Below are 72,089 nucleotides of genomic sequence, written 5' to 3'. Positions count from 1 at the left end.
CTCTGTTTCAGTGTAGCATCAGATAAAGAACTGAATCTTCAGCATGTGTAAAAGGAAGCACAGCCTAATTATTAAAAAATACTGAAAATTATCCTTAAAGATCATCTTTGTCTTCCAAGACAGGGCCTAGGAAGATGTCAATACTTTCCATCTTGAATGTGAACAAAGGTGTTGCACAAAACCAAAATTCAGATAAAACTTCAGTTTTTCAGTAGGGCTGGAATCAGACAAGCTCAGTAATGATTTCCCTACCCCTTATCTGGTGCAACACAAGAAAATAGTACAGGGCAATCTGCAAGAGATCTATAAGGTTCACACATTCCCTTACTCCATGGCACTTTGGTGACATAGAGGACGTCCTCTACATAACTGTGAGCTGGCAAATATGATCCACTGTATGACCACACTGCCTGAAATTTTACGATCTTCCTAGACATTCCATTCTGACACTTATCCATTCTTCCTATTAGAAGATATTCCCCAATATTAACACACTGCCTCTGCTTGCATTTCAAGTTCACTGCTCTCTGTCTTGTCTATGCTATCCTGAGGTATTTGTAGTATTCCTCTTTTGCAGCATTCTTTCACATATCTGAAAGCTGTTGTCATGTCTCCCTTGAGTCTTCTCTAAACTCAGCACACTGCAGACTGTGGTCTTTTGCTAGGGTTCTTTAACCCCCGGTGCAAAGCCATTCCATGTTGACTCACAGTTACTGTTTTGCTCTCAGGATCTTGTTCTGCCCCATAGCTTGTGCCAATAACCAAAACACATGCTTTGTAGCATCTGTTCATAATCTGTGCAACGGCCACAAATGACTTGACCAAGACATATACAACCTACTGTCCTCAGAGCTATTTGCTTGGACTTAAGTGTTTTTTCTTGCTTTCAGGATGTGCTACAGAGCAGTTTCCTTCAAAGGTTACATTTGCATTATCAGCAAAAAATATGGAAAACTGCACAATTTTGGTTGATTACAAACTACATATTCTCAAACCAGCACTGTAATTCTAATTGCTTCTTTCTGGGTTCTTCCATAAAGTTTACCAGCTAATTTGCACAACCATGTTCAGCTGTGAAAAGCTATGGCTCAGTCATAGGCTGCAACAGCTTCCTCTTTTCTTTGTCCGGAGCATCTGTTATGATAGAATAGTAAACAGTTTCTTTTCCTGAATAATTGCGAATAATTCATCCAGTGTAATTCATTCCAAGGAAATCTTAGACAGCACACACATGCCTTTTGTTCTTCTGCAACTTCCTAGTATTAAGAATATGTCTGATTGTTGTATGTCATGCTAAGTGGAATGTGTTAGACAAATGGAACTGGAGCCTGTTGAAGATGGAATGGAGTGGCTGACCTTTATTGATGCTAAAAACAAAGGAATATCCAACATTCAAAGCAATGTGTTCTCAGAAACATACAGTTCACTTTCTTCTAAATTCAACTTTCAGTGAAGAAAATGGGGCAAAAGAGAAGAAATTTTTCTCCTTGTACAAGGATAAACAAACACAAAAGGAACAAAAATGGTTTTGTGGGATGAGGACCATCACTGTCTTTGGTACTGTTAGCTAGAGAAGGAAAGCTGGTGTCTTTGGACTCACACCTGACAGCATGCTTGAGTATATAAAACTTACTGCAAATTTTTTTCCACATTAAAGCACTGTTCTATGAAGAGCTAGTCACATTAGCTCTTTATCAGCGTCCATTTCTCCTCTGCTTCTACAGGAAATAATACTGTTTCAAACAGAGAGGGAAGAAGTTACTGCAAAGAGCTGGACAATGCCAGGGGGTTGCAAAGCAGCTTTTTGGGGTACAGGTTGATAACTTACAACCAACTCACTGGTAGAGTTCTCTCTTGAAATGAGAGCAGGTCTACAATAAAATGAAGGAGAGTCTGGAGTGCCTTGTAGTCCAGTGCTGAGAGGGATCAGATGATCATATGAGTCTAATAAATGTAAAATCAGGAAAAACCACCCATGATTTTTGTTCCTAGCACCAAGCTAAATCCCAGTGCTTCTTGTGAATGAAGTTAAAGATTTGCAGAACTTAAGATGGAGAAGACTAGCCAGAGTTCACTTCTGAGCCGACCATGAAAGGAATGGTTGGCTTCCTTCAGACCAAGTAGCACATCTGGATTTTTCACGCAGTTCAGTGCTGCTTCTCACAGCCAAAGATCCTCACAGCTCCTCACAACAGTGTAGAGCTGCTCTGCTGGTTTACCAACCATCCCAAATAACAAGTATTGTCAGCAAGCAGGAGGCTCTCTGCAGAGCTCGAGTGTGCAGCGGGCGTCCTGCCCTGTCCTGAGTCTGCTGTCACCTGACAAGGCCGTGCTGGGGTGGTTATCGGGTCTCAGTTGGAGCATCCTCAGCAATAGTAAAAGAACTGGGCTAAATACAAAAACAGTTCATCTTTTCAACAAGTGAAGACTTCAACAGTCTGTACTAAAGCTGATACCTTGTATTCCTACAATTCAGGAGAGTGTAAATGATCATGTATCATTATTTTGAGGAGGGTATAACATTATTTAGGTAGAATTTACAAAAGGATACAAGGAATCCTAGAGACCTAACCAGGACTGAGTGATTTGGGCATCACAGTGACATTTAAAGTTCATGGTAGATGAAGATTAATTTTGGATAAAGATAGGACAAATCTATGATCTGAATTACCCATGTGAATGATAGGATCTAAAGTAATGGTAACCATGCAAGAAAAAAAACAAAACATAAAACTGTGGACAGCAATTCAGTAGAAACAACAGTCATGAAATAGCAGCCAATCTTAAAGTTGAGTAAGAAATTGGCTGGAAAAAATGTTTTTAAGTTCCTTAGGAAGTAAAGCGATAAAGAAAGATCTAAACAATGAAAATTTGTCCCTTAAAAATAAGCATTACTGGCAGCCATATTTAACAGCTCAAGCCCCATCTGCTCACTGAGCTGAAGGCTGTACTGAATTTCTGTCACAGGAATCCTTTGAATTTCCTGAATTCAACTCAGAATGTGCCCCTTGCAAGTGAGACTGAGCCTTGGGACCATTGTGGCATCTGCTATCAAGAGAGCAAGAAGCAGCTCAGCTGGACTATTGTTCTCTGCTGCCATGATTCCAGTTTTCATCCCAGGTACTGGGAAGACCCGGGTGAAGTATTGTCTCTGCCTTTAGTAGGCACTGCTTAGCTGTCGTACTGCAGCTGCTGTTGTCATTGTCTGTGTGTGATGCTGGGCTCAAACCCCCCTTAGAAGATGGTCATGGTTTGCTCTTCACTCAAGCTGTTCAGCAGGTGAGGACAGCTGTGAAAAGGTGCTGCTTTCTCACACTCTTTTGGCATTCTGTAGAAAGGGGTATTCACAAAAATGCGGAGTTTAGGACACTGCTCCTACCTTTGCTTCAAAATCCCTCTGGCACTGCTGGCAGGTTCCTTCAGAAACTGCTTTGTAGTGGATGGCTGGGGCTGTGCATGCAAAGATTGGATGTACCTGGCACAGCGGGACTCTGTTGAGGGCAGGGTCGCTGCACACTGGGGTAATACAAGTGATAACACTTTGCTTTTGCTCAGCTTCTACAATCTGCAATAATAATCCTCATATTTTAATGAGACCTCATAATTTTAAATTAAACCTGAATTCACCACTTAAAGAGCAGCACAGGATCTTTGTTTTTGAAGCCTCTGACAGATAAATGGTGGACATGATGTTAAATATCTCAAGACTGGGAGTGTGACCAATTTTTTATATTCAGTTCACTTTGATAAGAAATTAAGTTGAAACTATATTGCATTGGTAATACATATTTGGTAAGAATTTCTGTGCTGCCTGATTTCTACAGATACTTGCTTTGAATTACCTTTCGTTTGGGGTTGGAATAAATGTTCTTCAAAGGTCCCTTCCAATCCAAACAATTCTGTGATTCATTAACAGTTCATGTGGAAGTGAATGATTGTGTACGGGGAGGTTTCTGTCCCTCTTGACATCCTGTTCTTGCTTCATAAACCTTCAGTGAGATCTGTATATGCAGTAGGATTCACGAGCTGCAGTCTGACAGGAATGAAATGTTCCTCCTTATTTTGGCCCAGGGAGAACTTGTGGGTTACTTCTCCACCTTCAGACATGTCTTTTCATGGTATGGCAGGATTGAGAGTTTTCTGGGAAAAATCGGATGTTGCCTTTGCAGGAGCTAGGGTTGCTCATGTGAACCAATGTCACCAGTGCAGTGACAGAGTTGTTTCCTCCATGTAATACAGGAATTTGTATTGAAAATTGCAAATACTGCTAAAATGATAAATTATCATAACTACATTCTTATAAGATGATGGCTCTATTCTATCCAAATAGGATGCATATTTCAAGACAGATTCAGAGCTCTTTATCTGTTAAGTGAAGTACTTCCAAAAAAATTACACTTCACTTCAAAATCAAGTGTCATTCCCTGTGCAAAACAACAATATGTCAAACCCTTCTAACCCAATAAATTTGAAAATTCATTCAAACTGTAATTGTTTTGAACAACCATAGCCACGTCTTTGCTTGCATCTGGAAATACAACAAATCTTTACAAAATAAATATACAAAGAGAAAGGTTTCTATTTTTTACTAATGGTTGTAGTTACATCAGAACACAGCAACATGCCAAAATAAAACAGTAGCACAAAATAAAACAGTTTGTAGGCTGGTTTTTTTTGTTTGTTTTGTTTTATATCTGGTGAGATTTTAATTGATAAAATTTAACACTCAAACAGTCAAAGCCAGATTATTTTACTTAAAAAACAAGGCTCGCAGAGTCTGGAAAACATCTTAAAATTAGCTTTCTGTTTTTACTGGCATTTATATTTTTAAAAAACGCAAGCCTCTTCTTGTTTCACTGATAGATTTAGTGGCAGTATGAACGTTTAGCGATAATTGCTTGGCAACCCAATTTACCTCATATTTAGGAATATTTGTTGTTTGCAATCCTGTCTACTGAAGCCAGCATTGTTTTATGTCAAACAATGCCTACCTGCATATTTAGTGTTTTGCACATGGGGCAAGGTGTGCCCTGTGATCCTATGCTGCTATTTTGGGTTAAGATCATGTGGCAGTTGTCTGCTATGGGACATTTGAGAAGGAATTTTGTTCTGAGCCACTGTTACAAACCTTGCAGGTTTTTCGACTGACCATGATAGAAGTCTTAAGGGAAACAATATTGCTATGCCTAGGATTAGTTTCGCCAGGGTGAGTCTTTCTGGAGCCTTGTTTCTGGAGAACAATGGAGAGAAAGCAGAGTTTCTTTTGGTGGACATTAATTGTTATTTGGGAAGACAATTGAAAATGAAAATGGTGAAGTTTATATAATTCTTGTTTTTTATTGATGCTATTAGTAACTTCAATTATGCTCTCTGCAGGTAAATTGTTGCATTCCTAGGGAATTTGTCATGGGGAAGGACTGACAGACTGGACCTGAAGCACAGGAAGGGAAATATGTAAAGCATTTCCTATTTGTCACCTGGCATGGTTCTGCCTGTGAGGTACGTACACTGCAAAATTAATCACGCTGATGTTCTGATCCTGTAACGTGTGGCCCCAGAGGTACTTTACTGAGTTTGTAGCCTACTGGAAAATTCATGTGTGCCGAAGAAAATACTTAATCTGAATGCTTGATCTAAGAACTACTGGCTCCTTCTGTGCTCAGAGTAAGCACCATTTTTGCCAATGATGTTGCATTTAAAGAGAGAAGCTGTGAATATAAAGCCTTGTCCAATGGCAGCTGGGCCTGTATCAGGAACAGTGTGGCCAGCAGGACCCAGGGAGTGAATCTTCCCCTGCAATCAGCACTAGTTAGGCAGCACCTTGAGTGCTGTGTCCAGTTCTGGACCCCTCAGTTTTGGAAGGATGTTGAGCTGCTGGAACATGTCCAGAGAAGTGCAACACAGCTGGTAAAGGGTCTGGAACGCAAGTCCTGTGAGGAGCAGCTGATAGAGCTGGAGTTGTTTAGCCTGGAGAAAAGGAGGCTCAGGGGAGACCTTGTCACTCTCCACAACTGCCTGAAAGGAGGGTGTAGCCAGGTGGGGGTCGGGCTCTTCTCCCAGCCAGTAAGTGGTAGAACAAGAGGACCCTGGCCTCAAGATGAACCAGGGGAGGTTTTGGTTGGACATCAGGAAGAATTTCTTCACAGAAAGAGTGATTGGGTATTGGAATGGGCTACCCAGGGATGTGATGGAGTCACCATCCCCGGAGGTGTTTAAGCAAAGACTGGATGTGGCACTCAGTGCCATGGTCTAGTTGACATGGTGGTGTTTGGTCGTAGGCTGAAATTGATTACCTTTTCCAGTGTAATCAATTCTGTGAATATAGATGCTGTTTTATAAATAATTATATATAAATATAAATACTAATATAAAATATTTCAGAAATTTTCTCAAAATATTCTATTGTATTTTTAATCAAAGCTTCACTGAGCTGTTCAGGAGTGTTTTAGCCCTTCACTAAGACAAGATGATTTTCTCAGGACATTATCAAAATTTTCCTTCAAACATGCTTAAATCTTTAAATGGAAAGTTTCATCCATTAACTCACCATGCAAATGGTTAAGTCCTACAACTCGTTGATCTTTTTTGGTCCTTATTTTTTGTTTTTTCAAAGTAGTAGTTACATACTGGAACTTACAAAGTGCTGAGTATTCCCCATCAAGCAAAGCTCTTAATGTTAATCATGCTCTGAAAAAAGCTGCCAGATTGGAGCTAAATATCTGCACATCCTCTGTGTTTCTCCAGCTGGGCACCTTTTTCCTTCCTGTGAAAAGACACTGCCATGACATTGAGCTTGAGCTGGGTAGATTCAAAGTCCAGTTTGATATGCTACAGCCTCATTTAATCATGGCTTTATTTTAAAAATGGTGACAATAAATATTTTGTCTTTTTGATTCTGAACTCTTGGGATGGCATTTATTTCTTAGCTATGTAAGACCGTTAAGACCTTACTTTCAGATCTTATGGCATGCTGTAAATAACAGCTATCACTTATGGGGCAGATGTTTAACCCTGGGGCTGACTCTGATTAGGACTCCTATTACCCAGCTTCTGCTCACCAGCTCTGTGCAGCACTGTGTAATTGCATAGCAAACAGTATTGATGCTTCAGATCAGAGTTTATTCAAAGCCTTGTACTTCCAGATATGTAAAAGTAGGGATTGTCTTTACACACTTTCATTTTCAGAAAGGCAATGCTTTAGACCTTTTGAAAGATGGATTCATATAATGAACATTCATTATGTCTACACTTTAAAGTGCCTGCTTCCAGCATATGTTTCACTGCAAGTATAACTCACTTTCTCTCTACCTTTGTTAATAATTTTCATAATTGTAGGGTATAATTTCTTTTTTTTGCAATTTTGTATATTTTCTCTCTATAAACCTACCCATATGAGCTGCACGTTGCCCTTTTCTCATTTGTTTCATTAAACACTAAATCAATGAACTTTAAGCAAGCCAAGGTTAGGAATGTGGCATTAAGTATTAATCCATTAAACACCCAGGCAGTAAATCTACTACGTACCTCTTCTGAAGAGGTTATAATACGCCATACAATTAACTATCTGGAACTTGAATACACTTATTTTCTGTGAACTGCAAAATGGAGCTATTAGTTGAAACCATTATACTTCCATTATGAGCAGTAACGCAACAGATTTTAAGGTCTAAAACCCACTTAGCAATCTCAGACATAGCTTGCCTACACAGCACCTTCTGTAAAATGTTTAGCTTCTAAAGACAAGCTTGCATCAACTGTTCTGGTAACAGTGATTTACACCTGCTGTGTGGCCTGTCTGTCACATATCTACCTACATATGAGTTAGTCTGTTCTTCTCAGGCTCTTCACTGCTTCCTTTCCCAGTACAAGAGGCAGAAGTCTGATAAGCATCACATAAGGCAGCATACTGCTAAACTGATGACAGATGAGTGGAGGCTGGAAGGCAGAACCGAATTACCTCTCTGTTGGTTGCCATTTCTGGAGGCATTTCTTCCATAAGCACAGGTCAGGGCTAAGAGTTCAAAATACATGTCTTTGCTGTGTTAGTACACCTGGCAGCAGGTATACTAGAGCAAAAAAATCCCAAAGTGTATGTATATAAATAACTCTGGGCTAATTTGAGGAGCCCAGTTTAAATTTCCATCTATGAGATGCTGATGCTGCAGCATGCTGCAGTTGCATGTGATAATGTTGGTCATGCTTAAGCTCTTGTCCTTTGGCTGTTGGACACAGAGATGTCCTTAATATGACTGAATAAAACTGGGGAAAACAGAGCCTAGAAGTAGGGATTCATCTTGACTAGCTCTCAAAGCTAGTCACAAAGCTCTGCAGTATCCCCAAGAGGGAAGGCCACAATGCTTTGTGGGTAACAAATAAAAATATAAATAACTATTAGAAGAGGTAGGACAAAGCTTGTAGGAGATATTGTTGTTTTAAAAGAACCCCACATGTTCTCCTTGGCTGTTTGTCTGTTCTTGGTTCATTCACAGAAATTGTTAGAGGTATATATAATATATATAATACACATACACATAAATGTATAAGAGGGCAAGGTTGTTTAAATTATAAAATAATTTACATTAAAGTACATAAAGGAATACTGTTGCAGATGAAAAGAGAACTCTCCATTCTTTCTAAGTTTTTCTGTCATACTCTGTAGTCCCTGTAAATGCCCTATAGGAAAAAATACCTTCTGTTTTGATGCTAGTACAGCCTTTTGAAAAGGGTTTTGAAAAACTGAAAAAAAGAATTTCAATGTGTTGTTAACCTGTTTTCATGTATATCCCAGATTTGCTCTTATTTAAGTTTTCAGTACATCTCTCCTCATTTCTTTTTGTCAAAGGAAATGTCCATAAATCATTTGAAAACAACATAATGAAGGGCAGTGTTGCCTGTGACATTTCTCACATGCACAACCAGCTGTTCTGTTGTCTTTGCTTGCTATCATCCATCACCAGATGATAACAGAGTAATTCTGGAGATACTGGTAGTTTAATTAATTGGAGTGGGAGGGGGGATTGTTGCTTTTCCAAGGTCCTGGTTTGTGGCGGCAATTCCAGAGGTTGCTAATGCTATATGTCTTTTATGATCTTAATGATGCAGGCTTTTCTTTGCCATGCTTAATTAAAATTCATGAGGTAGTGGGTTAGGAGATATTAGAAGAAGGTCCCTGTGCAGAAATGTTACATACCACAATATAATTAATAGAACAGCAAGTCTTTAAAACTTACTGCTCTATTTGATTTGGCCATTTAATAGTAACTTTCAAATAGAAGTGCAGAGGGCTGAAAGCAGCCTAATTTTAAAACAAAAGCATCCCTTTAAAGAAGCTTATCCTAAATGGTTACAATTATGGATAACAATAATTAATTTTGATACATCATTATACATCTATAAAAGCCTCATGCTTACCATGCAGTGAAGTTTTTTTTAAAAACGTACCATGCACTGTGTGAGGTCTTTTGATATTCCCAAACCTTCAGGATTTTCCCCTAAACAATGAAGATTTTAATAACATGAAATACAGTGAATACTGAAAAATCCACTGGGTCTTGCCCATGTTCTAAAAAGGTATAATTACTAAAATGGGGTTAAACAACTCTTAGTCCTCTTTAGTTCTGATATATTTAGCATTGAGGCAGATGATGTGGCTAACAAAGATGAACCAGATGGAAAATAGTCATTAGCAGTTTAGTGCAACATCATAACCTTTTCCTTCACTGCAGATGTGGGGTAAAAAATTGTCCATTGCCCTTCTGAATAGTCATCTCTTGATGTGACTGGTTTCTAGGTTTCACATGTTTCCAAGACAGAGAAGCCTACTTAGTCTAATTTCTATTTCTAGCACTAAAACTGCAGGATTTGCTCTCAGCCACTGAGTATTTCCCAGGCACCCTAAGACCAGAAGAGAATCACCCACCACTGAGTTGTTCCTCAACAGAGATTTCTCAGTGCATCCAGCCCCAGAACCCTACAGTGTTCACAGCCATTGCTCCAGGCACATACCCAGGGAATTTTCTAGGCTGGGGCGTCTCTGTGCTGGTGGTTTAACCTAGCTGGTAAAGACATAAAAGAACAGAAAAGATGCATTAAATATATCTCTGTGCCATAAAGGCATTATGCTTAAAGTATTGATAATTAAACATCTTTGAAAATACCAAGAGATGGGAGGCATTCTAGAGTTATTCCTCCTTTCCTGAGTGCCTGGGCAGCATTGCATCCCTGTGTCCTTCTGACATGTGGGAGTGGTGTGTTCCTCTAGCTCAGTTTGGGCTCTTACATGTAAGCAGGTCTCTGGCTCTCTTACATGATACTCTGGAAATTTCTAGCCATTTTCCTCCTCCTTTTCACAGGGAAACACATTACTCCAGAAGAATGAGAATAATTTTATGTAAGTAATGGATTTCTGCTGCTCTCTGTGTCCAGTAACTCTTCAGAGCTGGGTAGTCAGCTGGAAGGTGATTCAGTAGGATGTCTTCAGGCAAACTTAGACATCATATGATAAAGATGTATTTTAATTTCATTTATTTTAAGTTTTTATTTTGTGTATTGTGAAGGCCTAAGATGAATAAATCAAGTGTCATCTGGCATGCATATTTTAGCTTATCTAAACTTCAAACTGTCTATTTGTCAAATGTCAAACAGCCCCAGTTCTGTGTATGTGTTACATAGCCCCAGTTCTTAATATGTGGTTGTCTTAGAGGGAGTAAAATTAAGCAACTGGATAGATTATTTTAAAATGCTGAAGATTCAGGACAGCTGAAGATGTTGTCCAGCTTGTCACAGCCTGAAGCAGAGCCTGTCTTGCTGCTGGTGTTTGAAGTTGTGTGTGTTTGGTGGTGTAGGAGAGTTGAGACTATGACTGGATTCAGCCTGTTCTGACAGCAGACATCGCATGATATTCCTTTTTCTCCCTTGTCTGGTGCAGGAAGAGCCGGGCTCAGCTACCCCCACATCCTTTCCAGGAGCAGTAAACATCATGGGAGGCCTCATGTCTCCCCTTCCTCTCCCCCTTCCTTCCTGGGAGCTGCTAGATTCCCCTTAACCCTACAGGACTCAGGAAGCACCAGGTACGTGACATTGAAAGGAAGGCAGCAGATCAAGTGCAGGGCAGCCTCTCTTAGCAGCATATTAGTGGGATTAGTGCAATTAGTGGGAATTGCACCAGCAGTTCCCAGTGCACTATGCAATGTGCACTAAAGCACTCTGGTATCTCTAAGCCACTGGCAAGTGGTGCTTGGACACTTGCTAGTATTGGTTCAACACTAAGATTGAAGTTAGACCCCTTAAACTTTCAGTGCGCTTATCTAAGTTTTCCCTGTGACTTTTTGCCAGTACCAATGGCCTGACAAATGAAAGGCATGGCGATAGTGAAGACAGTTTGGTGTGATGGAGTAACATGGCTAAAAGAACATAAAGTTTTAAAAGAAATAATGGTGCATGGCTCCTGTAGGTGAAAGTAAAAATAAACCCAAACAAAACCACACATCTGACAACAGATGAGATTTGTGCCTGAAAATACCTTTTATCCTCTCACTGAGATCTCTCTTAATGCCTTCTGAAGAGTAATATATTAAAATTGATCCAGGACAACTTACTAATGACTTAATAAAACTTGCATCCATACTCTGTGTTTCTCAGCTGAACTAATTTGAATGCAAAATAGGAATCAAAGTAGTGACCATTGTGCATAGGAAAGAACAAAGAGAGATTTAATTTTATGTGCATTGCAGGTGTTTTGAGCTATGGATTTAAGTAATCAACAATCTATATTTGGTTCAGGGCACAATGACATATTTTACAAGATGTGTCACAAGTCAGATTCTTCTGCTGTAATTTCTAACCTCAGTTTTAAACACTGTCAGCATCATCTAGAATTTAGAGAAAAAGAGCAACTCATCACCATGCCAATGGAACAAAACTGCTGTATGATTTAAATACCTATAGCTTCATCATTTACTCAGTTGTATGCTTTCAATTTGCTAAGCATGAGGTTGGTGATTAAACTGGTGCATAATTATTAGCAACAGAGAGACTGTTGTCAGATCTCACAGTCTTCTGACCAGGTGCAGGCTTCTCGGATTCAGTCAGCGCCTGTCTGTCAGTTTTATGAACAATCCAGCAAAATAAGTGACTGATTTCCTGCTATCATCACAGAGGCAGTTTTCAGCAGATTGTCACAGTAAAACTCTGTTTCTGAATAGTGTAATGAACATTCTGATGTTTGCAAAAGCAATTTTTTATGTATAGACAAGTGTGAGTGTAAAAGCATTAACAATCTGATCCCAGTATCTGTCTCTCCAGCTCCTTATCTGTATCCTTTCATTAATATCCATCTATTTCACTCTAATGTCAAAGTCAATCAAACACTTTCTGATAATGCAAACAGAACTGAAGCATGGCCTGCTAAATTAATCCGATGTGATGAGGACTTCAAAAGATTAAATTTCTTTGCTCTGTTTCCTCAGCACACTTTTATGATCAAAACCTAGGTGGCTGGTTTTCCAAATGTTTATCCAAATCTCAAATTTAGGCAGGATAATGTAGGCTGTGCATTGAAAGAGCAGTGAGTTTTTGCTCCCTACAAGGACAAACTCATTCTGGACTCAGAGTGTCTTTGTGGGGCTTGGATCTCATGTCTCTGCTGGTGCCCTCAGAGATGATGGCTCCTTTGCTGAGCTGGTAGATGCAGGAGTTTTACCTCATATAGCAGGGAGAGGCCTGTCTGATGCTTTCTGTCATTCCTGACAAGGGGCTTACTTATGCTCATCTCTTCTGAGTACATCCACCCTCTGGTTTTTGTACTTGCTGCTGCTTCAATAATTTACCATTGGTGTAGGAACAAGGATCAAGAGCAGGATCCCTGCAGCCAGAGGATGGCAGGGCACATCCCTGGGCTCAGGTTCTCGGCTCTTTGAGCACTGCTTGTGCTGCACCTTGGCTGGGGACTGCAGGAGCCAAACTCTGTGGGTGCAGCACTGTGCCCAAGTACATATGCAGCATCATGACATAGCAGGTACATATAGCTACCCAAGTCTTGGTCTGGACCTGTGTCACATCCTGCCAGCTCAGAAACGACAGCCCTTGCTCTGGAGAGTGGCAGCCAGTGTGCAAAACTGCATGGAGCTGAGTGACCAGACAGCCAAGAGAAGACTCAAGCTGATAACCTTGGTTTGGACAAACCATTTTTAGAGGATGAGACTCTGTTTTCTTCAGTGCACCCTCACTTCTGCCCCTTACTCACTGTAATTTGCTGTGTAGTTTTGCTAAATCAACCTAAATACACAAATATAATAGGCATCCAATACAAAAATACAGGCTCTTCAGCAAGAAGAGAAACATTTTGTCAATGTGCTTTTAAAGTGTTATTCTGCAGGATAAACAGTACCATGCTGGAGAAAGCAATCCATAAACACTGTTTTCCTCTTCAACCATATTGTAGTGTAAATTCATTACTGGACTTGACATTTTTACCCCTCCTTGAAGGTACTCATCTGCTGTGCCAGTACTGGAGATGAATAGAAGCTGAAGCTTTCAAATGCATCCTATTTGCTTGTGAAATAGAAACAACTAACCAGAAATTCATGTACAATAATTATACACTAACAAGCCTGTTTACTCTTCATCTCCTTTCGAAATATTTGCTCTGTTACTCACAATTTTATAAACCCAACAGTAAATAATTTTGAATGTTTTAAAAATAGGTCATAAAAGCACTCTAATTTCACTTAATGCATATATACAACAGTTGGAAAGAGTGGGCCATTTTCTCTACCACTTGAGGATAGCACAGAGCTGACAAAGATGAGTAAGACCCTACAGAAGAGCTGTGTCCTACAGCTGTTGGGGGGAAACATGTTTAGACTAAAAAATATATGGATTGAGCTGTAAAGACAACTTTAAATACTGATAAAATGGGAGGAAAAAGTTAAACATTCTATATTTATGAAATGGATTAATCTTTTATTAACAGTGACAACTTCTGATTCAAGTAATTTTAAAAGTCAAATCAGTCTAACTTCTTACTTTATAAACAATGTCACATTGTAAATTTTGTGGTATTGTGTTACTATCACAACATTTTAACTGCCAGTGCTACTGGAAAATAATATTGAAACGAGGCTTCCTTTCCTAGCAGAACAGGAAATCTTTCCAGTTAAAGTGGTTTTGCAAAGCTGTAGCCCTTTGAAAGTTGTAAGCCCAAAAGAAATTGAATCACAAAAATAGGACTTGCATGGATCTTAAGATGGGAGCCTGGAAACAGGTTTTGTGAAGGAATCATCATTCTAAAAGAAATGGCTTTAGCACCTTGTTAAGGGATGTATATCTGTCAGCTACAATTTCTACTTCAGCTCATCAGCAACAGAAAGATGAAGGAGCAGGCTAGTCTGGAAGCATGGAGGGAATTACACCTTCTGATGTTCTCCTAAATACTCATCTTTGTAGTGCTTCACAATTTTTTTGTGTAATATCCTTGCAACATCCTTCTGAAGTGGTGAAGAGCCATGACTCTCACTTTACCAATGGGAATTTGAAAACGGGGAAGCTAAACTCCTTTGATTTGGATCAAGCAGCTTGTTTATGGTCACAGAGGAGATTTGTGGTGAAATGGAGAGGGAAGGCAGGCTGTTAAAATCCCCAAGCTCATGCCCAGGTAGCAGGGCTATATTGTGTCCCTGGGAAACTGCTGGATCTGGTCTTTAGCTCTAATTCATTCATATTGCAACCAATAATATCCATCTCTAACACAGCAGCTTGTCCTGGCCTACACTGAGAAGAGAGGCTCTGAAGAAACTGAAACATTTTAAAAGCCCTGGAAGAGGTTGCCCTGGCAGATGAAGCCTTGTGTCCAGCTCATAGGTAGCTAAGTCTCAACATAACTCAGTGAAGAGGGTGGAGGAGGGAGAAATATTGGTTTATTAGAACAATAAACTAGGTGGTCTAGTTTTCTTAAGTTCTGCCTGAAGGTGGAAGATGGCAACCTCAAATCTAACTTCTCTCTAAAGTCATTGGAGAGGGGTGAACCTCTAACCTGTATGGCCCCAACTACCTGCAGAGGTGTGACTACCTCTTTCTGTGGGGCCTTTCTTGATCACTGCATGGCTGATATGAGGCTCCTCCCGCACAGGCACCTTGGTGGCTGAGTTAGGTTTCCTTCTGCAGAAGTTATGATGTTGGTGTTATGTCTTTCCTTTCACCAGTGTTTTATGTAGCTCTCTGGGATGCAAACAGGAGAGATGACAGCAGCATATGCTGTAACTTCATGGCAGATGCATCCACAGTCAAAGTACTTTGGTGTCTCTTCTTTGACTGAGAATTCAAAATTCAGGCTTCAGATTCTCCTGTCCCCAAGGGTCCATAAATAGCAAGTATGTTGGTGTCCTGAGTCCTGGGAACACACATTGCACCCTACCACAGATGCCTGCATAATACCGATTGTGAAATGGGAGAAGGTGAGGGAAACGCCTCGTGCGAACCTGAGCTGAAAGAGCAAATCCTTCACTTGGGTGTTCTCAGGCTTCTGATTGCCAGCCAATGTAATTTTCCATGTACCACAGCCATGTATTTTATTTCCAAGGGTTACTTAATATGCTTAAAGAAAATCTGTAAATACTTGAAGACAAGTAGTGAAAAAAAGCCACACCAGGTGCTTGAGGAAAAATAGCCGACTCTTAACACATGGTGATACTATTTTTATTTCAAGGTTAGCAATATAAAAAGAAGGTTTTGGTCATTTCTTTCCTAACAAATAGCTGCCTTCATCATCATTTCTTTCCTGGTTATTCTTTGAGAGAGGAAATGAAGGAAAAGTGAGAAGTGGGAGGGAAAGAGTAGGTTTGCAGTTGACTTGACAAACATTTTATCACGGCCTGTTGCAATAGGAAAAGGAGTAATGGTTTCAAGCTGAAGGAGGGTTGATTTAGATGAGATACAAGGAAGAAATTTTTTACAATGAGGATAAAAACACTGCTCAGAGACTGCTCAGAAAGATGATAAATGCCACATCTCTGGAACCATTCAAGGCCAGCTTGGATGGGGCTCTGAGCAAACTGATCTAGTTGAAGATGACCCTGCTTATTGCAAGGGAGGTTGGATAAGATGACCTTTAAAGGTCCCTTCCAACCCAGACCATTTTATGATTCTTGAACAGTTTTAAAGGATGTTTTCATTTCCTCTGCTTATTTGCTCCCAGGAAGAGTTCAGACACAAGAAATCCACTTACTTTTATTCGCTTGAGCCGAAATATCAGGATAATTGTACCTGATGGCAGAAGTGGTGACTGCCTGTACTTTTGCAGGCACATATGCCTGATCCAAGCCAGAATCTGTTCCTGACCTACTTCACTCAATACAAAGTTTTAAACAAACAGATAATTAGAGAAATAGTTTATTTCAAATAAGTCAATTATTCAAGGCTAAGTTTGCCCTTTCTAGTGGTATATTTTTAAAAGGTAGGGAGATACTCACTCTTGTTATCAGAGGTGTATCTTCTTCTCACTTTAAGCTAAAAAAAAAGGGAAAAAAAAGAAAAAAGAAAAGGAAAAAAAGAAAGGAAAAAAAAAAGGTACTTTTTCCAAGCAAAAAGGCAGGTGGCATTTTTTTTTTCTAGAAGACACCATCAAACAAACAAAAAATTCAATTCAGTTTTTATCTCTTAATGCCAGAAAGCAAGGAAGGTTTCATTTGGGTCAAATGTGTGAGCTTGTCCTGGGTTGCAGTGTATTCTATTACCATCCTCAGGAGCCGTTGAAACCAGGTGGGGCAGTGTTTCCTTGCCTCCTCCCCCCAGACTATCTTTCTGTTAATTGCCCATCATTGTCCTGCCGCCTGACTCAGAGATAACTCCCTCCGGACTATCTTCTGTTAATGAGCCTAATCAACACTCTGCCTCATGACTCGTTACCCCATTGTGAGATGCTCCGCCCAGAGGGAGGAACCAAGCATCCCATCGTGGATATAATCTGAGGCTGAACACCAGAGACACCGGCTTCCCACTGGATTTCCAGAGGACAGGAGCTACACAGCCACCATTGGACTTCCTGAGGAAGAGCAGACTGTTTTACTACAGGATCACCGCTTCAGAGGACTGCAGCCACCATTCTACCAGACTGCTACCACCACCCTGCCTAACAGGGTGTCAGGTTGTACCTTGACTCTGTCAGTTTGACAGTGTTTTCTTTTACCTTTTTTTTCCCCTTTTCTTTAATTTCCATTAAATTGTTATTCTGACTTAGTGCCTCCCACTGGTTTGTTTTCAAACTAGTACATAATTTGGCGCCCAAGGTGGGGCTTGCTCTGAGAAAAAGTCAGAATTACAATTTTGTATAAACAGAAATCTATTCACCATGGTGCTCAGCTGGTCTGCATGGGTACTGTATCTTGCTCTCTATATTTTTCCTCACATGGGGAACTACCTGCCTGTTGTATTACTCCTGTTAAAACCAGGGAATGGTATGAGAATTGCTTTATTGGTTTATTATGTCTATAGCATAATAACCTGCGAGGCGATGAATACCATTCGGAATATATACTCAATTTTGTTTGGCTGTCCTAGTCTGGGCTCCTATGTCTGGGACCTCTTCAACAATCACAGCCAGCCCCTGGTGGGAGGAGTAGAGAGTGGTTTCTTCCAGCCTTTCAGGCCAGGCACAGCAGTTTTTGAAAAAATTGAGTTCCCTCTGGATGTTAAGGATGGTATAATCTTCTTGTCAGTTCTCTTCTCTTTTTTCTCTATGGCCTGCATTGTGTACACCATGCTTAGAAACAAAACACTACTTAGTGTGGTGCAACGTCTGCTTGAGGAGGAGGTAAAAAGGAGCAAAGCAGCAAATACCATGTCTACACAGACTGTCACACAGAAAGGAGCCAAAAGCAAAGCAACCGCATCCATTTCTACGCAGACCATCACAGAGGAGAAAGGAACCAAGAGCAAAGCAACCGCATCCATTTCCACGCAGACCATCACAGAGGAGAAAGGAACCAAGAGCAAAGCAACCGCATCCATTTCCATGCAGACCATCACAGAGGAGAAAGGAACCAAGAGCAAAGCAACCGCATCCATTTCCACGCAGATCATCACAGAGGAGAAAGGAACCAAGAGCAAAGCAACCGCATCCATCTCTACGCAGACCGACACAGAGGAGAAAGGAACCAAATGTAAAACAACAGCGTCCATGTCTACTCAGACTGACTCAGAGGAGAAAGGAACCAAAAGCACTGTCAGCGTCCCCATGCAAACCATCACTGAACCAGAACAGCCTAAACCGATTGCAGTTGCCCCCGTGCAGAAGAAGAAATCAAAAAGCAAATCAGTCCGCATAGTGACTGACGAGGATGCAGCAGGACCTTCGCACCCAGCAGAAGAGGCAGAGCCAGAGATCATCACTCGGTCGCTATCCCTGGGTGAGCTGCGAGACCTGCGGAGGGAATTCACCCGCCAGACGAACGAGTCTATCCTGACCTGGCTGCTCCGCATCTGGGACGCTGCAGCCAATGACACCATTCTGGATGGAAGTGAGGCCAGGCAACTGGGATCTCTGTCCCGGGATGTGGTCATTGACCAGGGGATCGGGAGAACCCAAGAAACCCTCAGCCTCTGGCGGCGACTGCTTACAAGTGTAAGGGACAGGTACCTTTGTAAAGAAGACCTCCAGGTGCACCAAGGAAAATGGAGCACAATGGAACAAGGTATCCGGTGCCTGAGGGAATTGGCTGTGCTGGAGATCATTTTCTCAGAAGATGAGAGATTTCCTAAGAGCCCAGATGGTGTCCAGTGCACATCACAGATGTGGTTGAGGTTCGCACGCCTTGGACCAGAGCTATACTCCCGTTACCTGGCAACGCTGCAATGGAGGGAAGGCGAGGACAGGGTGGGCGTCTTGGTGAACAAACTGAGGATTTACGAGGACACCGTCACAGCCCCGTTTCGCACCCATGTCTCATCCGTGGAAACAAGTCTTTTGGCTGAGCAAGTCCGGAGCTTGATTGAAGAAGGCCATCAGAAATTGAAAAAGGAACTTAAGGAAGAGATTTACCAGATCTCACCAGAACCAACAAGAGTCTCTGCCATTAGGAGCCGGCGACCCCCAACCAGGGAGAGAGGATACACCCCACGAGGTAATCTCTGGTTTTTCCTTCAGGAACATGGAGAAGACATGAGTAAGTGGGATGGAAAACCCACCTCCTCCTTAGCAGCTCGGGTACGTGAACTAAAAAGAGGGACAACTACCACAAGAAGCGCATCTAGAGTCAACATTGCTCCGGTCTCCCGCACACAGAACTCCAGACGGTACCGGAATGATAATATGACCGATCCTCTTGAAGGGACCTCAGGAACGTATTCACCAGAAGGGAGCAACATGCAACATGACCAGGAATAGAGGGGCCCTGCCTCTAGCCAGGTAGAGGAAAGGGAGAATCGGGTCTTTTGGACTGTGTGGGTCCGATGGCCTGGCACATCTGACCCACAAAGATACACGGCTTTGGTTGACACCGGTGCTCAATGTACTTTGATGCCATCAAGGTATGTGGGAGCAGAACCCATTTCTATTTCTGGGGTGACAGGAGGATCCCAGCAGCTGACTGTACTGGAAGCTGAAGTGAGTTTAACTGGGAACGAGTGGCAGAAACACCCCATCGTGACTGGCCCGGAGGCCCCGTGCATTCTCGGCATAGACTATCTCAGAAATGGATATTTCAAGGACCCAAAAGGACATCGTTGGGCTTTTGGGATAGCTGCTGTGGAGACAGAAGATATCAGACAACTGAGTACATTGCCTGGCCTCTCAGATGACCCCTCTGCCGTGGGACTGCTAAGAGTTGCAGAACAACAGGTGCCAATCGCCACAGCAACAGTGCACCGCCGGCAATACCGCACCGACAGAGACTCTGTGGTTCCCATCCATGAGATGATTCGCAAACTGGAGAGCCAAGGGGTGGTCAGCAAGGCCCATTCACCTTTCAACAGCCCTATATGGCCAGTGCGTAAGTCCAGTGGAGAATGGAGGCTGACGGTGGACTACCGTGGCCTGAATGAGGTCACGCCACCATTGAGCGCCGCTGTGCCGGACATGTTGGAACTTCAGTACGAGCTGGAGTCCAAAGCAGCGAAGTGGTACGCCACTATTGACATTGCCAATGCCTTCTTCTCCATTCCTTTGGCAGCAGAATGCAGGCCCCAGTTTGCTTTTACCTGGAAGGGTGTGCAATACACCTGGAACCGACTGCCCCAGGGGTGGAAGCACAGTCCCACCATTTGCCACGGACTGATCCAGACTGCATTGGAAAAGGGTGAGGCTCCAGAACATCTGCAATACATCGATGACATCATCGTGTGGGGAAACACAGCAAAGGAAGTGTTTGAGAAAGGAGAGAAAATCATCCAGATTCTCCTGGAAGCTGGCTTTGCCATCAAAAGGAGCAAAGTCAAGGGACCTGCCCAAGAGATCCAGTTCCTGGGAGTAAAGTGGCAAGATGGACGACGTCAGATTCCCACCGAGGTCATCAATAAGATCACTGCGATGTCTCCACCGACCAGCAAGAAGGAAACACAAGCTTTCCTAGGCGCCATAGGTTTCTGGAGGATGCACATTCCCGAGTACAGCCAGATCGTGAGCCCTCTCTACCTGGTTACCCGCAAGAAGAATGATTTCCACTGGGGCCCCGAACAGCAGCAAGCCTTTGCCCAGATCAAGCAGGAAATCGCTCATGCGGTAGCCCTTGGCCCAGTCAGGACAGGACCAGAGGTGAAGAATGTGCTCTACTCTGCAGCCGGGAACAATGGTCTGTCCTGGAGCCTCTGGCAGAAGGTGCCTGGTGAGACTCGTGGCCGACCACTGGGATTTTGGAGCCGAAGCTACAGAGGGTCTGAGGCCAACTACACTCCCACAGAGAAGGAAATCTTGGCAGCCTATGAAGGAGTCCAGGCTGCCTCAGAGGTAATTGGCACTGAAGCACAGTTGCTTCTGGCACCCCGACTACCGGTGCTGGGGTGGATGTTCAAGGGAAAGGTTCCTTCCACACATCATGCCACCGACACCACATGGAGCAAGTGGATCGCCCTCATCACACAGCGTGCCCGTATTGGAAACCCGAATCGCCCTGGGATTCTAGAAATTATAACAAACTGGCCTGAAGGTGAGACTTTTGGATTATCCTCTGAAGAAGAGGAAGAGCAAGTGACTCGTGCTGAGGAAGCCCCACCATATAATGAGCTACCGGAGACTGAAAGACGTTATGCCCTGTTCACTGATGGTTCCTGCCGAATTGTAGGCGCTAATCGAAAGTGGAAAGCTGCAGTATGGAGCCCCACACGACGAGTTGCACAAGCTACCGAGGGACAAGGTGGATCGAGTCAGGTTGCAGAGCTTAAAGCCGTCCAGCTGGCCTTGGATATTGCTGAACGAGAGAAGTGGCCGAGGCTCTATCTCTACACCGACTCATGGATGGTAGCCAATGCTCTGTGGGGATGGCTGGATCGCTGGAGAAAGGCCAACTGGCAGCGTAGAGGGAAACCCATCTGGGCTGCTGAGATTTGGCAGGACATTGCCGCCCGAGTAGAGAAGCTGACCGTGAAGGTTCGACACGTGGATGCGCACGTACCCAAGAGTCGGGCTAATGAAGAGCATCGCAACAACGAGCAGGTGGACCGAGCTGCCAAGGTGAAAGTATCACAGGTGGATCTGGACTGGCAGCACAAGGGAGAATTATTCCTAGCTCGTTGGGCCCATGATGCCTCTGGTCATCAGGGGAGAGATGCAACATACCGATGGGCCCGTGACCGAGGGGTGGACCTTTCCATGGACAGCATCTCACAGGTCATCCACAGTTGTGAGACCTGTGCTGCAATCAAACAGGCCAAGCGGGTGAAGCCTCTGTGGTATGGTGGACGATGGTCAAAGTACAGGTATGGTGAAGCCTGGCAAGTTGACTACATCACCCTTCCCCAAACCCGCCAAGGCAAGCACTACGTGTTGACCATGGTTGAAGCAACCACTGGATGGCTGGAGACCTACCCTGTGCCTCATGCTACAGCCCGGAATACCATCCTGGGCCTGGAAAAGCAAGTCCTGTGGAGACATGGCACCCCTGATAGGATCGAATCAGACAACGGGACTCATTTTAAGAATAGCCTCATCAACACCTGGGCCAGAGAACACGGTATCGAATGGATATATCATATTCCTTATCATGCACCAGCTGCCGGAAAAGTTGAACACTGCAATGGACTACTTAAAACTACCCTAAAGGCACTTGGTGGGGGGACCTTCAAAAATTGGGAAGGGAACTTAGCAAAGGCCACCTGGATAGTCAATACCCGAGGGTCCATCAATCGAGCTGGTCCTGCCGAGTCTGAACCCTTGCACACAGTGGATGGAGATAGAGTCCCTGTGGTACACCTGAGAGGTATTTTAGGAAAGACTGTTTGGATTAATCCCACCTCAGGCAAAGACAAACCCATCCGTGGGATTGTCTTTGCTCAAGGACCTGGTTGCACTTGGTGGGTAATGCAGAAAGATGGGGAAACCCGTTGTGTACCACAAGGAGACCTAATCTTAGGTGAGAACGGTGTGTAGGTTTCACTGTGTATATATATATATATATGTATGTGTGTTTTAGAGTTTAAGAAGGTATTGGTTTGGGATAATGTAGATGGTAATAGAATAAGGGGTGGATAATGTCCTGGGTTGCAGTGTATTCTATTACCATCCTCAGGAGCCGTTGAAACCAGGTGGGGCAGTGTTTCCTTGCCTCCTCCCCCCAGACTATCTTTCTGTTAATTGCCCATCATTGTCCTGCCGCCTGACTCAGAGATAACTCCCTCCGGACTATTCTCCTGTTAATGAGCCTAATCAACACTTGGCCTCATGACTCGTTACCCCATTGTGAGATGCTCCGCCCAGAGGGAGGAACCAAGCATCCCATCGTGGATATAATCTGAGGCTGAACACCAGAGACACCGGCTTCCCACTGGATTTCCAGAGGACAGGAGCTACACAGCCACCATTGGACTTCCTGAGGAAGAGCAGACTGTTTTACTACAGGATCACCGCTTCAGAGGACTGCAGCCACCATTCTACCAGACTGCTACCACCACCCTGCCTAACAGGGTGTCAGGTTGTACCTTGACTCTGTCAGTTTGACAGTGTTTTCTTTTACCTTTTTTTTCCCCTTTTCTTTAATTTCCATTAAATTGTTATTCTGACTTAGTGCCTCCCACTGGTTTGTTTTCAAACTAGTACAGAGCTCCATGTCTGGCACAACAAAAAACTATTGAATGGATTTGTAATTTACCCTAGAAGCTGACTGGTCTGATTGAAGCTAATGATGTCTGACAGTGCAGGGCCAGTGACTTGGCCTTTGTTAATGCACAGCTAACCAAGATCTACCATGCACAGATACTGGAAAACCAATTAGCTATTCTAAGAAGTATTGGCAGATAAAATGCCCTGATTAATCACACAAAATATATGTAGTCCCTTATTTCTGTAACTCCTGTTTGAAAATGATCACTGATACTTCTGAGTGAACTCCTTTAGTTGCTGGATATCCCAGCAGGGGTTTTTTTTGAGCCAGATCTAATTTGAATATCATTTGATACATGAATCCTTAGGAAAGAACATAGCTGTGCATATAAGCTGATGTCAAATATATTTATACACATAAAATGTGTACGTGTAAGCAACAAGTGAGGCTTGCTTACTCTGCTGTATATCATAGCAAGCTGAGGATTATTAAATTACAATTGCTACATCATGCTAATTTATTTTTTATTAGCAGCGGACTAGAACATTTTACTGCCGAATGTTCTATTTACCTCTTGTATGTTTTTAATGCAGACATACTAGTATAGTAATGCACTAGTGCTTAAATAATTTAAGCAATAGAGGGCTTACCCAGCCTTCAGATGACTTGTTAGACTAAAATTATACTTGTAAAAAGAATTCTGTTACTCTTTCAGTGCATGGATACTAAACAGTGGAGAGTCTCTTATTTTTCCTCCACAGAATCAATAGGAAGCAAAGGAGAAATATTTCCCTGATGAGAAATCACATTCAGTGTTTGGAAAATATGTTTGTTTATGCAGCTTAAGCTGAGAGAGATCAAGAAGAATAGGTAGAAGAGAGGTTGAAAACCAGTTGAGATAGTTCAGGAAGATGAATACATAGTGCACATCTGGTTATGGCATTTGAGGATCCCTTTTGGATAATAATTTTCTTCAGTGAAGATGCTCATCACTAGCCAGAAAAACAACTGCCCATCCTAAAGAGGGAAGGAAGGTATCTATCTGCCATTCATCCACATACAAACACTACCCATTTTGTCTGAGCCTTTCCTCTCGGGCACAGGTCTTCCTTTCTCAAGCTGGCAGGAAGGAAAAACAAGTCATTGCAGCCCTTGTGAGAGTGAACTTTCCTCTTCTACTCATGAGTTCATGACTAGTGACTGGAGGGAAAGAGCACCTGCACTTCCCGCTTTTTGCCTGCATCTCTTCTCTGGCTCTCACAAAGGGCCACCCAGAGATCAGAGGCTCTGCTTGTTGTCAGGCTTGGACCAAGCTTCACGGTGACTTTGTTTGGGTCAAAGCTTTTTGCTCTTCAACCACTTGTTTGAAGGTCGAAGTAGACAGGGGACAGCAGACAACGATGCAGAGAACTCCCAATGGAAACATGCTGATTAAGACCAAATGCCTGTGTTTTCTTCTCTTTTCTCATGCTGAGGATTTGGCCATTCATGGATGTTTCTGTTGACATTGCTAAAGCACCCCATTTCTCTCTTTTATTTGATCTGAACCTGGAGGCATGCTGGGCTGCCATCCAGAAAACAGCTCATGAACACTCACTAAAAATACATTCTGGTAGTGTTATATCCAAACACATCTGTCCAGCAGATACTGTTGCACAAGAGAGTTTGCAGGCTGCCAGTTGCAACCCTGGAACCCAAGAGTTGTCACTAAGAAGTTGATTAAAAGGGTAGCTTTCAGCACAGGAGTGAAAGCACATGGGGAGCCTGTGGTTTCTACCACAGCCTCCTACTCTACAGATCTCTCAGAAAGAACATGGAGACCCTTTAGTCCACGACTGGGAGCAAGCAGCCATAACAAATTTAAACCTGTCTCTGCCCTGCTCTTGCAGACTGCCTTTGAATCTCAGCCACTGAGGATACATTGAGGGGAACACTCAAAAGGAAAGGTAAGACTGAAAGGGGGCTCCTGGGGCACCAGGACCAGAGCCTTGTCCTGATGCATCTTGCAGGTAGATGGCAGGATACCACTGCTTCTGCCTTAATGAGGTGTCACAGTACTTTGCTTGGGTAAACAGTGACGTAATGTAAACAGCTCTCTGTCCTGGAAGAGATGTATTGGAAGCATAGCTGGCTTTCAAGCTTTTTCTTAAGAGGGTGTACAAGCTATGAGAAGAAAAAAATGCACAAAAATAATTACAAAAACCCCCACAATAAACCAAAACCAAACCAAAAAAACCCCAAAACAACCCAACAGAAAACCCCCCAAAAAACCACCACCACCAAAAAAAACCTCACAAAAAAAATCCCCAAAAACCAACCAAAAAAAAACCCAAAACAACCCAACAGAAAACCCCCAAAAAAACCACCACCAAAAAAAAAAAAAAAAAAACAAACTCACCAAAAAAACCCCCAAAAACCAAAAACCAACCAAAAAAAAACCCAAAAAACCCCCAAAGAGACAATCAGGGCAGGTTCGTATCTGCCTCTGTTCTTGGTAATAGCTTTAAGATGTTAATGAAGTGATCATTGCTTTTGTTCAAGGAAAACATGTTCTTCATATTTTTGCTATACAAAACAATGAGAGAAAAATGTATTCAATTTTGTCTCACTCTGCCTTCACATAAAATTGCTTAGTGTTGTCTCTAATAAAACTAAAAATGAGGAACGAAAGTACAGATTGCTCTGTGCAAGGTCTGATTTTTTTGTGTGCATTATAGTAACTATCTCTGCCCAATTTTGTGATAATAAGGCAAATAAGGAAAAAGCCTCAGTTGAAAACCACAGCATATAATCAGCAATTACAAGTGGATAGTGCTTCATTGAAGGGGTTTTCATGATCATTATGGATGGTAAGAGTCTTGTTTGAATATTTGAATATGATTTCCCGGAATCAGTTAGGTACCCTCTTTATAATGACTATTGATGGAGCTGTCTGCACTCACTGCCCTGTTTTTTGAGACTGTGGCCTCTGAAATCTGCAATGTTAACTTATCATCTGCCTCTGTGCAGGGCCACCTTCAGCCATGGGTGGATAATGGGGTCCCAGGGCAGCACCACTACAGGAAAGCTCTGTAGAGCTTCTAGAGAAGCAGAGATACTTCTCCTATAGTTCTGTAGGGCGATCTGCAGCTCCCCAGCCTTAAGTTTAGCAAGAGACCAGAAGGTTGTGACTTACTCAAAATTAATCTCTCCCTAAAAATTCTGGGAGACAGTCTAACCATTGAGCTGGAATGAGGAGATTTGTATGCTGCAAAAACAGATGCAAAAAGAAAGTTGCCTCCCTGTTCCACATTCATAATTCCTAAGATTTAATAAACCACAGAGAAGATTATAGACATATTTAGCCTAAAAAAGGACTGATAAAGAAATTCTCTGAAGTTTAAATATAATAGAATTGTGATGGAGGACCATGTAGGTTCCAAGAAAAGTCTCTAGTATGGAGAGCTGAAGCCTCTTAGAGCACTAATGAAGCTCTCTAGAATACGAAGAAGCTGAACCACACCTTTGAATCACCAGTTAATACTGTGGAAATGGATTACTTCCTTAAATATCATAGCCTTTCTAAGACCTGCCTTAAGCACTTAAAACACACTACTATTTGTCAATAAATAATTATTTGCTAATTGATTTTGTAAAATTCTCATCTGGTAGGTAATTTATATGCTGGATTGGGCTAGGAAATAAAAAGTAGTTTCTTTCTAACAAATGCATTAATGCTACAAAGGAAAGGGGGAAAAGATTGTTTTTCCTTTGTCAAGAAAAAGAGTGAAGATGTCAAAAAGGAGCTGAAAACTTTTAAAGAACTAGCCTGTGCACAGGAGGGAATCATGGTACTTTGATGCATCCAGCAGAAATTTTACACTGTTTGTGTTAAAAGTGCATGCACAAGCACACACTTGTGCAATGTGCAACTCTAGGAAAGGTGTAGGCATATATAACATGACTAAAGCAGGCTTTGCCTTTATATGACTGATAAAGACTCGTTGATTTTACCCTTAAGGACTTTGTCTACTTGTATCTTGGCTGTATTTCTGCTTGCACCCTTCACTTGCAATGCCAAACATCCTGGACTGAAGCTGAAAAATGTCATGCGCCAGGGTGACATACACTTCTAGGGTGGAGGACACCTCTGGCTCACCTCATCCTTTGTAAGTTTCTGGAGTCTGGTGTTGCTCTGGAAATGTCCTTTTTTGGGGGTATCTACCATCTGCTTTTGAACCAAATTCTTCCCACTGAACACCAGTTCAGTGATCTATTTGCTCACAGCAGCTGCTCCACTGAGTACTGCTGGGGCAAGGGTAAGGGACACTCACTCTGGTGGGGTTGCAAAAAATAACCCACCAAGCAGAACCAAGGGAAAGAAATAAAATCTATAATTGGATTGTGCCCAGGCACTGAATCATTTAGCACAAAAAACAAAAAGAAAAAGATCTGTGAGTTGACTGAAAAGACCCATACCTGCAATGTATTTGGAACTGGCAAACATTTCAGCTGCTCCTCATAAAATGCTTTTGTCAATGGTTTACAATCTGCGTGTTTGCTTCCTGCACAATGAAACCAAACAGAGACATGCACATGAGAAACACACAGGCATTAAACCGTCTGAGTTAAATCCATCCTTTGTGTAATTCCTGCAACAATTCTCTGTTGGATTTGAATACTCAACATTTACAGAACAATCTGGGTTGAGTTGAACTTGCACAAACCAAGCCAAATTTGTAATTACAAGGCCTGGCAAGGCATATATCTCTTTCCTGCTTATTCTGTATTTGCCATTGTTAATAGCGAGTGATCGCCTCTGTTATTCACACGCCACTGTCGAATCTATGGAGAATTTGGGGAGATGAGGAGCTTGATCTGAGAGAAATTGAAAACATAAGGCTCAAATTAAAGCACTCTGCAAGTAAAGTGAAGGTTTTTAACTACCAAAATGCAGGAAGCAGTGGGTGGCAGATAGGATTTTCCCTCCATTTAATTTGACAGTTTAGAATATCACCCATTGTTTTGTGAAGGAAGTTGGTACATTTAGATTAAATCTTGAATTATATACCATGTAACACAGCCTTAGATATGGCTTCTCCTTCCATTATAAACTGCTTCTATGAGGAATAATTCCTCTTACTGCTTTTTTTTCTCTATCTTCACATGATTTCTGTGTTCATATCCTTTCTACAAACATCATTCTACACGTTTCAGTGAAAAAAATTTTTTCTTTGTATATCTGCTGCATGCTATTCTCACAAAGCTAATAGTATTTCCCCTTCCAGTTACACTCAGTTTTGCCCCATTAATGTGTAGTAAGGGCAGTAGTTCCTACATTCTGACCTGTTGTGTACTGCAGGCTGTAGGAAACAAATCCTAAGCTGATTTGTGTTTCATGTAGAGTAGCAGCTTTTGAACTATATTCAGTCTTTGTTTAAAAGCTGATATTGCCATAAGATGTGTTTTTACCATAATCAGATTTTCTATCATGTTTCCATTGTATCTCCAGCCTTAACTTTCATTTACTTGCTTTACTTTGTCTGCTGAATTGAATAACCCATTAACAAAGTTGTATTCCCTTGTAAGTACTTACAAACTCTTAAAAATCCTTCTTAACCTTTTCTTTCATTAACTAAATAGATTGAGTTTCTGCAGCATTACTAACAGATGCTTTCTCTTGTTCTTTAATCTTTCTCTGTGCTGCCCTGTTCCCTCTCAGTTACCAATGTCCTTTCCAGAACACAATATTCCAGTTGTGATTACATCAATGTTCAGTGCAAAATCAGGACCAGCTCCACATCTTTTTAAGAGATCTGGGGCTCCTTTTTTGGCCACAGAACTGAACTGAGAACACATATTCTTTCCTAGGAGTTATGCTCCTGCTTAGATGAGATCTCATGCTCATAAGGGACATTGTTTCTCCAAATTGAGTCCCCAGAGATGCCTTACTTCCTTTGTTTCAAAGACATATGACCACCAGCTGGTCTGATTAAAGTGGATTTTTTTAATGTCCACCTTGCCATGTGGTAAAATTCAGCTAAGCATTGAATGTTTGCTTTTATATTTCCCATTTTATGTGTCTTTCTGTTGGTCTATGTATATGTGGGAGAAAGTGGGCAATTTTTGATGTGCAGTAATATCATACATCACTTCTGACGCATCATGAAGTGCTCTACATCCCTCTGCATCAGCCATCCATCATCTTAATTATATATTCGTCACCCAGTCTTTGTGTTATCTACAGTTCTCATCAACGACAGCTTTGTGCTTCCTTCCATGTCTCAAGCAAAAAACTGAACTGGCGTAGGACTGGATCCCCACTGAACTTCACTGAAAGCACACATCTCTGCAGTGACATTCTGGTATGCGAGCACATACCAGTTTTAATCCCTTTAATGTGTGTGGTGTTGATTCATGGCATCCTTAATCAGAGTTTTTTGCAATATATGGTACTGACTGCATAAGACTTCTTGTAGAAGCCCAAATATAGTGACACCATTAGCTCTATCGGGCAATTTGTAATCTCATCAGAGAAAGATATCAAGTTAGTTTGATGGATCTATTTGCCAAAAAACCCCACTGAGTAGTGATAATTATACTGCCTCCCTCTTATACCTTACTAATTGGTTCCTGTATCAGCCATTCCTTTATTTTGCCTGGGATTGATGGTAGCCAGTCTGAAAATCTTGAATTACCTGAGTTTTACCATTTATTCTCTCTTAATTTTTATTTTTAATACTGGTGTTACCTTAGTTTTTCTCATCTTCTTGAACTTTCCTGGTATTACAAGAGTTATTGAAAAGATCGACACTAATGGTCTGGAGGGGCTTACACATAGACTCCTTTTAGACTCTCATATATTCATTTTGAGACTTAGAGCTATAAATATGTCTAAAATCAGTAGCTCTTATTTGACGTCTTCTGATGCACTGTTGGAGTGAAAATTGCTTCATGATTCTCTTATGAAATGATCACACCATCTGATCCCTGGCCAAAGATACACCAGTTATTTATTGAATGCTTCTGCCTTTTCTGGATTATTCTTGGCAATTTTATAATTTCCAGTCCCACTGTTACTATTCCTTTTGCTCCCTTTATATTCAAAATGTCTTTCTGACTAGTGTTAACCCTATTTACCATAAAGATTTTCATTCTTTACTTCACTTACTAGTTTTCTTGTGTTAAAAGTCCTAGCTTGTAATCTGTATTCAAGTCTACATAATCAGCAACTTTCTTTCTTTTGGCTTTTTTTGTTTTTTTCCAAATGTGACCTTTATTTCTATAACAAGCAAGGATTGTTTTGTAGCTGATGTGGTCTTGAACGTCAGTGGTCAGTCACCCATTCACACTTGTATCCCCAGTGATTTGGGCTCATGAGGGCTGACAATTTCCTTGAAAAGTAATCCAAATGAAGAAATGAAATAGGTCAAATAAAGTGGAATAAAAGTGAAGAAAGTGAAATAAAAGCAAGAGTTCTGCAAACAGTATAGGCGTCCAAGAGGAGTCGCATGCGAGAGGTGACCAGGCTGTTCATCAGAGACAGTTCAGACAAGAGTACCCTGTCTTAGGGATGAGAAAGCAGTTTAGCTGTGTTGACAAAAGCTGTGCTGTGTTGTAGTGCTAGGTTTAGCTTAGCAAGCTGCAGCTTTCCCTGAGAGCTCAGCGGAGCTGCTTAGGGCAGTGTGACCATTGTCGCCCTCCCATAGACCATTTCAGACAGCTCCGCACTCTTGCTCCGGCAGCTCTCAGCTCTGCAACACAGTGACAGTGAAGGAGGCGAGAAGGGTCCCCCCATGAGGGTTTCAGAGGACCTTTAATGGTGAAAGCTTGTCCAGGCAACCCCCAGAGGCAGAGAGACCTTGTGATCTGGGTGCAGGGGGGTTTTCTCAGGGGCTCAGGGGTGGTACATGGGCAGAGTTGGGGTACAGGAACCAATAGGGAGACCCCGAGGGAGTGGCCAGGGCTAGGGGCAGGGGAAAAGTGGGGAGGGGGAGAACAATATGGGATAGGAAAAGCAGTGGGTAAACAGATCACCACTGTGCTGATACCTTGACTCCACGGCCAGAGAACTGCCCTGGGTTATTGTAGTTGCTAATGCAGGTTTCTTTGTGTTTGCAACTATCTGGTTGAGTTTAGGGAGACTTTGTTTGACTTCTGCCCAAATACTGCTGCTACGTATACTTAAAAAAAAAATCTAACACCTGGGAATATAAACTCAATGATAATATAATCATGGCAATGCAAAAGTAATGTCATGTTAATTTTGCACTCCCAGGTCAGTACATCAAAAGCAAATGTGTTATTTCATCACAGTGGTGAAGCTACCACAATTGAACAGCACTGCTGAGTGTGAGAAAGCTACAGTAGGGACTGGTTTGACCATTGTCTTGACCTTTAAAAGTGGATAATTTTTTAATGTGATTTTTCTTCTGCTCAATAAAAAAATAATTGTCTGGAAACTTCTGAGAAATGTAGATCTTCTCTGAACAATTAAGACCATAAAAAAGTACTGAACAGGTATCCAAGCAAATGCCAGAAAATCTTTGCAATGAATTTTGTGACCATGTCACAAACATTCTTATAACTGGAGAAATTTCAGCTGACTACAAATCTCCATCAAGTCTTCTATGAATTAAATAAATGGACTCTGCAGTTGAGATTTTGTTTCTGGAGAACAATGCTCTGTTGGTTCCATTTGAACACAATGAAGTTTGGAAATGATCACAGGTTTGGCAAGTTCTTATACACCTAGAAATAGATGTACAACTAATATAAAATATATGAATGGTTTATATGGTTGCAGACAAATACTGTGGGGATGGGTACCTTAGGAAAATCAGATTTGTGGGTATAGTGGATGTCTTTCCCCCTCCTCAGAGAAGTACATTTTTCTGCACTGATTTCTGATTATATTTATTTGATAATTTGATCTGTGTGTACAAATGATGAGTTTCGTGCCAGTACGTTGGTTGTGAATGATTGCTGACTCTTTAGCATTGAGGTGACAATCTCCCATTACCAGGAGGCCACAGAACTGTTGGGGGGGCTTGTGCAGAGTGCTGGCAGACAGCAGCTTAATCACATCAGTTGCTTCAAACATACATGGGCAACAAACGGGAAGGAAAGGATCAAGCTTGTATAAAGAACAAGAGTGCTATCTCACAACCAAACCTTTCAGGATTCAAAGGAGGGGCACCTTCTGTAGCAAGCCTGGGCTTTGCCAGATGCATTTTGCAGAGCAAAGGCTAAAAGCTGTACCAATATATTCTCCCGTGACACTTTGCTTGAAGCTTTGGAAAATCTGAGCTGGGTGAACACCTGATCTGCTCTCTTCTCTGCAGACCATCCCTCCAGCTATCAGCAGAGCCCTGGTGCTGTGCATGTAGCATGGCTGGCATCGTGCCATCTTTGGCTTCCAGACTACAGCTAGTGCCTTCATTCGACCCACTCTGATGCTTCCCAAAATAAGGTTCTCATTCAAGCACTACAGCTCTCCTTTGTATTTTCCTGCTTTGGGTGGAGGTTAGCATATTGCTTAAAGGGAGTCAAAAGTATTTCAGTCTGTTCTTTCTCTCATGGGAGAATGTAGAAAGGAAGACGTTTCCACAAGATCCTAAACTCAAATATAATAATGATGATTACAGAGTGGGTAACTGCATATTTTCTTACAGAGTCTCTCAGCAGGCAACAATTAACATTTAACATGTTAACATCTTAACAGGTCAGACCACAGCCCAACAGCACCATATCACACCTCAATGGCTTCTATTTGCATAAATAATATCACTGCTAATTTTAATAAAATAATGTATGATCTCTATATTTTAAGATGACATTGAGAGAGTAGGATCTCCTGGAGGATTCCCAGTTGTAATGGACCTCTATCTTAGGTGAATTGCTCTGCAGCCACCTGTCTTTTTGATTTGATGACAAGGATTGTCCAGACCAGTGCTTAAAGCAAGAGCCTACTTTGCCTCTTGATAACCAAAGCTAGCAGAGGCAAATCCCATCCTGTATTACCCTGAAATGAGACAATCTATCACCCCTTCTCCAAGCTTAGATCTACTTTCAAAAAATGCTGCAACTTTGGCACTTAGGGTTTCCTGTGCTGCATGCCATGACAAGCAACAAAGCATTCAACACACACAAAATGATGAAACCATACAGGAGAAAGTTAACTCCCAGCTGCGCCAATGTTGCAGGACAGGAAGCAAAAGTAATTCTGACTGTGCATGGACCGTGAATCTGCTAGGAGAGACGATGGGGTTTTTTGAGTATAATATCCACCTTTTAAGCAGACGGATGTTTTTCAGCTCCAGTGCCTTGGATGTAGATGAATTCATTTCTGTACACATATCAGTATGTGGTAATATTCTGCAAACAAATACACATAGCAGGCTTTTCCAGAAGCCTTTACTTCTGAAAGATGTCTTTCTTATATCTGCCTCTCTGATTTGCTCCCTGCAGGTAAGAAGTGTGACAGTTCTCTGTGTGCGTGTGTGATTGGATTCTTCAGTCCTTGGCACGATCCCATCAGCCTCTGATATCTCTTACGTTTCAGGCAAGTCTTTGTTGCTTCAGTTTCGGGCAGAGTCACTCAGTACAATCTTACAGTGTAGGCTGTCTGGATTTCTCTCACTTTTCCTCCTATTTCCCTCTTTAACAGGATTGAAGTCAAGATGTGTATTGAAGCAGAGAATGGTTAATTCTAGTAATTTTGGCTGTCTTTAAATCATGACAACTTTGCCAAGTTCTTCATCTTGTACACATGAAAAACCACTTTCTTTCAGTGTGGAGAATTTGTTTATTTCTGCTTTAGATGCTTAATACATTTGCTTTAAATGACTATCTTCTTGTAAGCTGTTCCATACTGACTTTGGTCTCAGCAGTAGATGTGTTGCCAGAGGTAGCATTCGGATCTCCATCTTGCTAATCTGTCAGGGGTCTTTTGTTGTCCTGAGGGAATGGGAAAGGGAAAAAGGTATAGCAAAACAAATGTCATTACAGTTGCAAGTATTGGGTTTGGTTTGGTTTTGTTGCTTATTTGAGTATCATTGTGTTACTGTCAAAACTGTGCACTGCACTATTATGTCCTCAGGATAATTGCTCATGCCCCTCTGACCTTGTTGCAGCATTTCATAAGTCTCTTTGGCTGTGTTTTCTGTAAAAGAAAAACAACAACTTTCATTATGAGATTCCACCAGGCTTTATTCTTCTGATTTCCAGCCATAAGTTGCTGCGATTGTGAGTCAAACGCTTGCAGGGCTTTTGCTGTGAAGCTATGAAAAACATTGCTTTAAATAGCAAAGAATTTATTTGTTTTACGTCTTGGGTCTGCAGCTCACAGTCAGGTAGTTGTACAGAAGCCACTTGTGCATCACCAGAAGTCGTTCAAGCCAAGGAGAGCTGCTTTTCCCTTCCCTGCTGGAGGGCAGGAGGTGTCACACAGGTGGGTTGGTGGCTCAGTGTGGTACCTTGGTGCCTGTGGTGTCACATCACCATGGCATGTTGTAGTGGTTTGGTCTAAAATACTCATTACGGTTTATCTTCTGTGAGATAAGAATTAGGAGAAATGCAAAGCAGGCACCAAATTTGAAAGAATATAAAGAAGTTTATTAACAGACCTAAAAGAAGGAAAAAAAAAATTATACCACCTTCAGAACTCTCCTCCTCCCCCCACCTTCCTCCCTTCTCCCACTGACGATGTAAAAAGACAACCCTTAAGATGTTCAGTCTGTTTACCACTGCCATAATAACCTTGTTCAGTCCATTTAGAAAGAGAAGTCTCTTCTTGCTCATGCTATGAAAACATTATCACAACGAGACAGCCGCCCACTTCCAAATATTGTTCAGTCCATTTAGGAAGAGGTCTCTCTGCCTGCATGTGAGTCCCTTCCCCCAACTTGCAGCTTTTCCTACAACTGCTTTCGAGGGTCCACTCTTGAAGTTTTTTGGGGTACAATTTTAAGGTTGAGCCGTTCAGAAACAAAAACAGAGGCCCTTCTCCTTCCCTGGGAGCAAAGGGTTCTTCCTCATCTTCATTGTTAGGACTATCTCTGGGAGCGTCTCTAGGAACTGAGGTTTCTCCTTTCCCATTTGGAGCAAAAGTCCTCATCTGGTTCATCTCTCCCTGTCCAAACTTCTCATGAAATTACAGCTGCGTCAGCATCTGCCTATCTCAGTGCAGGTGCTTTTGCTTACGAGCTGAACACTCCACCCCCCATATCTTCATGAAATTACAACGGGATACTCTGATATATCATAGCTTCACAACAGAATTTCAGCTTTAAGCATCCCCTCTCTCTCTTCCCTCAGGTTTTCAGCTCTTTACAGCAATAAAAGGGTTAATCTCACCTCGGCCTTGCAGCTTTGCAGCTGGAATGTTGAATTTTTCTTATCGAAGTGGAGAGGGGGGAGAGCCGAGCCGCTCCGGCTGCCCACGGCAAGGCAGTGGGGGGGGGGGGTTCCATGGCTGGAACAGGTCCATGGCTCCAGGATGGCCGTGGCCCGGCCCGGCCTGGCCCAAGCAGGGCCTGGCTGGGCCCGCTGGCCCCCACACGGGGCCCGCAGCCACCTGTCCCAGCGCCGGAAACGAGAGAGAGCTTGGAGGGGAGTTTGTCTATTCTTAAATGTGGATCACAGAGGCGGTCACAACTTTAAGTGGCTTAAAGAATTGTCCATATTCAAACTGGCCAGCTGATAGGTTCTATCAGTTCCCAGAGGAAACTGTAAGCACCCCTTAGCAAGGACATCCCTTCTGGGACTATGCTTGCTAACCTATGACACATGTGAAGGCACTCCCTGCCTCAGTGTGTGAAGGCACAGAGTGGTTTGTGTTGGAAGGGACCTTAGAGATCATCTCGTTCCATCCCTCTGCCATGGGCAGGGACACCTTCCACTAGACCAGGTTGCTGAGGGCCCGATCCATGCTGGCCTTAAACACTTCCAGGCATGGGGGATCCACAACTTCTCTGGATAATCTATGCTTCACTGCCCAACGAGTGAAGAATTTCTTCACAATATCTAATATAAACCTACCCTCTTGCAGTTTAAAACCATTAAGGCCTTGTCCTGTCACCCATCTCCCTGGGATCAGTGTTGGGCTCTCCTGGTGCTGCAGCAAAGGTGACATAGAGGCCCAGGCAGTCACATCAGAGTCATAGATGGTGCCAGTTGATGATTTCATTCCTGCCCTGTAATCCACAGCAGGAATGCTGTGGGACTGCTGCAGGACACTGCTGATCCTCATAGCTTGCTCTAAGATACAAAACCTCAGCTGCTGGTTAGGATGTCCCTAAACCAGTTTTATAGAAGTTGGGAAAAGTTTACTGGAGAAATATCATGACATGCTTTTCCTGTTCTGACAGTTCTAGAAATCAGCTTTTATATCTCATTGAGGGAAGGATAGATGTGTCATTGGTTTGATCCAGTAACTTTTTCATTTCTCTTATATTTTCTTGTTGTTGGTACTTAGCCAGGCCCTACTTTTTGGTGAAATATTACAAATCTGCTAATGCTTGCTGAACTTGCAAGGATGCCTCTTGAAAGTAGTACTGCTGCTGAGCAGACAGGAAGGGGGGTGTTTTAGGATTAGAGGGTGTTCTGTTCAACTCTGATTGGTAGGTACAGGCAGAGGTGAGTAAAACTCATGGAAGGGGCACATAGAATTTGAAAATGTGGTTACTGGTGTAATGTATAAAAAGCACAATGAGAAGCTTTTCTGAAAGTATTGCTAAGAAGACTGAAATCAGCAATACTGTAAGGTTTGTGAGAGGCTAATTTTGTGAAATTAACAGACCCATTTCCTGTCCAAATAGGTTCAGATAAATTCATGTGACTACTGAATAATTATGCACTGCTTATCTGGCTGAACTTCCAGTCTTAAAGATTCGGCATTTCTGGAAGGTTTGCTCAGCTATGGAAACCTTTAGTGAGACATTCTAACTGCAAGAGCACAGGCAACATGAGCTGATAAAATCTGACATTACCATGTCTCTAGTACCACATACATATTTTCTTCCTGGGGCTCCAGTTTTTAACACTTTCTCCCTACTAGGAGATTGATCTTGTGCTCGTATATGAAACAGGGACAATTAATGAGGTATTATGGAGTGGTAGTTCAGGATCACTGGTGCACACGGCCTTACTTCGGTACAGTGAGAAAATGATATTATGCATATTTGTAATAATGAAGAACAGCTTTAGTTCCATGCTTGCTACAGAATGCATGTGATAAGTAATACTCTGCCCAAAGTTAAGCACACTAAATTTTGTTTTAATTAAAGCAAATATCATGCCCCTGTTTAGTGCGATCGAACATGTTACCATTAATAAATGACTTGAATGTTCTTCCACATTTATGCTGCTTGTAGAACAATATCATCTTTTAATATGTTGCTATCTTGGAAACATTTCCATTCTTAGTATAGTCTGAAATTTGTACAATAAATTGCTGTCTATTGAATCTGTAAGTGTCATGACATTAAAATGCAGGCAAAATTTAACTGTCATGTTCCTTTTCACTTTTTTTCCCCATCAGTTCTGTACCTGGCATTGATACCTGCTCAGAGCTTTGAAGCACCCATTTCCCTCTGTATGTAGTTAAATAGCTCTTGATTCATTAGCTAGGGTGTTAACCAGGAGTTGTACATCTGCAAGGCCATAATATCTGGCAAAGAGAAAACATGGATATCTAAATGCTGCTACACCCGAGCTATGCCTGGGTTTTTCTGCCCTCTCTCCCAGGCCACAGTCTTTAATTCCATTTGATTCTTGCTGTCTTCCTCCACCAGCTTTTCTAAGTCTTACTCATTTCTTTCCAAATACCCTTGACATCTCCTTGTTCACCTTTATGGCCCATCTTAAAGCTGCTTGTGGGAAGTGCAGCTCTGCCACTTGCCAGAACACAAATGCCTGCCTGCTTTTTCCAAGGACAGCAACACTGGGCAGGTATCCAGGCAGAGGAATCATCACAGGTGAAATTGAAGGTGCAGGACACCTTGAATTGGGAAACCAGTTGTAAATCAGCCATCAAGATCACTGAGACCCATGGACACTTGGTCTCACTGGTATGCCAGAGTCTATATATGTCTGTAGGTATAAGGTTTATTCCATTGATATAAAAATGCCAGTATTGTTTGCATTGGGATTATACTGATGATTATGTTATCCAAAGTACTTTTTATCTATTATTTAAGGTTATTATATGTATTAGGGTAGGAACTCCATGACCCCATATGGATTTGCAGTATTTCAAAACAGAAGAGAGGAATTTTTTGAAACAGGGTGTTGCAGGATGGCTCCAAACATAAAAGTTTCCAAATCCAAGAAAGATATAAGGTGTATGTTTTTCCTAAATGATGAAATTGGGCAAAGGCACATATCTGGAGCTAAGCAGTGCCTCAATACTGTTACAGAAATAGGTACTGTGGAAAGCAGGGTATTCAAAATTGGGGGTTCAGTGTTTTGGGCTTCCCATATTAAATGCTGAAACTGTATGGAAAGAAGTGTTCTTCTGGAGGTGCAGTGGGACTGGTAAAGTTTGACATCTCATAAACCTTTAGGCCACTCAGGATCCAAACTCAGCACAAGCTGGGAGATGCTACTTCATCCAAAGGGAAAACACAACTGTTGAGTTGATGGGGTCACAGTGCTCCAGGGAAGAAAATTTCTCCCCAGACCCTGCTGAGCAGCCTGCAGTTGCAGGAGTTGCTGTGTCGTAAGAGAGGCAAAATTCCTTCTCTTGCATTAGAGAGAGCTTTCCTCACTCATGCTGTGAAGCAAACTGACTGTTGTGTGATCTGCACCTTACTTTTTGTGGGTAGCTGCTGCTCCAGACCCAGAATTTTGTAGAGGGACTTAGCAAGTGTGATGCTTTAATCATTTCCTGTGAGGGAGCAGCTTACTGCTTGTACCTCATCCCTAGGAAAAGAGAAGGGATTGGTCCAGGGTTTCTGCAGATGTCAACAGCTGACTGCTGGGTGGTGCTCTGTGCCAAGACGTGGCAGTGTGACATAGTGCTGCACCAGGGAATACAGACACACATACCAGGGAGTGTGGTGATGGAGGAATGTGGTTTCCTCCTTATAGCCCAAGAAAGTGTGTGGATACCAGACTTCGTGTTTATCTTGCTCTTCTGCTAGTCTGTTGGCTTTTTCCTCTTTGGACAGCTTTGAAGATTGATAATGTGAAAAGAGTGGTGCTAGTGGGAGAGAAGCAACCTCAGTTATAAGTGGTGAAAGAGCTTAATGGTCAGAGTTCTGTGGACTGGTGGGAGATAGTTGTGCCAGAATCTTGCAGAAGTTGGTGAGAGCTGCCATTGTGGCACACCTTCCCAGATGCTTCAGTCTCCAGTGCTGTCACCACTTGTCCACTTCACCCCATAAAAGCTGATAAACTGGATCAATACAAGCTTTGGTTTAGCATCTTATTGGATTCAGCAGCTCAGAGCACAGTTGCTCTTCAGAGAATTTGCAGTATCACAGGCATCTGGCTGTCACATCAGCTGCATCTGTTGAGCTGACGTGAGGACAACGTGAACACTGAACGTGCGGGAGTGTGCTGGTGGGAGGACAGAGAGCGTGGGGATGCAGTGAGGCCACTTTGTAAGATGTGATGTCACCCTGTGCACAGATCTGCAGAAATTAGGAGCTAGAATTGCTGGCTGTGGCATGGAAGATTATTCACACACATTAAAATTCTTTGCTCAGTGTGTGATGTAAGGCAGCCTGTAGTCTTGCTGTAAAGTTTGTGGCCAGTGCACTGTGGAGTCATGAAGATTCCAAAATACCTCTTCACATTAAACTTTCTGAAATCTTTGCTTTCGTGGATTGAAATAGAGATAGTCTCATGAGCTTAGTTGCACAGCACAAGAGCCATTTATTTGCTAGGGTTTTGTGGTTTTGGGGTTTTTTTGTGTGTGTGGTTTTTTTTTGTTTGTTTGTTTTGTTTTTTAAATAATGCTGAGATTCTGTTTCTGGAGTGATGAAAACAATTCCTGGCTTTGCTTTTGCAAACTGAACATCGTTTTTCAGAATCTGTTGGATTATTATTAAGACAATAACTGCATACGGTAATAACTACAAAATTTAATAACAGCAGTATATAAATGGTATAGTTTTAGAATATGTCTTGAAGCTTTTTGTCAGTATGTCTAATGTTCTTACTTGGGTGTTTGCTATTTTGCCTTCAAATTAAAGTAAAAGTAAGATATGATGAGAGTAATGATTTGTCATTCCAACTGGAATTAGTCATTGGCCATCAAGACTAATCAAATTATCTGTTTCTAAAGAATTAACCTTATTTTACTAATACGTAACAATAGTTTCCAAGTCTACCAAATGCTTTGACAAATTCTGAAGCTTTGTTTGAATTGGATTCATTTTACCCAGCTTCAGGCACGCTGGTTGCCAGGTGTCTAGCCTAGCCCAGTCACCCAGGCTGTTCCTGTCACCAGAGGAGAAGGGTGTGTTACCAGAAGATGCCCACTCTGCTTATCTCAGACCTCTTTTGTATGAGGGCTCAGATCACTGTCAGGGTGCCCATCTCTCCCCACCGACTCAGATCTGGACAAGTTTCAGGAAACATGTATCTGACACCTTAGCTGAATCAGTCCCTGTAGTCCCATGTTGCTGGGACAAGCTCTGTGTCCCAGATTCAGCAGTGCTTCCCCTGGGTCTGGACAGCTACTGGAAAGGCTGTTGTGATCCCATGGCATTGGTGAGCTGTTTTCTGTGACATGTGGCTCAGGCACAGAAATGAAATAGAATAAAGGCACTTTTGAACAAATACTCAGAAGGTAGCCCTGAACAGGGGGACAGAGCAGGCACGGAGGGAGGTAGATTTGCAGGTGTGCTGCCAGTCCCCTGGAAGTTAAGCCTCAAGATTTGTTGTGGATGCCTTGGAAGTGCTCAAGACCAGGTTGGATGGGTCTCTGAGAAATTTGGTTTAGTGGAAGGGGTCCCTGTCCATGGCCTGGGGATTTGTAACTATCTGGTCTTTAAGGTCTCTTCCAACACAAACCATTCTGTAGGTCTCTAATTACCCATTTATTGGGTACGATGTCTGAGCCTGTGGCACTGATTTGGTACTTTTGGTTGTCCCAAACCGTCCTGCTTTCTTGGCTTTATGTCCGGCAGCACCACTGCTACAAAGCTCAAGCTTGGGGCCCCTCCAGTCCTATAGGAGGGGGGCCAACTCGTTCTCCAGAGCTCCCTTTCCCCGGGGAACTCGGGGACCGGGCAGCATGGCGGCTCCACAGGTACAGTCGGGCTCTCACGGCCGGTCCGGGACACTTGAAGAAGGCTGCAAGTCCCGGGAGTAGAGCCCGGGGGCAGCCCGTGGGTGGGGTTCCCCGGGGCGGCGGGGGCGGTGCGGGGGCTGCGGCGGGGCTCGGCAGCGCCCGCCCCCTCGGTGCCGCCCGGCCCCGCCCGGCCGCGGCCGCCGTGCCCCTCCCGGGGCAGGGGCAGGCAGAACGGGGCGGGAGGGACCGGAGCCGGCGAGGCGTGATCGCCCGAGGCCCCTCCTGCCTGCCGGGGAAGCCTTAAAACACCCCGGCGGGGCGCGGAGCCCGCACTCGGGAGCCCCGACGCACGGGCAGACGCGCCTCGCCTGCCGAGAGCCGCTCCGCTGCAGCCGCCGCCGTGAGTGCCGCGACGGGGCGGGCACGGGAGTGGGGATAGGGATGGGAATGGGAAGGGGGACGCGGGGCTGTCCGGGCCGGTCAGGGGCTGCGCTGGGGCGGCCGCGCTGCTCCCGCCGTCGGGGCAGGTGCTGACGGCAGCTCTCATCCATCCCGCCCCGCCGTGCAGATGCAGGGCACCGTGAGGCTGTGGGTGTCGGTGCTGACTTTCGCTCTGTCGCTGCTGGTCTGCCTGGGGACGCTGGCAGAGGCGTACCCCTCCAAACCGGACAGCCCCGGCGAGGACGCTCCCGCAGAGGACATGGCCAGATACTACTCGGCGCTGAGGCACTACATCAACCTCATCACCAGGCAGAGGTAGGCAGAGCGGGACGGCAGACATCCCCCTTTCCCACTCCCCGGGCTGATTTTTTCCTTGGCGAGGCTCAGGGGAGGGAGGTGGGGTGCCCCCTCTCACTGGGTGTCTCTCCCTGCTTTTGCCAAGGACACGGATGAAGACGTGGTGCACAGATTCCTTTTAGAGAGCAACGCCCGTGGAACCCTGAGTTGCCGATGGGTTCAAAGCTGAATTTCCGCCAAGTTGTCAAAAGGGGCAGGGGTCAGTGCTGCCTCTGCTCTCTCAGCCTCTTCTAGCTCTGGCACAGACAGGCTGGTAGGCAGGAGCACGAACCACAGGGCAGCGTGTACAGGGAGAGCCCCCCAAATGGGAAAGGTAACTAACCTGGGAGCTGGAGAGAGCTAGACAGGGCAGTAGGAGCAGTTTCCCACTTCTGTTGCTGCCACCGAGTCCAATGAAGATTTTAGTGAGAAAAAGTGCCCACTGTGGGGATGTAGTAATTCAGATGTTTTGTGGTTTGTAGGCTACTTCATGCAGCTGTGAGTGCCAGAAAACCCACCAGTCTTAACAAAAACCTCTTTCAAGATCAAGAACTTAAGCCCAGTCTGAAAGAGAAAAGAGTGTGAACCCATGCCTACCTGGCTCTAAGCTGGCTTTCTGGGTTGACCGTGCTTGTTAAAGTAGACATAAAGGCTCAGCCTGAAAAAAAAAAGGACAAGTTATTATAAAAAAATAATCTTCTTTGATAAAAAATCATCTGTCCAGTTAGCCTATGGGATTGATAGAAGTTTCCCTTGAGGTCCCACAATAGTGTGTGACCCAGAAGAGCTTTGACATATTTATCTATTTGTTTAATATCAAAACCAGATGAGAGGTCTAAAATTAGGTTTTCATCTGTCCCTCTAGAATTCTGAATAATTAAATTAGAAGGCTGGCTATCATGTAACTGAGAGCTTTCCCAGCAAGCCCATAACACTGTCTGTCAGTGCACTAATAGCATAAGACGGATGAAGGGGCTGATAGAAATCCAGCTCTTCAGTCCTGAACTTTTAAAGCAATATTCACAACTGGTTCCTGTGTGAGGCATGCTTCTGTGTGGCAGTCTGCGCTCAAATAACCTTTTGTCTAGATTACTGCTAAAAAAATCCAATCCTCAAATTCTGCCTCTACTGCCCTTTCCCTCTTGCATGTGGTGGGATCTCCAGGCTGGTGTCTCATCCCTTCTTTTCTTTCTTTCATCTCCCATTTCAAAGGTGGCTCCTGTCCAAATCTAGGTCATATTTAAAAAAAAAAATCCCAAATCCAAACCAAACGAAATGACCCCCCCCCCCCCCACCCCTTTCTCTATTCAGCCTCCACTTCTGGTGTGTGCCCTGTGTGTTTTAATGTTGACCGTGTAGCTTTTATCCCAATTTCATGAGTTGTAAGTACACAACTTAGAGACTGAAACCAGTTTCGTTCTTTTGTGTGGATTTGGGATCTGAAATGAACTGAAATAGTTATTGTTTCTGATGGATGAAATTTAAATTTTGTTCTTTAGTTTTTACTCATATTTCCTAACCACCCGTATATTTAAAGGAATAGAGTTGACCTGGAAGGACAAGAAAATTAGCAGACAAAAGCACTACAATGAAAACTTTGTGATACACATTTAAAAGTTGACTGCACAGGTTAACTAAAAAACCAAAAAGGTGTGCTGTTTCCATTAACAGTCCAGAAATAAAGCAATTGCCACCTCCATTTCGAAAGCTTAACTGAACTCCTGGAGGTTTCCTGTTTTACCAGTGACGCAGTCACTTGCAAAATGAATTGCTTTTGAAGCACTTTGGACAGGTCTAAGGATGATTGATTGGTCTATTTCAGCAGATGTGCTCAAAGTTGTCTCTCTTCTTACAGATTTTTATCTCTGCTTTTTGTGCATGGTACTGCTTGGGAGCCCTGTGACACGGGGATGGGGTCCAGGAGCTCACCCTGCTCCTCCTGAGGGTCAGTGAGAAGCTGTGCTCAGCATCTCACCAGACCTGGTGCATGTAGCTGGTGAGGTGAAGCAGTAAGAACACATTGGCAAAGGAGGAGATGAGGAGATCGACGCTTTTTTCTCTTCAGATTCATCTGTCCTGCCACCTTTGATGTTTTTGTGATTATGAATACCCCCCCTCCTGCCCCCATAGCTCATCTTTCTGCCTTCTGCTTCTGGCCTGACTCAAGCATTTGAGTGCCATTCCCCTCTAAACTACTGTGACCCACAGGGTCGTCACCTGAGCTCAGTGAACCTTCTTCCTTCCAAATCATCCTTCTCTTCTTGTCTTTAAACCTCGTCCATCTGGCTGCTTTGCTCCCTCTCTCCTTTGAAATTCTTCTTCAGATCCATCTCAGCTTTAGAGACCAATGCCTGTCAGCTTTAATATGCCTTTGAGGTTACCTGAGGTAAACAGGTACTTGTATGGTTTAGGTCATGAGACCTGTTTCAGGCTTCTTGCTTCTGATGAGATCCCTTTTCCTTTTGTGCCAGGTCGTTGTAACTTAAAAGAGAGCCCAGCACAGATGCAGACTCCTACTCTACAGATGTCTGTGTGTCTTTGAATTAGTTCCAGCTTTGTCTCCAGAGCTGTCCTGTGGTCCTTTCCTCATACCCCTCTACCACACTGTTCAGGAGGCTTTTTTCAGACTCTTCCTCCTCCTGCTACTTGCTGCTACCTGTACTCCCTCTTGCTAACAAACTATATTCTTTCCTTATCACTTGCAGCTTGTTCATGAATCTGTGGCTCTTCTGTGCTGTAGCAAAGCAGTCAGGCCATTCCTGCTGGAAATGGCTTGAACTATAGGCAGGGCAGAGAGTATATGGAAGTGTGTATGACTTGGGCAGTGCTGCTGCTCCTGCTTCATGCCACACCCTTTAATGGGCAAGGGGGCAGATCTCCAGGGCTTTGGGTTTTGGACAGTTTTCTGAATCAGACCCACAGATGCTTCTGAGATGAGTCAGCTAGTGTTGCCAGCTTTGGACATTGATGGGCTTTGAGTGCTAACACCCAAGCGTCCATCGGAAGCTTTGAGATTTTGCTGAGCCTGACACACTACATCCTTATTCAGAATAAGAACGTTTACTCCTTAAATCTCTTTGACTTCAGCTGGAGCTGTGGGTTATCAGCATGCCCCAAAGTAGGCCTTGATGTCTCAAATGGAGTATAAAAACTGACCAGGTATTTTCACCTGTCTTGGAATCACGGTATTTCTAAGTCTTTTAAAACAGCCATGATTTTTGATAAATGCGTATCTCAGAGCAAGGAAAGGCACGAAGCAGCTGGAGCAAAGACGTCTCAAGGTATTTGCATCAGGAAAAAGAGACTGACTTTGTCAGTGGCCCCTATTTAGTAAGTTGGTAGCATGGATGTTTCCCAGGGGCAAAATGACAGGGTAGACAGGAGACTGACAAAGGAAGAATGGATGTCCTTTGGGCAGCCCAGTTGGTTGCAGTCAGTGAACACCTTGTGTGCAGCTTTGCAGTGAGGATGTGATGGGTCCCTCCAGCACAGGTAGTAGCACGGAGTAGCCAAGATGCTGAAGTGTCTCGTATGAGATATATCTCCCCAACACAGTTGTCTTCATTATTTGAGTGAATCTCTGCACTCCAGGTGGTTGCTACCTATTTCTTATTCAGGCAAAACTTCCTGAGAGATTAGTGGGAGTTTTGTCCAAGTGTGAGCTGCTAGAGCAAGCTTTGGTTTGTTAAATTAGTTTCTTTAATCACAGAAAATTAGCTTCCTCCTCAGTTGAAGTCCAGGTCACATCCATATTAATCAGAGCAGGGAACTAGAAAGAAATCCCTTGGTGGCGATGAAGTGCAAGGTATTTGATTCAGCATCGTGCCTGATTGCGCTATTGTAATAGCATTTTACTATGTCTGACTGGTTCTTTTCAAATACCTGCTTTCAGTCAGCTCAGATTAAGAAATTTAACTTTCTGAAACTGATGCTTTGTCTTTCTGGAGCACAGGTGATGCACTAAAATGATTAAAGAAAAAACCCCACAAAAAATACAAAGAATTGAATAAAAGGATTGAAAAGTGAGATATGTTTCCACTTTTAAGGAAGTTATGCAATCAACAGTTAACACTGTTAGCTTTTTAAGTGTAGTTTGGGTTGGGTTTCTTTTTCCAAATCTAAACCACTGGAATGACTGGGGTCACTGGAGAAACATTTTGATAGCAGTGCATAAAATCTAAGTCTTTAACTATACCTTTGATTTTTCTGGAATCAGAATTTCACTCAAGCAGCATTCACAAAAGCTGCTAATGTACTTTGTGATTCAGAATAAAATTGCATACACAAGTTAAACTGTGATCTTAATTCTTTCCAACCAAGGGAGCATTTGCTCATAGCTATCACTCTTAGGCTAATGAATCCTTATAGTGGTGAAATGCCTCTCAAGCAGGCTGCTCACTGCTGCTTCTGTTTTCCCAGGAAAAGAGGTGGAATTCCTTCCCAAGTAATGGAAATTGCAGTACTTTTAACTGTTGACTGATGTACAGTATTCAGGATTAAAAAAAAAAAGGCAAATAGAAAGCCAGCTGCTGTGTAAGTATAGGACAAAGGTAGCCCCTTATATCCCATCTAATTGAAGAAGAACTCTGAATGAGCAAGTTTTCATTCCCACAGCCACATAGTTTAAGATGATTACCTTGGGATAGCTCAGTCTTTGCAACCTAATGTGCTATGTGTTGGGCAGCCCCAAGTGTACTGGCTATCTTAAAAAAACTTGCAGAATTTCCTGATGAAGGATAAGTATCATCTAAACCAATGAGAAAGTTAATGGGATGGTGGAAGTTGGTTTGCAGGCAGGAATGACATGCTTGGAGGTCAGATCATGCACAGCTTCTTTCCTCTTCCTCCATGCTCACATCAGTAAGGTGCAAGGTCCTAGAGTATGCAGGAGCAGCCATCAAATTGAGAAATATTCAGAGTTTTTCAATATTATAATGTAAAATAATTATGGGAAAAATGTAGAAAAATATGGAAATGAAATAAGAATGAACATTCACTCACATGGCTAAGCCAAATTAAAATTCTTGCTGGAAAGTGGTATTTATGTCTGTTCTATTTTTTTTTTTTTTAATGAAAAAAAAGTCACTAATGGTTCTGTGCTCAGTCTTCATTTGTAAAAACTGACATATACAAAAATACAACTTTTAAAAATTTTTCCTCAGATATGGAAAGAGATCAAGCCCAGATACACTGATCTCAGACCTCTTGTTGAGGGAAAGCACAGAAAACATTCCTAGATCCAGGTATGTATGAAGAGCTCATTTGGATTTAACGGTTTCATTTGTTATCAATAAATATGTTTCACAGGGAGAAAACGTGCCACCAACAGCTGGCTAATCATGTCCTTAAAGCAAAACATCTTTAATTCCTTTTTTTTTTTTAAGAGATAGCACCATCTATGAATGCAAGAAGTGCCTTACCAGATATGATAGAGTCCAGACTCCTCTTTTCCTGATTTTGGGGGTGGGCCATACCTCTTATTCAGAGGAAGGGAAGCATTGCCATGACACTTGCCCCATTCTGGGCATTTTCACATAGAATTGTATGCCGATGTCTGGTGATGATTCCTGACATATTTGAGCACCAAAGACAGCATATTGCTACTCATTTGCTGCTCACACAGGTTTGAATTTTTCCTCTGATGATGTGTAAGTGGTAAATATGCACATACGTTAACTCATGCACAAATGCACAGAGGTGACTTGTCTTTAAAATACAGTATTTCACATTGGTTTTGTATCTAATATTTTACAAAGGGAAAAAAGGCCTTTTTATTTCCATTTGCACTTGGTTTGAAGTAACAGTGGTGTTTCAAACAACACTGGGGTTCCAAATGTACATAATGTATTTATCTAGTTAGGTAATGACACTTCAGCCATGATGTAAGATACTGTAGTAGTGACTACAATTTACACAGCTGAAAAGTGAGTGTGTTGAAAAGGTAAGATGCAGGGGGAGTTTTGGCTCATGAAGAAAAATTTTTACTCACAATCAAAACAAAAGTTTTACTCACAATCCAGCATGAATGAGCTCAGTTTAAGCCTTTACTGATGGTCTGAAGTTTGCTGGCAAAACTTCTACTGCGGAAATAAATGTTTTCTGCAGTTGTCTTCTCAGGAGTCTACAAGCAAGTGCTCTGCAAAGGCTCAACTAGACTGGTTGAGTACTTAAACATAATAGCCTGTAGCACTGAATTTAGGGCATGATCATGACACTGACAGGTGACCCAAAATTCCTACTACCATCCAGGGACATTGCCCATGAGACTCACGGTTCTGTGTGTAGGGAGAGCGTTGTCTGATGGTTTGATGACTAACCACAGCTGTGGGGATGCAATTTTCTCTGCAGATGCTTATCTAAAAAACTGCATGGAGTGCAGTGAAATGTATTAGACTATTTTGTGTTTGGTAATGACAAGGCAGAGCCCTCACATAATGGGAAATTTCCACTGCCTTGAATTTGAGGCAACACACAGGGTAGTTAGTGCTCATACTCTAATATATCTTGCTAATAGTCTAATACTCTCTGTAATTTTCACCCCTCCATCACAAAACTTTATGATTATTATTATTGTTTCAATAATGCTATTTATAACACACCAGGGAGCAAAACTTCATGAGGAAAATAACCAAGTAGTCTGCAGTTAAGATCAAGAATTGATGAGAAATAGATTTTTATTTCATACCCCCGTAACAGCACTTTAAACTGAGTATGGTATTTTTCACTCATTGCTGACAGTTATGTGAGTACTGGGAACAATAATGCCTAGTTTCCTATGGATATGTTTTCTAGGATAAAACCCTGTATGGATTCTCAACCCCACTCCAACTTTTTCCTCCATGTGAGGACACAATTAAATTTTCTTTCTATCCAGTCCTGTGTTCCATGGCACATTGGGACCTAATATCTCTAAAATCAGTGTACCTCTCCCTGACTTGGTTGAAGTTGTCCAAAGAATGTGAAAGCTGGGGGGCGAAGTTAGGAGAGCCACACAGGGTTGGACAGCTGGACGCACAGCATGGCTGCCTAAGCCTTCCTCCTGGAGGAAGCTAGGCTGAATGAATGAAAGGCAGACTGCTATTATTCCAAATTTAAATTGTTTTAGAAATAGTTACACACAAAGCTAGTTATGGAGCAGGTGTAATTTGCACCCAGTGAGTCAGTGACAGACAGAGATACCTCATGAGTTGTCAGGAACTGAACTTTGTAACTAAACACTGAGATAATAATAAATGACTTAATTGTATTCAGCTTGACCAGCCTGGTTTGACATTACAGTTTTGCTGACTGAAATACACCCCAAAGGATTTTGTAGTCTGAGTGTATGCCTGACAATATGAAGAAAGGTTAGAGAGATGCTTTGAGAAACTAATTACAAAATAGGAAGCTAAAGATTAAAAAAAGGAGGTGCCTTGGTCTGAGTACAAGTAAGTTCTTATGACAGAAGCATGTGATATGGCATGTTTCTCATTTTGTCTGTCTTGTGGAGTGATGAGAAAATGTTTCATACTTGGTAATAGGATGTATATCTCCTGATAATGCCTCTTTAAAAATTAGATATCTAGTATGAAGTACTTGTCTAGGTTGCCTCTGCAGTCAGTCAGAGAGATGGGTAATTCCAGAAAAAGCTTTCCTTCCTAAAATGGGCAGGGTCTCAGTTGCCCTCTAAGGTGTCAGTGTCTCTCCACTGACTGTGGAGGCAGACTAGATATTTAATCAAGACTTTATGTGCATCTCTTTAGATAGGAAAAATTATGGCAAATGCATTTCTCCTGTTCTTTTTCTATGTTCTCCTACTTGTTACCTTTCCTCCTGTGTAGACAAAACATCTGTTTGCAAACAGAGGATCTCTGGATAAAATCCTGCCCTCAGCACCCTTTTCAATAAATTTCAAATGCTTGATATTGAACAGTAGAATACCACAATAATATTTTAGGATAGTGGCTTTGAACATGGGTTTTGTTTGAAGGTGCTTACAGCATGATGCAATTTTGTTTGGCTCAGTGAGTTCTCTTTGGAAGTTGCTTACTCCTGAGTTAGAGTGAAAAATCTTTAAGAAATTTGTATTTCAACATACAGTTTTCTAGCTTAATTTCACTAAGTGCTATTTGATGATGTAAAGCAGGTTTGTAGTGAGTCTCAACCATGTAAAACGTATTACCAGGGTAGCAGGATGTAGGGGCAAGTTCTGGTACCAAAGTACAGATTTTTGGCAATTCATAATGCACCTGTTTTTGTTGGAGTCACATATACAATCTTAAACTGAAAATATGCATATATATTCCTCATTGCTGGTATTAATGAAAATTTTAGTCAGTTTTAACATCAAATTTTTTCAGAGGGGGCTTTGGTATGTGTTTAATGTGGGTTTTTTTATTCAAAATATGTTGCAGGTTTGAAGACCCTTCAGTGTGGTGATGGGATTTTCAGCACATCTTCAAAACTTTTCCTAGATTTCAGTTCATACTCCATGCCTCTGAAGCAAATCACAGCGTCATCCCCAGTGCATGCAGCCATTGTACTGAACTCTGTAGAGTTTCTCCTTCATCATATTTGTATATACCTTTATTTAAATAAATTATTTGTGCATTCCAAAATATAACATACTAAATGAAAACAAACAACCATGTCATTGGTATAACAAAGCATTGTTTTAAACTATTAAAACTGAATTATAACTTCCCTGTAGTGTGAAGTAGTGTGGACAGCAATGGTGTCACGGTTATTACAGTAATTACTGTGCAAAGTAAGATAAAGACCATTTATTGTGGCCTCAGACTTAGCTCAAAACTGCTTAAAATAATTTATTGCAGACTGCATAACCTCAGAAAATAGTGTTCTGAGAGGCAATTTTTCAGAATGGCCATGCTAAAAACTTATTTAGTGCATACATTGATAAATGTAATAAAATTAAAGGCATTTTCAAAATGCAAAGGAATAAGTCACTGCTTAATTCTGCTAACTCCTCGAAACTGGTTTAATGCTTGGCTGTAAGCCTGAACTAGTAATTTTAAATGACACAGATGTAACATCTTTGTTTTGGCAATATGCAAAATAGCAGAAAATAACATCTAAAGTAACTCGTAAAACAAGACAAGACTGCAATTATTTGTGCCAGAAAAGATACATCTAACATTGCCTAAAGCCTTGCAAAGGAGCGCACTGATAAATCCCAAACTTTGGGGTACTTGCCCTCCATGCCTCTCTCATTGGGAGTTATGAATGGTTGCTGTTTGTACCATAAGAAGGTCCACAGAACAAGGACAATTATCTCCAGGTTTACATTTTCTTATTTTTGGATTTTTAAGTTTACTCACTAGCCTAGTGGGGGTCTTAGACACTTGAAGTTTTTACTCCAAGTAGTATAATATAAGAATGGCAGCACATTCCCCTTGTTCTTAAGTGGTTCTAGTTCACAGATGTGTATCTTGCTGTATGCTCATGACCCAGACTGCGCATGACACAAATGCTGGTTCCTGATACATCTGATACACCACTTCTTTTCTTTAGACACTGTGACTAAACAATGCAGAATAAAGCACATAAAGATGTTCCAAACTGGAAAAAAATCAGCGTGAAGGTTTAATGAATTTAGATCTCCTTCCCACTTTTCAAATGCTTCCACATGGCTGTTGCCCCCAGGAGAGAGATGGGTCAGTGCAACCAAGTTCCAGGTTTCTATAAATGCATTTGCAAAGTGTTACCAGCTTACCAGGACTGGCCAGCTTTTGTGGTCACACTGTCTTCAGTGAAGCGCAACATCGTTTTCATAAAACACTCAGCTGTCACTGGAATTGGCAAACTTAGCTTTCAGCAGCAATACATTAGCTTACAGACTTGGTGATGGTTCCATAGTGCTACACGTGGAATTGTGACGATTAACAGCAATTTAGAGTCACAAAAATGATTGGGGGCCCTGGGGTGTACTAGTTCGAAAACAAACCAGCAGGAGATTCCAAGTCAGAACTACAATTTAATAGGAAAATTAAAGAAAGTAGTACAGAAACACTGACCTAAACTGACAGTCAGAATACAACCTGACACCCTGTTGATAGAGGAGTGGTAGCAGTCTGATTAAATGGTGGCTACAGGCCTGTTGGAGCAATGGATGTGGTTTTGTTGAAGTGGTGATCCTGTAGAAAGATCTGATCTTTCTCTGGAGGTCCAGTGGTGGGTATCAAGCTCTTGCCCTCTGTGAATCCAGTGGTAGTGCCCCCGTGGTGTTCCAAGCCTCAGATGATATACAGGTAGGAATGTCTTGTTCCTCCCCATGGGTGGGGCATCTCACAATGGGATGATGTAATTCTATGAGTCATTAGCGGAGATAGCCCCCCCAGAGGGAGTTATCAGGGCTGACTCTTGGAGAAGTTTTAACAGCTTATGGAGATGGTAATACTTTTGGTTACACCTTTTCGTTGTAACCCAAGGCACGGAGCAAACCATTGCCACCCACGGCAGAAGGCAATAATGTTCAGAGGGTCTTCAGGATGGCCACCAGTTGCTGGAGTGAGCAGGTGTCCTTCAGCCTCAGGCCAGGACCTGCTGCAGCAGAGTACACATAGAGTACTCTGCTTTGAGTAATTATTAAAATGAAAATTGAAGGTTATTTAGATAGAAGATACACAATATCTTTAATTCCTGCTAATTTTTAGTATTTCTCTATATACACTAATGACCATGTAAATTGTAGTATCAATAATGATAAAAATGATAAACTAATCTTATGTTGCTTGTGCTATCATCACATATGTACCTTAGTGGAGAAAGAGAGTTATAGAATTAATGCATGCTAAACACTTGTGCTGAGTTGTTCCACTCAATTACCTGAGTTTTCCTGAACTTTGAGAACACTGATCTGTATAGAAAAGCTATTACCTCATGAGCTGCCAAAGACAGAAGCAGGGCAAAACACACAATATTTATTTATCCACTCTGTGATATTACTTTCTTTCTAAAATCTTCCTCTGTTTTCTGGGGCAGACACAACATTGCCATGTTGTGTGCCCAGTGTGCTTAGTGCTTATCTTCCTTGTGAACCTCATATACCACTCTTGACAGGCCAGGACACTGAAAATATTGTATCAGCTCTCCAAATCAGAGGATAGACTTAAAAAATGAGCTGTGAAATGAAGATAAATACCAGTTTTCCTTGGCATGGCTTCTGCATTTTGACTTTAGGGTTAAGTTTTTCATCTTTTTCTCTCTAACCATGAGAAACAGTGCCTTGTTTCTAAAACAAAGGCTGAAATTTATGTTAGAATCTGTGGAAGTGCCAGGAAAAACAAGAAGAAGAACCATAAAAGTAGGTAATAATATTTTCTCCTTTATTTATTGTGGGTTTGAAACCATGAGAAATGTACATAAATAGGTGTCAGACATTTAAAAGACTGTCCACCTTTACCTTTGGCAATTTCTGTAAAATACATCACAGGTATGCCCAACTTTGTTTTAACCAAAGAGGAGATCTAGATGATCCCACCTGTCTTCTCTTCCAAGACAGGAAATGCTCTCTATCTTTTTCTCTCTCCATCCCTACAAACCTAGCCCACTGCAATGCTTTCAGCCCTGAAATTCTCTGTGCCAAAAGACTCTCCATCGTGGTACTCCGGTGTGGGTAGTGCTGCCCAAACCCATGGCATTGTGTTGGGGTGAGGTGAGATTTACCTGGTATCTGGCAAATAAATATCAAGTTTCAGGTTCAGCATCAAGTGTTTTCCATAATTATTTTTGTCACCTTCTGGTGCTCTGCTGGCCCCTCACCTTGGTGCTTAAGAGGTGAGGTGCCCAGGAGCACTCAGCACACATGGGAGGGGTATTTTTAAGCTGAACTGACTTGCTCTGTGTTTCCCATGGGATTACATGTCTTGCCTGACCTTCAGGGTTGCCTGTGTAAATCCAACACTGTATCTTTTTTCCCATTGCTACCCTTGCGTTATCACCTGATCACCATTAGCCACTAAAAGCCAACAAACATTTTGAAAAAATTCACCAGAATCAATCACAAAATTGTAGATTACCAGGTTGGAAGGAAACTTCAAGGATTACCTGATCCAACCTTTCTTGGCAAAAGCATGGTACAAGATGGTCCAGCAGCCTGTCCAGCTGAGTCTCATAAATGTCCAGTGTTGGGGAATCCCCCACTTCCCTGTAGAGATTCTTCTCCTTGTAAAAAATGAGTGGCTGACTGTTACTGTGAAAATTTCTCCTCTGGTGTCCAATCAGAATCTCCCCAAGAGTAACTTCTACCCATTACCCCATGTCTTTTCCTTGTGACTGCTTGTAAAAAGGGAGCCTCCATTGTCTTAGTAACCGCACTTTAAGTACTGGAACATGGTTATAAGGTCCTCCAAAGCTGCCTTTTCTCAAGGGTGAATCAACCCTTTTGTCTCAGCCTTTCCTCATATGTCAGGCTGCCCAGTCCTTTGATCATCTTTGTGGCCCTTCTCTGGATCTCTCTAGCCTGTCCACATCTTTTTTTGTACAGCAGGGACCAAAACGGAACACAGTATTCCAGGTGTGACAATCACTGATTTCAGTAAAGAAAACAAAAAGTTCCCAAATGGATTTCATAAAGGTAGAAAACTAAATGCAAACTAAATGCAATTTAACACACAGTAATGAAAAAAAATACTCTTGCTTTGCTTTGGTGGTTTTGTTAGTACCCTGAGTAAGAAATTGCTACTGAGCAAAAATTGCCTAACTAATGCAGTAATTCATATCAGGTCAGTGTATTTTATTTATCTGGCTGTATTGTTATCAGTCATTTATTTATCTGTATTACAGCAGCACCTGGAGACTCCAGATATGGGGCTCATTGTGCTCCAGTCTGTAAGACCATAATAAAAAGAATAAATCTAGACTACAGAGATATTCCATCCACGTGCAAAGAGAGAAAGTGGGAGGAAACTCGGGCTCATAAATAAAATGGTAAGTAAGTTATAGTGGTCCTACTGCACCTGCAGCCTTGCCCTTATAGACTCTTGGATTACTGCAATTAAGAACGTGATATAAAACAAGTAGTGCAACATTATCTTGTTTCCAGTTAATATGTGTGTTTGCTGAGCTCCCCGTTATCTAAGTTATTTGCTTTTCTCTAATGATCCAGTCTTTGCCAGGCCAAGAGACCTTTCAAGCTATATTTAGTTACAAGCAGCTCCCACCTGCCTGTAATGAACCAGCTCAGAAGATTTCAGGCTTCTTTCCTTATCTCGTTTTCCTGTGCATTCAATAGAAGGTCCTGGGCTGCGGGCTGCCAAGGCCCTACAAGTGTGAGTCTCAAGGTGTCTGAGTTCTATGGAAATGTGTCTGGAGTCATTCCACCTTTGAAGAACTAGAATTGATGGGAGCAGGAGAGCCATGAGGTGCCCTTGCAGACAGAGTTGACGGTGACTAAAACTGAACACAGCTGTAACTTTCCCAGTAAGCTGTAAAATGGGAGTGGGAGCCATGAGGTGCCCTTGCAGATAGAGTTGATGGTGACTAATACTGAACACAGCTACAACAGCCTTCCCACAGCAACTTTCCCAGTAAGCTCTAAATTGGCAGCCTCTCCTGGAGGTACAAGAGTGTGAAATGCTCTTTGTCAAATAAATACGTTTGTATCAATTAAGAATGAGGGTTTAGCCAACTGTGTGCTAAGTAGGTGACTGGCTCTTTAATAGATCTTTCTTACTAGTTTTCCACGAGTTTTTATGTTAGGTTTTCATAGAATCATAGAATGGTTTGGGTTGGAAGGGACCTTCAAAATCACCTAGGTCCAACCCCCTGCCATAGGCTGGGACATCTTCCACTAGACCAGGTTGCTCAGAGCCCCATCCAGCCTGGCCTTGAACACTGCCAGGAATGGGGTACCCACAGCTTCTCTGGGCAACCTGTTGCAGTGCCTCACCACCCTCACAGTAAAGAATTTCTTTCTGTTTTCAAGCTTCTTTCCCTTTGAAAAGCATAATTTTACTTTCTGTTCCTGTTTCACTTTCTTTTATATGGAAGAAAAGGATTGCAATTTGATGTTATTCTGCATTTATGATGCAGACTACTCTGCCAGGGATGATTTTCTTGACTATACCCATTCATTCACTCTGCCATGTTTCTGATGATTACTCTGGTTCAGCTATCACCCCCACTGAAGTCAGCTGAAAATACTGTCTTTCCTCACACCCTTTTCCAAATCCTGTTCTATCAGTAGTGGCAACCATTTATTTTTTAAACAATTGCTCCAGCATTTGTTCAGTTGCATTGTAAGCCTTGAAAGTGGATTCTAATTAAGTCACCTAAATCAGGAAATAAACGTTATCAATTGAATATTAATAGTCCAGACATTTGAACACAGTTTGGTATGGTCAGCTTTTTCTAAGGAGGAAGAGTTAAAGTTAAATAATCAGATCAATCAGAAATGTTGACTTGCTTTTAATGCATTCACATTTGAAACATTTAAACTTTGACATAATTTGTTTGCTCTGGCAGTCATTTGTTTCAAGTCAGCAATCAGAAATGGCAGAAAATTATTGACTTTCGACATGAAGTTTTGTGTTGCTACACCAGGGCCTTAACTTAAATTTGCCTTTAAAGATGAAATGCATTTAGAACTGCTTAAAACCACATGTTAAATTGGCTGCCTTATCTGTCTTAACCAGCATTTAATACATTTAATACATTTTACATTTCTCCACAGGCAAACTCACGGTGGTACCCAGGCTCACCGCAGCTCGGCACACGTCAGAGTGTCTGTGCTTCAGTGCTCATCGTGACTGTCACAATAGCCTCAGAGAATTAAATATATTTCCTGTGCTGTGAGTCAGACCTGGGTATTAATAATAAGCTCCATTTAAGTGGGAAGAAATAATTTTTCATTTCATTTATCGGTGCTGATTTACCATCTTCTTTAAAAAAACCAACAAGCCCAACCCTCCTGAAAATCACCTGCAACAAAAAAGAGGTTCAGCCTAATGTTCTGTCAAGGAAATGGGCTGAGACAATCTGCTGCCATACTTAAATTTTTTTAAGCATATTTCTCTCTCTAATTCCAAGCACTCAGTTCATATCACTTCTCTGCAGGTCATCCTCCTCTCTCCTTAGACTGCTAACACTCTTTTTGTCCTTGATACCACTTCATAGAGAACCTACCCCAAAACTCAAAAGCTTTGAAAGGGACATTGGCTGTCCCCAGGCCGAGCTGCACAGAGAAATGTCTGCTACCCTACAGCACAACAACCAAACGTACAAAATTGCAAGCTCTTCTTCTTCAAGTGCACCTGAGGGTCTACAGGTATTTTTCTAGTGTAAAATGTAGTTAAGGTACCTTAGATTGATGTTTCTAATTTCTTCACCAGCTGGATAGCTATTATCCAAGCAACTCTGGCTTACAGGCATTGACTGCATTTATCCAGCATTCTGCTGTCCCTGTTCATTTTAATACGCCTGCCAACAAAGAAAGCAGTTTTCATATGGAAAAATATGTATTTCTCTTCTGCTTTTTTACCTCTTTTAAAGTTACTGGAAAGTAAGGGGGGTTGGTTTTGCCAGCCACATAGGTTTCTGTGCTAAAGTCATGTTCTTTTAAATTCGAAGTACCTTGTTCCACATACAGTGCAATAGGGTGAGCTTTTCCCTGGTACTATAACCCCCGCTCCAAGTTGTATCTCTCCTTTGAGAGTTCTGCTTAGACATCTCTGTCAAAGTTGCAGTGTTGTGACAATTCCCGTTAGGTAATCCAATTAGATAATGCGAAGAAAAGCTAAATCAGATAGAAAATTGCCATTTGGAAATATCAGAAATTAATTAGTTGACATTGAATTAATTGAAATATTTTTTTAAGTAGTTATAGAAGATTTTAACATAAATCTTGGGTGAATGGAGATTTGTGTGGTATATCAAGCAGCAATTAGGAACTTGTGTTTTCCTCTTTTCACTGTGGTGAGAAGTGACTCATAAGGTGAATGCTGAGTTGTGATGGTTGCCAGACGTAGCAAAAAATCAGCTCACTATTGGACTGGATCAATGTAAGGTGAGCACCTTACTGTCTTAGCAAGATTTTGGCTTAGTCTCCCTGTGGGTATTGCACATTTCAGGCAGCTGGCACTGCAAAGGTACAGGGATAACTTTGATTAAAACAGATTGCTAGCAACTCTTTGAAATTCAGAGTGATGACTGCGTTGGGGGCCAGCAAAGGTCCTCTGAGCTTTAATAAAATGCATGGCCCATCTCTGCCAGCAGCTGTGCTGGCCATGGAAACCTTGTGAGTAGAACCCCACTAGAGATTAGAGGCAGGTAAAATATTATTCTAGGAAACCATTATGTCCTGTGATTTTTGGGGAACACACATGTTTTTGGCTGTGTAAAATCAAAGGGGGAACATTTCATTGAAAGAGAGTCAGCAATAATCAAAGATGAAATGAGACTAAATCTGAACTTGGATTTCATCCTCAAGCGGCTGCCAAGTCACTGGCAGGGACAATAACAGGTATCAGCCCCTTCCCTGCCCTTTTCCCCCTCCTTCTTTGTCCTTCCATGAACTTTGATTGGGGCACCAGTGCCCAGGTAACACCTGCATCTATGTTCATGTGGATTTATGAAAATCATGGGAACAAAAGAACATCACCAGTCAATTAGTTGTTTCATTTTCCTTTCTCAGCAGTTATATTTCTAGCTGCATGTGAAGGAAACAGAAACATGCCTAGATGCTCAGGCAGGATAGCCCTGCAAAAAGATCTGGCCTGCTACTTGCTAAAATACCTTGGGGTTTAATTCTATACAGTGAATGGGAAAGAGGGAAAATGGAGCTGATTCGTGATTTTTGGGTACTAAGTTGGAAGATAGATGTTTCTCCTCTGCCTTCTCCCTTCCCTGTGTATGGCTTTGCTCAGCTGTAAAGAAAGGATCCCAGACCTTTTTCTTTCTCAAATCCGTGTTAGCACATGAGACAAAACTGTACACAGCTTTTACCTCACCAGAATGGTTCAGCTGGCCAAGCCCAGACATTCAGCATCCAAACTGGGACTGCTGCTGAATGCCAGTGGTTTGTCAGTAATGGTAATACCACTGCTCACACCTTGTTCAACTGTTCTCACATCTCGATTGTTTTCAACTATCCTCACCCACAGCGCAGAAGTAAACATCACCAGAAAAGCTGTACTGGAAAGCACAACAGCACCCCAGATAATCAGTATGTGTCCTCTGAAAAGGGCATTTGTTTCTTTTGTGGATCATATAGGGCTGGGCTGTGTGCTAAGATGTCATGCAAAATAATGGGATTTTTGTGGTTTTATCTTTTTTGTTTGTTATGTTACTGTTTGCTTACTAAAATAATTTTGAACAAACAAAAAAAAAGGAATAAAGCCCTAGTGGGATCTTTCAGTGAATAGACTAGAGGAAAATATATTGGCACATCTCAGGATTTTTATGCCTCTTTCTTAATCCATCTGGCATAGATTGCTATTAAAGACATAGAACTAAATTCAGCTGACCATTTGTAAGTGTCATTGTGGCAATTTCTGTCTAGGTAAGCAGTTTCATCAATATTGTGTATTCTGTGTATAAAAGGTCCAAATTTCTTCCCATCTCTGCTATAATAACCTCTGGTTTAAAAAGTACAGCTCAGGAGAAGAATATAAAGCATAAAACTGACCTCTCTCCAGGCTATAATATAAATGGCACTGGGAATATTTTCCAGAAAGCCAGGCATAATGGCATATAAAAGCCACTTTATAATTACTTTACATGCCCTCAAATATTCAGCATTCTGCTGGGCCATAATGGGTATGAAACTGCACTGCATGCTGTGGAGATGTCCTTTGCAACTAAAGGTTTCAATAACAGGATACAAGAGATTTGTATTTAAAAAGCTCCCCATGTCATGTAGTGGATTTAGGTTTTCTTGGGAAGAACCTCTTAGGACTCCCAGTCTTAGAAATTATGGACTTGAATTTCACTTACACATCGATGTTTTCTTCTTTTACATTTTTACTGTGGCAGCTGAAGACACTTTTGCTTTGAACAAAGGCTGGCCCTGCTCTGCTCAGTGCCCCGAAACTGCTCCTTGCTCAGTGGAGGCAAGTGCTCCTCTGCCCTGTGGGGCCCTGAGAATGAGTGTGTATGAAGGGCACAAGCAGGCAGAGGAGACTGTGTGTGAAGAGGGGTGGGAATTTCTGTTTCACTCCTCAGTCCCTGGGTGGCCTGATCTCCCAGGGGCTGCAGAAGAAGAGGGTTTTCAGAGGAGCGTGGTGACGAGTAACGTTCCTCAGGGACCGTCACTGTTCAGCATCTTTGTCAGCAACATGGACAGTGAGTTTGAGAGCACCTTCAGCATGTTGCTGATGACACTGAGCTATGTGGTGCAGTCGACTCTCTGGAGTAAAGGGATGGCATCCAGAGAGACCTTGACAGGCTTGAGAGTTGGGCCTGTGCAAAAAAAAACCTCATGAAATTCAACAAGACCAAGTCCAAGGTTCTGCACCTGGGTTGAGGAAATCCCAAGCACAAGTATAGACTGGGTGGAGAATGGATTAAGACCAGCTCTGGGGAAAATGACTTGGGGGTCTTGGTGGACAAGAAGCTCAACAGGAGCCAGTGATGTGCACTGGCAGCCCAGAAAGCCAAATGTGTCCTGGGCTGCATCAAAGGCAGCGTGACCAGCTGGGCACAGGAGGTGATTCTGCCCCTCTGCTCCATTCACATGAAACCCCACCTGGAATGTTGTGTACTACTCTGGGGGCCCCAGCACAAGAATGACATGGATCTGCTGGAGCGAGTCCAGAGGAATCCATGGGGATGATCATTGGGCTGGAGCTATGAAGACAGGCTGAGAAGGGAAGAGAAGGCTCCAGGGAGACCATATAGCACCTTCCAGTACTGAATAGGGGCTTACATGAGGGCCAGAAAGGGACTTTTTGCAAGGGCATGTAGGGATGGGACAAGGGGGAATAGATTTACACTAAATTTGGATTAGATAGAAGGAAGAAATTCCTTACTGTGAGGGTGGTAAGGCACTGGAACAGGTTGCCCAGAGAAGCTGTGGATGGTCGATCCCTGGGAGTATTAAAGGATGGGGCTTGGAGCTAGCTGATCTAATGGAAGGTATCCTGACCCATGGCACGGGGGGTTGGAAGCAGATGACCTTTAAAGTCCCTTTCAACCCAAAACATTCTATTAAACAAGGAGATAGTGTTACATTTCCTGGAGTGGGAATTGCTTGAAGACAGACCACAGTTCCGCAGCTTGCTTGCCAGGGAACTGTCAAAGCCAATATGGCTCCCAGCCCAGCAGTGAAATGGTGAAAGGCAGCCTAGCAGGGAGCCAAAAGTAAATTTTACACAGCTTCAGGGTAGGTACAATAGATGCAGCCCATCAGTGCCAGTTCAGCTGGCACAGCACCACTGCCCTGGGCAGCCCCAGGTGATTCTCAGGGCGAAACACTCCCTGTTTTCTGGGTACAGTGTGGTATATCTATTGCCACTGAGATAATTAGATCTAATAGTTTTTATGCTTGCATGAAGTAGGAATTTTGCAAATCCTCCCCCATTACCTGCTGTCTGCCTGTAAAAAACAGCCAGTTCACAAACCTGAGGAGTTTTGGTGGTGATATCACTGTAAGTGATGCTAACAGGATCTGGATGTTACCCCTCACCGGCCACAGAGCGGATGGCATATTTTGGCAGATTTACTCACTTGCTCCTTAATGAAGAGAATGTGATCAGACATTTTTTCTGTATTGTTCAGAGAAAAGCTAGAAGGGAAATACTTGGAGAGTGCAATGACCTATTAAGTTGCCTGATTTGTGGCTGCAGCTGTTTCCTTCGTGCGAGCACCGGCAGGACTGGTGATTCATGGGCGGGAAAAGATCACTCTTGCATTTGGTTTGCTGCAAGCTGCTCTTTTGTACCTTCCTCACTCACCATGGCGTGGGCAGCTTTGGGGCACTCAGCTGGAGCATCTGGGTGCTGCAGGAGAGGCAGGGTCATCCTCGGGCTCTTGAAGAACTGGTTTGAGGCTGCAAGGTACCCATCAGTGCTGGGCAAAAAAAGCAGTGAAATGCTGTGTTCCTACTAATCAGGTTAAGCCTAGAGGCCAGAAACACAACTGTTTAAGGAATATCAAGAAAGTTCCTGTGTTTTTAAGTAGGAGTTTGGAAATCTACTTCCAGAAAGGCATGGAGGGCACCAGCCTGTGCATCCTCAGCATCACTGCTTCTGCACAATTCCCACAGAGAAGAAAGTGGGATGGGGGTAGAAGGCATTGGTGAACCTGAGGCAGAACATGGCTCTGAGGTTTGCAGAGTACCAGTTTCTGATACTTACACACCTCTGGTATGCTTTTTATGCAAAACAATGAACATCATGTACTAAGCATTGTCATCGCTGGAAACACTTGTAAATCATGAGGCTGTACACTCCCATTCTGAATGGCAGAGGATGTAGGTGACTTACAGGGACATCGATAGGATGACAATCTTTAGATAACTTCTGGAACAAAACCTAAAAACTGCTAAACTACTTCAGGCAAATTATAACACCCACCTTACATTTTAATGCCACCTTAAGCTGTATTCTGCATCAGTCAGCTGTGGGAGGAGATGACATAAACAGACAATTAATGTTTCTTTTCATTTGCAAGTTAAGATTGAAAATGTGGTCACTGAGCTGTCTTTTTCTGACATTTTCTTAACACCTCTACACTTTGCAGAGAAGTTTCTGTCAGTCCCAGTGCTAGAGCCGTGCCATAAGCAAAGGGGGGAGCCCCTCCACAGCACCGGGTGGACCATCAGCATCTGTGAGCACCACATGTATTTCTACTGACTGCAAAACTGCCTTCTTGTTGTCTGGGGCCGTGTTTTGCCAGGTGTGGTGGGAAAAATGTTTCAGAGGGATGGAGAAGGGTTCACGCTTCCCTGGTTGGAATCCAAACAGGGTTCTTTTGGGGCTGCCCTGCACTCAGGTTCACCCAGAACTGGATGGGGACAGAGGACCTCTTTAGCACCAGGAAGCTGTGATGGCTGGTAGTTGCACCATTTGAACACATCCTTTGGGTCTGTTTAAGCTGTGTTTGTACTTGGAGTATTCTGCAAGTACAAATAACAGTCTGTGATGGAATATGTGAGTGTGCAATGTTTCCTGGAAAAAGCCCCACCTTCCCCTCAGCTACCTGGAAACTCTGGGTTGTCTCCTACTCACCACTGTATGCCAGGCACCTAGCAGTGAGTTACACCAGTGATTTTAGTTCTTTGAGCAGAATTCTTTAAAAGAGCTTTGTGTTCCACAGGTGTAATCTGCACTGTCAGCAATGACTCTGTGGGTACTGACAAGCTGAGCTCAAGATATGCTCTCTTACAGGAGGTGGGTGGTGGGGAAAAAAAGATCTGCCTTTTATAAATATATTCGGATAATTGCATTTACCCAAATCACCTTCATGTCCTTTCCCACTCCCTCCTGAAGATGAGAATGTTAACAAAGGAAATCTGCTATTTTATCATTATTGGGATAACCAGATTCCTGACTTTTCAATCATAATTCAGGCTTTTTTTCTAAATGTCATACATTGAGTGTGATTGACTTTCTGCCAGATTCTTATTAGATAATTGGCACAGCACTTCTCCCATCAGTGAGCCACTGCAGGGAAAATGGTGCAAAGGAAGGAAAAAATAAGATGGAAGAAACATATAGGAAGAAAACTGAAGTATCAAGCAAAAAGACAATTTTTTTTGATAAAAGAAGTGTGAACCACAGCCCAGCATTGGCTTTACAGCTGTTTCACTCAGTTAAACCTCCATGCGTGATTTGGGTCTCATTTAGCTACCCTACTGCAGTCTCCCCTGTAGACAGTCTCCTTTTTATTTAAAGCACTCTTTATTTCCAGTCATGAATGTCTGACCTAAACCTAAATCAGCATGATTTCAATCAAGTCTAGCCATGAATCACTAATTTTATCTCCTGAAATCTGGGTGTGTGCTGATAGCACAATCAAGAAACTCGGTGTCTGTACAAAACGGGTTCCCCAGTGTCCTTGGCAGAACTGGGGCAAGCTGCTTCCCACAGTTTCTGCTATTTGAGCTAACTCTCGTGGCAAGGGAGGGATAGACGATCACGCTGCAGTGAGGAAAAGCAGGGTGTGGGCTTGCAGTGTGTCAGACCCCCCGCAGCAATGGTCTGGCTGAGTGTTTGTGCCTGTGCAGCCCATGGAAAACACACAGCAGCCTCCTTGCATGGGTATGAATGTGCCCAAAGGTGGTTACTAGGCACCCACTGGGGCACTTAGGGTACAGCAATTGTTCAGCTGCCTGTAAACAAAGTCACTCCTTTCCTGACTGGAACAGAAGCACTCTGGAAGGATTTGTTCTCGTTAAGCTGTACAAATTTTCCACAAAACCCCCCCACCCTTCCCCTCAAAACCCCAAACAAACAAACCAAAAACCCCAAAACAAAACAAAACAAAAAACCCCAAACCAAACTCAAACAAAACAAAAAAACCCAACCAACCAAAAAAAAAAAAAAAAACCAACCCCAAAAAACCACCCCCTAACAACAACCAAAAAAACCCCCATCAAAACCAAACCAAAACAAAAATCACCAAAGCCAACAGAGGGGTTTGCAGGAATCCAGGCTGTCAGTTGTGTAGTAGTCTGAAGACAATTGAATGAATTCAAGTAAATAAGCTTTATAACTACCCTTAACATTGCTGTAACCAGGTATCAAAACCCCATAGTGAAGAAGGGATTATATGCATGTATGCATATATATTCCTTCCACTAGAGTGAACAAATACTAAATGAAGCCAAGCCAGAAGGCTGCAAACACAGATGACCACATATTGATCAGAGCACAGTAAAAAGAAAACCTGGCTTATTTGTGCTAATAAAACCATTAGTCATACTACCAGGAAGAGTGTTCACAAAACCAGAAATCTCATTTTGGAGGAAGCTGTATTTCCTAAAATGTGGTAAGGAAAATCATGAGATTTATGGGCATCACATAACTTGACCAAATATAGAACTGTGTAGCACCCTAAGACCTGAGAAGTGCATGTCCAGTACCAATTGTTTAGCTGTGCTCTGTGTGTGTGTACATGTACAGGTGTGGAAGCACATGCTGCATGTACACCTGTATCTGTGCCCAGGCACACACACACTTGCATGCATGTATGCATGTAAATATTATTTTATTGGCATTTCAGGGGCACACACTTTTGCTTCTGTTTGGTCTTGAAATCTTGCTTCTTCTCTTGCTTGCTTTAGGATAAGCAGCCAACTGCTGCCATTCCCCTCCCCAAGGTGCAAGAGAGAAGGTTTTTGTCTGGCAGCAGAAAGAAACCGAAAGAATATTCAGCAGTTTTGGAGAAGAGCTAGATAAAGTGGCCTGCTTTCAGCAGCTCTGCCCTTCCTTCCTTCCTTCCTTCCTTCCTTCCTGCCTTCCTTCCTTCCTGCCTTCCTTCCTTCCTGCCTTCCTTCCTGCCTTCCTTCCTTCCTTCCTTCCTTCCTTCCTTCCTGCCTTCCTTCCTTCCTGCCTTCCTGCCTGCCTTCCTTCCTTCCTTCCTTCCTTCCTGCCTGCCTGCCTTCCTGCCTGCCTTCCTTCCTTCCTTCCTGCCTGCCTGCCCGCCTGCCTGCCCGCCTGCCTGCCTTCCTGGCTTCCTGCCTGCCTTCCCCCCCTTAGGTCTATGCTCTTAAATTCCATTTTATATACTTCAACTTTAAATAATTGCATATCTGGGGTTTTTGAGGGGGAGGGGGAGCCGAAGAGGATACTCATAATAAATAGGAAAAAATATTAATCTCATTATTCTAGGAAGTCAATCCATAGATCTTAATATTTTCAAAGGTCATTTAATCATTTTGTTCCCTTCCCCCTGAAGAGAATCAGATTACCAACCCCTTCACTGCATCCTAGGGCTGTACAGCTTTTTGTCAGTCTATGGTTAACCTCTTTGTCATAATATTGATTTTTAACAAAAATATCCTTTCTGCCTTACTTAACTTTGATATGCCACAGAGCCATGTAACTATAGCTATCTTTAGATCATTGTCTAATCTTAGTATTTGAAACTGAGTTACTATGTCCAATCAGTTCTTCCCAGAAGTGCCTTACTAAAGCCACAGAAGAGTTCATTAAGAAACCCATCTGACTTCAGATTTGCCTCATGCAGGCTCCTCTCAACCCCAAAATTACCAACAGTATTTTGACAGAGACCAGTGATGACAGCTTCATCCCTCTCTGAAGAGCAAGGCAGAGCCTGAGGTGTGGCAGAGTCTGGGCAAATGGAGGGGCTGTGTGTAGTGTCTGCTAGAAGTGAGGGGGCTGCTGATCTCCAGGAGTGCAGCAGAGGAGAAGGTGGCAACATCAAGGACCTATGGTGTCGATGTGGTGTTGATGTGATGGCTGTCAGGGACAGCCAGCTTCACTGTACAGACTTTGTCACCAGATTCCTAGGATCTTGCTTGGATGCAAACATGCAGGCACTCTGGTCTTGGCTGGAAGATACATGTGTCCATGGCAGCCATGCTCCCTATGATGAACTGAACCCATACACCTTCCAAACAGCTCAGCACAGGCTGCCAGAGCACATCCCATGGGCTGGGTGCCTTCTCTGATCTTGGCTGCCACTGGCTGCTGTGGCTTGTCCCCTCTGCTCTCATCTGCCCCTGTGAAGATCACACAACCCAGTTGTGACCCTGTCCTCTTGCCCTCTGAGAGCCCCACAGAGAAGTGCAGCACCACTTGGTGTGCCCTGTACCCATCCAGTAAGGACTGTGTCTGCTCCAAGGATGGAGGCTGCTGTCTGTGCAGCATGCTGCACCCTCTGCAAGGGGCAGTTCACCTCCCCAGGCCATGGCGGCCTGGAGGGCAAGGTGTCCTGGTGAGGGAAAGACCTGGGGGAGAGACTGGAGGCCTCAGGAGGTGGAGGAGTCTGGAGCAGAAGGAAACTCTCTCTGGGTTCATAGGGCTTGCTGTGAGTAGAGTTGCTGTCTGATGCTTTGTGCCCCTGGGGAGCTCTGGTAAAGGGGGATGATCACAGTGCCCAGGCCCTGTCCTGAAACCATCTCAGACACTATAGATGAGATCTTGGTTGAGTTCAACATGCTGACCAGGGCACCAGAGGTACTTCAGGAGAGCCCTCTCCAGCCTCTGTGCCATGTCTTTTTCCTGAGCTACTGCATCCTTCCCTTCCTTTCCTTGCCCTCATGCATGCACACGTTCTGGACTGTCAGAGGCTGCTAAGCTGGGTCGTGCATAAGCATGAGGGTCACTTTTCTTCATCTGATGGTGCACTGTAAGCACACAGGCTTGCAAAGAGTTTTGCCAGATGAGATCCATGCTCATCGCAGGCTGGAGCCGTTCAGGCAGTGTGTGGCCCAGCAGGAGGTATTTCAGTGACACCATGACCTGCCTGGCCCTGTGTGTTTGTGTCTCCTTTGTGACCACTGCTTCATTCATGGCAATCACATCTGGCTCAGGTCCAGCCTTGGACTTTTCTCCCAGGGACCTCCTAGAACAACGCCGCACCCATGACCTGCAGTTTCTGCAGCCCCGTGATGTTTCTGGTGCAGACCTGGTGTTTTGCAGGACACGTGGTTGGTGCACACACACCACACACACACACACCCACACACACCACACACACACACCACACACACACACACACATACACACACACACACACACACACACACCACACACACACACCACACACACACACACACACCACACACACACACACACACACACCCACACACACACCACACACACACACACACACACACACACATACACACACACACACACCACACACACACACACCACACACACACACACACACATACACACACACACACCCCACACACACACACATACACACACACACACACCACACACACACACACACACATACACACACACACACATGTGTATGTGATCACGCTTTGCTCCTGACTAGACATCTAATGGAGCATTTCCTCGTGCGTGCTGGATGCAGAGGAGAAAAAAATGGCACCTTGCTCCATCATTCTGGCTTTAGAGAGGCAATTATGCCGATTCTGGTGAGTGCCTATTGTGTCATTACCATCCTAAGCTTTGTTTTGGTGTTCTTTTTCAAGGGACACCTAATTAGGAGTAACAAACTTGTGCACCAGACAGAGGTTTTGCATCAGTTCATCAATTTGTAAACATTTCTGATTGGAGTATGTAGTGCTTTATGAAATGCTGGTAATTAAATCCAGATAATAATCCCTCCAGCCTTACAGAACAATCAAGGAAAATGTTAATTAAACAATCAGTGTCCTCCATGTAGAAAAAAGTAGTTCAGGTCACGATAATTAATTATCTTTTGCTCTATCCCCCAAGCAGTTTTTATGGCCGTGGTCTGTGAATATTAAAAATAATCTGGTGATGAGAGACCAGATGGCTAAGGAGGTTGAAAATGGCATGTGTTGCTTTTCACTTGAGGATTATGTGCTTCATTCAGATGTTGCTGCTTTTGATGGCTGTTGAATTGTCTAAATGAAATGAGTTGGTGAACCACAAAATTACTCCAGAAGAGGCCATAATTTGCACCAGTGAGGAAGAATTCCTAAGGCTGAGAAGGATTTAAAGAGGTTTATAGCTGGTTACATTTGGCTTTAATTAATGATTCTAGACACTATCTTATTTAGGGAGTAATATATATACATATATATAAATAAATAAAATGATTTAGGAAATCTATTGTATTAGGAATAATTATACTTTTCCTAAGAAAATACAGTAATTGGAATATTTATATTATGCCTAATTTTTCTAATGACTTCCAAATTATTCACAATAATTTTGGATTACCCATTTTAGTTATTTCAAATTATTCCTATTATTTTAGGAATAATAACAGTCTTGATTTCCAAGTTGGGCTAATCTGGTGGAAAGGCTTCACTGATGTCTGTGAATTTTGGATCAAGCCTTTAGAAAATAGTATGATTTACACAGATTATGAATGCTTGTTTTTTTCTTAACCCACAAAACATATCAAATCCCTTGCCTTTTACAGGAATTAGATGTATTTGTGGAGGTATTGCTCTGTTTGTGATTTCCTTGTCTTCTGGGAGCTTCAGTTTCTAATGCAGAGTCCTCAGTACTTTGTAGGGAAAACATGTTTTAGAAAGTAGGAATAAAAAGTGGAATAAGCCACTCTCATGCAACCAGTGTCAAAGCTGGGTTTTGTAAAAGAGGGAACAGGGCTGGGTGGCAATTTTATGACCAGGCTGAGCCCCTTCATTATTGAAGACAGTAAGGTAACTCCAATTCCATTTTACCTTCTTGGTGCCCTCCTAGCTTTGTAAGCATCCCTGCAACTTAGGCATTTTGTGTTTTATTGAAAATTCAGGGAAGGCTCTTTTGTGCTGCAAATTAACTTTGATGCTCCCTCCATCTTTTTTTTTTTTTTTTTTTTTAGGCTTAAAGCCGATGCTCTGAATGGGGGTTTGGTCAAAACTCGAGGTTCCTTATTCTGTACTCCCCCTACAATTACTCCTAATAGAAGAAGAAAGGGAACTAAATTGCTCCAGAGCAATTCCTTGGCCCTTTGCTGAGTGATTGCACTACTGAGTGGGTCATACTGCATCTGAAGGGACACTGGGGTAAGCCCATCTGCTGTCATTATAGAATCTTTCCAAAGAGCTATGCAAGGAAAAGCCTTTGAGAGGCATCACTTTTCCTTTTCCTTTCCAACCTGAATTGTTCTGTGATAGCATGAAATGTATTTAAATACTGTTGATGGCATGTGCATGTTTCAGGGATGCTTGAAAAGAAGCTTGCTGGTCACTGCAGGGGACCCCGCTGTGCTTGAAGAGATGCTCCCCTCTCCGTTACAGCAGTGCTGTACCTGGTCTTTGCCTATGTGGCCTTCTTGCTAGAAGAAGCAGAAATGCATTGGTTGCAGGTCTGAAATGCAGGTTTGAGATCCAAAGTACACTGGAGGTAGGCCCCAGTTCATTGCTGCTTCCAAGCCCATGCCCTCAAGAAGTTCATTCTAGAGCTGGCAGCTGAAAACAAAACACCATTTCTAGACCTGTATGTTTCCTCTGAGAAGCAGTGGCAAATCCTTCATAGTCAATCCTTCACAAAAAAGTCAGAAACTGGTAACAGCAAATGTTTAAATTATTTTTCTACTCTAGTGTGCATAATTCCAACAGGTAATTTGCACAATAATAACAGAGGAGAACTAAACAGTAAATCTATTTGTCTGCTTTGGTTTTAGATAAGAAACATGGTTATGAAAAAAAGAAGAAAAACTAAAGAAAGCTGCTTTTTGTAGAAATAAACAATAGTGAATATTGGAGATTGGAAAAACTGTGTTTTCCTGTTTGTAAGACCACCATGGTCCTATCACTTTTGAAAGCCTTTCAGGTTGAGACTCACGAGGTGTAATTAAGAACCTAAATGAGTTGCTTCAATAAAGAGCATCATCATGGAAAGCCCTTTTCCCTTAAAGACCAACTCCTATTTTGGAGCTGCCTCTCTCTTCATTGATCACATGGTGATCAAAGATCTGATTATCAGGAAAGTGATTCCTGGCCTCTGACTCTGGAAACTTCAATTGCCCCCCTGCGCCGTAAAAGGGAAATGAGGGTGTTTTTCTCTATATCATGGAGTTTTTGTGAGAGTTGACATTTGTGAGGCATATCTGAGCGCCTCAGGTCATTCTGTATTGATTATATGATTCTCTACTTAAGCCATGACATTTATATATAAATTTATAGATGTAGTACTACTTCTTTTCTGCCAGGGCTGATATTTAAAATCATAGAATCCTAGAATGGTTTGGGTTGGAAGGGTTCTTAAAGATCTCATCTAGTTCCAACACCCCCTGCCATAGGCAGGGATGCCAGGCACTAGACTAGGTTGCTCAAATTCTGTATATTTAATATAGCAACCCTTCATATAAAAGTAGAACATCAAAAAATTCTATAATTCTGCTTTGACCGTTTTGTTTCTTCTTCCTTTACAGGCACAGAGCCAGCAATGCACAGTAGATTTAGGATTTTATGAGATGTTTTACCTGGTGCTAGGTCACAGGACCATCACATTTCCTTCTTGAAAAAGATCCAGTCAACACAAATGCTAATTTTCTCAACAGGATTTAAAATGCACATGTAATTTTTGCAACTTCATATATTATGTAAAGCCTGTCATTTCTCAGGCTGTGCTATTGATGATGTCTGATGAATACTGAGCACTTGTTATCTCTTATATGGAGCTCTGCCTAGTCAGCAATGACAGCTGATCAAATGGCTGCTGTAAAAGGCTCACCTTGTCTTGGGTAGATAAGCCTTCAGGACAAACAAAACTTTGGATGCCAATCTGTCAGGGATATTTCTGTCATCTAGCAGGTGGCCAGTGCTCAAAGGCTGGCCTTCTGTACTCCTTAAAATTCAGGTGGTTTTGGCCACTCCAGAAAAGGGAAACAGTCCCTTGCGACTTGCACGCACAGCTATGTACTGGATGAGGGAGCTCCCAGTTCAGTCCAGACGCTGAATCTGGCTACAAGAATAAATCATGCCAGCAAAGGTTTTACAACCATTTAAAATACTTTTAACCAGAAAGAAATCTGGGGGCAACCAGCCTATTCACTGACAGCTTCCACAGAGAAAAATATCTCAGAAGAAAGGTATTTCCAGTACTGGCTTAAGCAGCTCCATTTTCAAGAGATAAACCAGAGCTAAATTCCTGCTGTGAGATATATATGCCTTCAGTAACAATCACTAAAAACCAGATTATTTTCTGTTGTTTTCACACTATCCACAGAGCTGGCTCCATACCTACCTCTCATGCTCTGTTTGTGAGTACATAAAGCAGAGTATGCCTGATACTGTCTAACATGTGGAGAGGTATGGACAT

At 42.6% G+C, this 72,089-nt stretch overlaps 1 protein-coding gene and 1 pseudogene across 1 annotated transcript; both read left to right on the top strand.

Annotated features, from left to right (window-relative positions):
* Positions 1–5,482: 5,482 nt before the first annotated feature.
* On the top strand, positions 5,483–6,253 carry LOC121672034 (annotated as a pseudogene).
* A 35,504-nt stretch (positions 6,254–41,757) lies between these two features.
* Positions 41,758–50,925, top strand: NPY (neuropeptide Y). The gene is made up of 4 exons (XM_042044049.1): positions 41,758–41,866; positions 42,035–42,222; positions 47,406–47,486; positions 50,637–50,925. The coding sequence occupies exons 2-4, from the start codon at positions 42,035–42,037 to the stop codon at positions 50,659–50,661; spliced, it is 294 nt and encodes a 97-aa protein (XP_041899983.1). The 5' UTR covers positions 41,758–41,866; the 3' UTR covers positions 50,662–50,925.
* The last annotated feature ends 21,164 nt before the right edge of the window (positions 50,926–72,089 follow it).

This window comes from Corvus kubaryi, unplaced genomic scaffold, assembly GCF_017639235.1.
Source record: "Corvus kubaryi isolate FWS band 111438036 unplaced genomic scaffold, C.kubaryi_AGA036_p1.0 37398, whole genome shotgun sequence".
Lineage (NCBI taxonomy): Eukaryota > Metazoa > Chordata > Aves > Passeriformes > Corvidae > Corvus > Corvus kubaryi.
Note: the sequence above shows the minus strand (reverse complement) of the source record. Positions and strands in the feature narration are given on the sequence as shown.

Coding starts and splice junctions, on each gene's coding strand:
- NPY (XM_042044049.1), top strand. CDS start 42,035: ATGCAGGGCACCGTGAGGCTGTGGGTGTCGGTGCTGACTTTCGCTCTG. Junction 42,223..47,405: donor AACCTCATCACCAGGCAGAG/GTAGGCAGAGCG, acceptor ATTTTTCCTCAG/ATATGGAAAGAGATCAAGCC. Junction 47,487..50,636: donor GAAAACATTCCTAGATCCAG/GTATGTATGAAG, acceptor AATATGTTGCAG/GTTTGAAGACCCTTCAGTGT.